The sequence below is a fragment of the Haemaphysalis longicornis genome, unplaced genomic scaffold (genome assembly GCF_048455015.1).
Source record: "Haemaphysalis longicornis isolate Haplotype H1 unplaced genomic scaffold, Haemaphysalis longicornis Haplotype H1 scaffold_13, whole genome shotgun sequence".
Taxonomy (NCBI): domain Eukaryota; kingdom Metazoa; phylum Arthropoda; class Arachnida; order Ixodida; family Ixodidae; genus Haemaphysalis; species Haemaphysalis longicornis.
In genome coordinates, this window is record NW_027526233.1 from 13,355,418 (window position 1) to 13,427,506 (window position 72,089).

At 45.3% G+C, this 72,089-nt stretch overlaps 2 pseudogenes; one reads left to right on the forward strand and one right to left on the reverse strand.

Annotated features, from left to right (window-relative positions):
* Window positions 1-26,783: 26,783 nt before the first annotated feature.
* On the reverse strand, window positions 26,784-35,194 carry LOC144164453 (uncharacterized; annotated as a pseudogene).
* On the forward strand, window positions 27,449-28,420 carry LOC144164169 (uncharacterized; annotated as a pseudogene).
* Window positions 35,195-72,089: the final 36,895 nt, after the last annotated feature.

The following is a 72,089-nucleotide window of genomic DNA, read 5'->3' on the forward strand; positions in this document are numbered from 1 at the left end:
ACTCACTCACTCACTCACTCACTCACTCACTCACTCACTCACTCACTCACTCACTCACTCACTCACTCACTCACTCACTCACTCACTCACTCACTCACTCACTCACTCACTCACTCAGTTTACACGCTCAAGGACACTCGCAAAGCTGTCTCTCCCGCACATACAAGCGCATCCAGAGCCAAACGAGCACAGCCACACGTACAATATTACTTCTACTTGCACGAACCCACAACCTCGGCACACACACACACACACACACACACACACACACACACACACACACACACACACACACACACACACACACACACACACACACACACACACACACACACACGCACGCACGCACGCACGCACGCACGCACGCACGCACGCACGCACGCACAATCAGACACGTGTATGAACGCGCGCATGCACGCTCAAACGCAAGCTAATTTCTAGCAGCAAGAGATGATCAGAAGGGCGTGCTGAACACATTTTTGACATATAAAATCCCTCTATGCCATAATACGAGCTTGCAACCCCAGGGAGCTCTTTGTCTCTGTTTGCATACGCTTATCGAGAAGAAAGATGTTGCGTGCAGGCACTCCGATGGACCAAAATACTGCTCTTCATGAAGAGCTGGCACTCCGTCATTTCCGCCGTGAGCCCTGGGAAGGGCGCGGAACAGTCAAGGACCTCGTGCAGCAGTTGTGGCAATGCGGGGGGTCGCGCCGTCGAGCTAAATCGATCGCCGCCAGGTCCCGACGGCCCTTGAGCCCGCAGCCTTGGTTCCACCACCCGCCCAAAAGCGTAAACACAGGCCCGGAAAGAGGTTGAACGCGTGTGCTGCGGTCTCCTTAGAAGCGCCTGCTGAAGGCGCGAAATGGGCCATGAGCTAAACGAGAGCAACACACAACGTCGAGAATAGGGGAAAAAAGAATGCAATGAATAGGCAGTGCTTCGTGGGCTCGAACAAAGCAGCCGGCATTGTACCTCGCCAATCGCGCTATATGTGAGGGGGTGGGAGCGGAAGTATACTCAAGTAGAACGGTGCGGTTTCTTGATAAGAGGCTTGTATATTACTGAAGGTCTTCAGACACAGGCACCAAAACCCACGCCCTTAAAGGGCCCGTGCAGACAAAATGCAAGTCAGGGTTCATTCGAGAGACTGCCCCGTTAGAATCATATTGACACCATTTTTAACTCACACTTCGCTCAAATAAGCTATATAATTAGAAAAAAAAAGGAATCGGCATGCGACCCACTACCTCATTTCCAACAACACTACCTATGGCGTCGTATCCCCATCTTTGCGACTGGCTGAGGCAGGCCCACGGAGGCCAAAGCAAACTCAAATTAGGCCGGGCTTATGAGCTTGACGAACGAGCTGTTTGCACTAAATGTAATGCCTATTCATTTTACAGCAGTACCAAAGGTGGGGTAAACAATGAAGATTACGAAAATGCACGTAAAAATAAAAGTACCGATGCGCACCGCTGTTGTAACTAGGCGAGCAATACTTGTTTTATCTGCACAGCAGTCCGCTGCTTTGGAGTTGGGTTGCACGACACTGTACGATTGGCGTTAACGACTTTGGCTTACGTAACCATGTTTGGAGCATATCCCATGTTTCACGAAACGATTAGTTTCTATCGCAACAAAAACAAGTGGGCTGCACATACAGTCAAAAAGAAAGCAACGGCGGACACCGGTCCGCGCCTGAGCATGGTACCGCCATCTCGGAGGACTGACTTAGGTAAGCAAGGCTGCAGAGCCTAATGACGCTCTGGAAGTTTGTTTCAGTACCAGCCTTTGTGACTTCATGGCAGACGTCGCGAAAATGCACGAATTTAACCTAAATTGAATACTTTCTCAGTGAATACGATTGTTTGCTGACGGAGAAGCGCAGGGGCCCTAAAACGAGATCTTTCGAATAAGACAAACGTATTTTGATTGCACAGTGGCCTTAAATTGTCCCGATTAAAACTACTATAAACATGCTTTTACTGAATCATGGAAGGAACGACCCTAATGGGGATGGGTGTTAAATTTATTTTTAAGCCTTTTTACCGGTGTTTTGAGTCGGTCACTGAATATGTATGGGCGAACTCAGCAAGAGCTTATATAACGAAGGCACCTTTAAAATGAGTTATTACGGGGGAGGTTTAACAAATATGCCATTAAATATTTTATCAGCCCATTTATTTCCTGTGGTTGACAAAGGAGACTCCCGGTATTTGAGGTTTCTGGTCAATACTACAGCCGGGAAGCCATATCTTGTTCTGGTGAAAGTATGCTCTTTTTCCCCAGAAAGGCTGCCTGTAGTATTGTTGCAGCAGTCTAGTTCAGCCGCAATGGTAACCCCTTCTGCAGAAGGCTGCACTTCAAACAGGGGGAATATGCGAAGCGCAAATTTGATTTGTAACTGCTTGAGCATATGGAAGTTGTCACACGATGCCAAATTGACATCGTGTACTAGTGACGTGTCCGCTGTAATTTTAGCTCCCTTCGCTAATAAATGTTTTGTGTACCCAGAGTACTTTTGTACCTCATATATCAAATATAAACATCAGTACCGACAGATTATTTAATGGTTTTGAAATGCTGTAACAATTATATGGAGCATCAAATTCAACGTTGCGTCCGTAGGCCAATAAATAATGAATTTAAAAGTGTCTGAACTTAAAAAACAGCGCAAATGACAAGGACTAGGAAAGAAGCACAGACAAGCGCTGTCTGTGCTAGTCCTATGAACCAACTGGCCCCAGTGGAGACGCTAATTCAGTTAAAAGTGTCAGCAAGCAACCAAAGCGCCATGGTGGTTAATACGTACCAATGCTTAGCGCAGTGTCCAGTGTTGGATTCCCGGTAGCGGCGATCGTTTGGCTCTGCACAGTACTAATCCCACATGACCAACAAGCGCTCGATAAGCAAAGCTGGGTGGCGCCATCGAAAATGTATGGCCAGCAAAACCAATCCCTAGCTTTGGAAAGTGGGTACAAAATGCGACGCCTGAGGGGAGTAATATAACTCCAACATTTTCGTCATGTATTCACCAATTAGTACTACAACTATTTAGATGCAAAATTTACGACCTGTACGAAACGAAAGTTCCCAGCCAGGTGACGCCAATACACACAATGATTATGTCTTATGTTGGTTCCTATGCAGGCTTAAATCAGGTGGCAATTACTGACAATTCGTAAATGAGTTATGAAGAAAATGTCGGCACCGAGACAAAATGAACGTCGCCAAGAAAAATTGGAATGGTGGTTAGTGATACTAATCATCACTTGTTTATGTTCCATGCACACCGGTGCGCGACCTCCACCCGAACAAACTTGCTATTGCCCCTGAATAAAGTCCTTCCCAGTCCTCTGGTGTGTATGAGTGACTTGGAGGTTCATTGAAAGGGTTCAACTTAAATTGAGGATGACTCAGCGAGCAATGTAACGGAAGATGATGCGTGTAACATTAAGAAAGAAGAAGAGAGCGGAGTGGGACAGGGAGCAAACGCGAGTTATGGACATCTTAGAAGAAATTAAGAAGAAGAAATGGACGTAGGGAGGGCATGTAAATCTAAGGCAAGACAACCGTTGGCCATTAAGGGTAACAGAGTGGATCCCTAGAGAAGGCAAGTGTGACCGGCGGCGGCATAAAGTTAAATGGGCAGATCAGATACTGCCTTTGTCCCGTTCGTGACCTGTCTGAATGTTTGCGCTTCAAATTCGTACAATGGATTACCAACTAATTTGGACTCACACGTTCTTGAGATCAATAAGTTTGCGGGGATAAATTGGTCGCAGTTAGCACAGGACCGGTATAATTGGAGATTCATGGGAGAGGCAGTTGCCCTGCAGTGAGCGTAGATATGCTGGTGATGACGATGATGTGTCCGAATTTATTTTTTGCGCCAGAAAGTGATATTTCATCGTCCCAAGAAGTAAATTGAACCATCTGAATTCTAGTCGCGCCCAAATATTGCAAACCCAGTTAACAGTTCTCCACATCAAATCGACAGCCCAAATGCCGCTTTCTTCCCGTAATTCGGTGTGCTTCAACATTCCAGACCATTCTTTTCGGCTTCTAATCTTGATTCCTATCACACTTACTTCCATGGTCGTTAGGCTGAATTGTGTTTCTGTTGGAGGTGTTTAGTAGAGCGGTTATTTCTGCGCCCATATGTAATCACTGAAGTACACATTCCCCGCGCACCTCTTTTCCGCGTTACTGCGGTAGTAAGCGGGCAATTACTCGACAGTGTCTTGCGAATGCATCCCAGACAGGTCCCAACCTACCCAGGATTTCTTGGCTTTAAGGGGCCACTGGCATCTTCGCCAAGTGATTTATATAGACAGCTATCCAAACAACTACTGCCTACGCGAAAGCAAGGCGGTACTTGTCTGATTAAACGTCTCTCGATTTTGCTACATTTCGCCACTGTAACTCCACGTTGGAGATTTTAGGTACTTTTCCAGTGCCACTTTTTGGCTGCGTAACGCGAAGGAAACTCAGTGGCAAAGTATAATGACTGTTATGGATGCAGTCGAATGACAGATATCTGAATTTTGCGTAACCTATACTGCCGCAAAAAAGAGGTCAGTTTAAACAATAGATACACATTCTGATGATTTTTATCAGCAGAGCTGTAAAGGCTGAGCCTTTTTCGTCAGTCCCTCCAAAAACCTCGAAGCCCCAAGAATATAAATGTGGTTAGGCTACCAGGAGTCGAACCCGGGACATCTACGCCGTGAAACGGGCCACCTAGCTACAGGGCCACCCAAAAGGCCCGATGGGTCAGGGGTTGGCAACGGGGTAGATGGGGGCGTTGAGGGCAATTCTTTATGCAGCCAACTGAAAGGAAAAGAAATTGCGCTTCCCATAGTCAGAATAGAACGTGGGTACCTCGCGTTATGAAACCGGCGTATATCCGATTGAGCTACCATCGCATTCCCGGCGCAGAACATTTCCTTTGGGTTCGTAGCGCGGGCGCTGGCTTTGGACTAGGTCGCGGAATCTAGAGCGTGGTAATGCGGTCCACTTTGTGAGAGATGTGTAAGCCTGCGGACGAAACGATCCGGGCCTGACACTCGCGGTGAACTTTCAGCGGCAAGTTCGGTAACACATGTGATGTGCAACGCCCTTGTCTTCGACGAAGGGAGAGGAGCCGGCAGCTTTGCTTTTACTCCAGCCTTGCGTCACTAGCGAAAGCTTCGCCAATTTTTAGAAGTCACAAGAAAAATTTGTTATATAACCGCAAATAAAAATTGCAATGAACCCAACCACACACACAACAAGCGATGTCGCGGTTTTCATTTTTGAGTAGTAATTATTGCGCTTCCTCCAATTCAATTATGAGTCACACGGGAATAATGGTAGCTGTTATCCTCTTCATTAACAGTATACTGTAGGAGGCCCACTAAGAGCACGAGGGTCGGAAGGTATGAGCGACACGGTCCTAACGCTGACCGAGGTACACGTGGAGGATGTCAGAGAGGACCGACTGGATCAGTTTGATCAATTGCAAGGGTTTGCGCGAAAACGTGGAAACAAATTGCCTGTTCAGTCTTTATTGGACGCCGGGGGGAGGGGGGTTGCGTGGTGGCGGTACCACCGGTACATCTGAGGTACCGTAGCGGACGGCCTCGCTGAATCAAAAAAACTAATGAACAACCCGGTCAGGATGCATGCCCGAAATCCGAGCAGCGAAGTCGGAGCAACGCTTGAGCACGTCCTGAACAGAAGTTTAAACAATGAATGAAAAACGAGATCCCGGGATAAAGCAGTAATAACAATTCTGGAAGAGAGAAACAAAAAGTTCTTGGACATTGTCATGGCAGGAGCAGCCACATGCACCGCGTTAAGAGATCGTCGTTCGGCACGGTCAGTAACCGCTTGACGTTTACGGATACGCGTACAGTCAAACCCGGTTATAACGAATACCCTGATGCAACGCGATTTGTTCGCTACACGGAGTAGTTCCACATACCCGAGCCTGCTTGTAACCAACTTCAGTATCAAATTTGTCATAAATAATGTGAACAGTTGACTAAACACGCGATAAAGAAAGGAAGACCACTCCACTCACCCTAAATACGAGTCTGCTAAAAAAATTGTTGCAGAGAAAGGTACACTGATTTGCAGTAGGCAGTGATTACCAACTGAATACTTCGTTTAGCACCATATATGAGAATCTCATTCTCAACACGCGACAGCATTTCGACACACTGCAGTCTACTTCTCTGCATTTGGGCGCAGTATCGCTGCAGCACATCGGTAGCAGAAATGGCTCTTTGCAACGTCGGTCGAGGGTGATCGCCTTTCAGCAGCTGCTCGTCTTTGGCACCGGCACCAACGCCATCCCGTTAGTAACAATTTCAGAATCCCGCGGGCTCGCTGTCACAGCAACGTGAGAGCGCGGCGGCCAGGAGGGTAGGCGCAGCCGGTAAAGAAGCGCTTTGTCGGATGTTTGGTCGCCTATCGCGCGCGCGCAGAGTTCGACGTATTCAATGTTTAGTTTTAGTTTGTTAAAAAAAAAACATTGGCTGGCGATTACGATACTCCGTAATGCGTTATTTGGGTGCAGTAGCAGAGAGTTCAGGTAGCACTCGTTAAATCTCCCGCTGGGTGTGTGCCGTTCATCATAATCATCATGAAATCACCCCTGTCATTAAAGGTATTGTCCCCGCTAAGGGCAGCCATGGCCCAGGTCTTCCTTGCGTCGTTCTCCCGCTATATTTTTGGTGCCGTTAAACCCGGGAGGGTGACCGCACGCGACGAAGGAGACCACCGACGTCCCCTCCGGCTTGAGGTTCATAGAACCCCGGGATTTTGTCTGTTTCCGCTGATCAGCCCAGCCCGTAGCCGCAGGTCGGCTAGGCTGGCCCAGACCGTCCAGTGACGATCGACAGTAAGTGTCGAATGGATAAGCTGCGCCGGCACCAACGCATCTTTCGCGGAGCTACTGCAAGACTGCTCAAGGCAGCGAATGAGCTTCTGGAAGTCCCGTCTCCATCTCCGCACGACTTGCAAGCGGCCATTGAAGTGCTTGAGAGTAAAGATGCCGGAGTGTACAGGATAGACCAGAAACTTATAGATCTTCTTGACCATGAGGAAGTCGAGCATCGCGCTATTTCGGAGAGCGCTGGCTCGCGCCGCAACGGCGAACCACCCTCCCTTCCCAATTTCGCAACACTCTCCTTAGTTGCTTTCTTTCATCGTTCGCTTTTTTTCTTTCACTCGTCGGTGTTGCCGTCGTTCGATCGGTTACGCCGAGAACGCGGCCTTGCCCAGGGACAGCCGCCTAAGGACTGCGAATTAAAGAAAATTTGGCCGACGAAAGACGATGGCCGTCCGGCACCCCTGTCAAGTAAATGCCTCCCTTCTCCTTCCCGCCCACTTCTCATGCTGTTCCTCTCCCGTGTCGCTCTTTCCAAGATAAAGACGGTAGAGGTTTGCTCAAGTATATTAAAATTTACCGCGTTCCACTGCTCCACGCCGAATGCCTCGATGCCAGCCCTGTCGTTCTCCGGAGAAGTGAGTGAATCGAGCACCCTACTCCACATTCGCTCAAAGCGGAACGTGAAACCTATCTATTGGCATCCTTCTTTACTGTTGCCGTTTGATTGTTTAAAATCCCGCTCAGCAAACCACGGGCGACCGCTTTTACATTTTTCTGGGCGTATGTTTTTATTTAACCAACCGTCCGTGCATTTTTAGTAAAGAAACACTGCGAATATCACTTACGCATCAATGCCTTGCATCAGATATGTGTAATGTTTGGTTTTGGCTCAGCAATGTTGAGAAATGTTTGAGAAGTTGGCTTAAACGTTTAGATCTGGCTGTGGATATATAAACCTGTTGCGCAGCATCTACAATAACTTTGGCTGGGCGGTTGAATCTAGGGGCGACAGACAGACCAAAGTTTCCCTTTCATGTAGCCCAAGAAAAGGTATCGTCTTTAAAATACATTTTACGTTCACACTGGCGGAAGAACTTTGAGTGTTTCCTATAAAGCATATTCCTCTCTTTCAGAAATTGTTATATTAGGGCTTGGATATATTCTTGGAAAGTGAGTCGATGATACACCACTTATTCAAATATATTAGCGCAATTGGTATGTTTCACGCGAGATATGTCCAAGTCAGACTACATTGGTGGGACGAGAGCTACAGCTGTCTAAGATGTAAAGGTTGTGAAGTGGTAGCACTATACACTAAAAATCTTGGTATGGAATTTCTTAATAATAACTTCCCAACAATTCATTCGCACCTGCAAGAATGGCAGTTAAAAGTGGATGCGGAACAACGCTTTCTGTGTCTACATTTACGCGCGTACAAAAAATCCCAGCCGGCTTTTCTTATCCCTGTGCTGTGTTGAATAAACTTTACTCCAAAAACGAAGTTACAAAACATGAACGATGTCCCACATAAAATCCAAAATGGCGCTTGGTGCTACATCTAGAAACGGGCATTATCCAGAAAAAATACTCGCAACAATATGGCACAAGATTTGAGAGAACACTTTATCCCTATCAGGATGTGGGTACAATATTACAAAGCGATGTTCGCAAGACGCGAGCTAACAAAACTGCCTACACACCTAAAAAATTCAGGAGGGACTCACGGAAGCATTGGCATTCAGTCAGCATAGATACTGTGGTTTTGATACAAGATATTAGCAAGTTGAGTTAATCTTTGTCACGAGTGCATAAACGATGCACAATAATACTGAAACACAGTCCACGGCATGTAAAAATACGCGCGCCGCTTGCCCCAGTGGTGCACGTCCAGAGAAAAAGCAGAGTTGGCGGCCCCTCTATTTTCGTCGGAGACCCGCCTGTTGCATCTCAGATGGTTTTCTTAACTTTCCGCTCAAAAGTGCTGCCTGCCTGGCACGCCCGGATCATTTCGTCCGCAGCCTTTAACACCTCTTCCCAAAGTGAACCGCCTTCTAGAACGTGAGGACCCCGGCTTCGCAAACTCGGCGTCTGTGTTCCCCATTTCAGGCGCGAGCGCATGTGAGCTGGCGAGGAGAACAGCATGCGACATATCACGCCACGGACGCTGGGCAGAGTGTTCTTGAAGGCCGAGCTTGCCGGCGCCTGACGCACTTTTGAAGCCGCACGCTCACGCGCACCGAGTTTTTTCTCTTGGTATTGCGAGCTTTTGCGAGATCCCCACGTGGTGGAAGGCCGGGCGACGTCGAGTGCTCCTCACGAGGCGCAGCACGCACCCGTGCGCTCGATATTTTGTTGTATTTTTCTGACAATGTCGACGACGGTATTTAAAGCTTAAAAAGCTCCGCTTTAAAAAAGAAAATAGAATCGAGTACAACTCGATTAAGGGAATGAGGTTTGTGAAGCATTATTCTCAAGGTCATTCCAGTCTACAATCGTACGTGTGAAAAACAGAGTACTTAAAACAGTTATTAATTCATCTATGTATGATAACTTACAGGGTGAACCCTATTTTTAACCAAGAACACATGGAGGGGGGAGGTCGGGGGGAGGGGGTGCCGTTGGTTTCAGGCGCCTTATCTCATGTGGATTGGAAGCTTGTTTTGGGGCTTTGGTAAAAAATACTAGGCCCTATGCGGTATGCCTGATTGCAAAGATACATTGTGTGGGGCTGCTCTGGTGGTAAATGTTGGGTTCTGCCTAGCCTTATGCATGCGCTCGGCGTCTTGAGGCGGAAACTGCTGGCTGCTGCCTCGGTTTCTTGCTTATAACCACACAAATTTGTCGACCAACTTCATACTAATAGCTTCGCCGTAAAAAAAGTTTCCGGAGAGATTTTGCAGTTGCAACATTCGTATGCTTCGTCCACGAGGGGATATTTTTTGGACGAGAGGATATTTTAAGTCGCAATACGGAGACATATATAGTCCCGTACTTCCGAAAGTAAAATGTTGTTTGCTTTGTAACTACACAACAGCGGTCCCTTTTTGGTATTATCATCATAAATACTATTTTAAAATTTTGCTGACATTCGATACTTCGGACAAACAGATGAGATTTGCTAACGTTTTGGTTAGTATTGTCGTAGCTTCAACATACTAATCTTTTTAAACTAATATGCTGAAGTGGAGCCTGAAGTGATTCGTAAACGTTGCGGGATTACTAGCCTAAATCGTAGTCTAAAGTTTCTAGGCCATGTTTCGAACACTCTCACTGCGTTTGCGCAAATTTAGTCATCAGAAAAATCAGTTCTAAAGTTCTGTTCTCCTTTTTGCATCCTACTTGACGGTTGCCTATGCCGTTTCTTATAACGTGAAAACGAGATGGCTCTGCTTGAGTGCGCTGCTGCACGCCTCGCCGACCCTCCGACAGAATCAGCCGGCCCAGCGTTTAGTCGGCCGGGCACCGGCGGGTCGTCGGAGTTCGTTCGCTCAGTTGCAAATAAGCCACGACACGTTTGTGCGTGGAAGAATGTGCGTTTAGTTTGTTAGTTTGTAGACTGTATCAAGCTAAGTCCTAGTCGTCCCACACAAGCCCACATGCGATGCTTCGCTGAGCGGTACGCTAAGAGAAAATTCAAAGCCAAATGAAAGCGTGAGAATAGTCAGCAAAGTTTATATAGGTACTTAGGAAACAAAATCAATCGAAACTTTTATTTACAGCGTAAACCCAAGATGCGGGAAGCACTTTTATCGCTTGGTGAACGTGCACAGCGGCCAGCAGCACGACCACACATTCGCGATCGCTTATCTGCTTAAAAAAATGCGATCGCTTGAAATGAGATATTGTGGGATTTTAGGGGAAGCTTACTGCCCTAGTTTTATTCAAGAAATAGTTACCGAAACTGCTTCAAACTGTAAAACTAAATCAAAATGTAAAAAGGCTGTACAATATACCGTATATTTCCGCCCTTAACCCCGCTGGTCCATGGCCCTGTGGACTGGAACATGACGTCCTTTGTTTTTCAATTCGGAAATTCGCATCCCGATAGCGTATGCTTTCTTTTAAAGCTAAATTATTTGTTTTGGGCAATTTTTTACGTAGTTCACCGTTTTTGTGCTGTAATGTTCATTGCTCCTCGAGCGAGTTCCCCAAACGCGTGCAGGCTGGACCTGACGCGCTGGGAGTTCTACTACACCAACTTCTCTCGGGAAAGTACCCAATAAGCCGACCCTTCGCCTGGACAAACACGTATCCTACGATAGAGGCACGAGCCAGGTAAGCTGGAAAGGGGAACGGGGGGAAGCGCATCGCAGTTGAGCCTCTCCGGTGACGCGGAGGGCGTTCATCAACTGCGTACACCTCGGCTAGTGATCGTTACGATTCCAAACCGAGCTGGGAGGCTTATCTGACGCATTTTACAGCCGGCAACAAGGCGCCGATTGCCGCAATATCAAGAATGCCCAGCCAACAATAATGTCGGATGCAAAGCATGTTGTTTCACGGAACCATAAGCGAAACTTGTTTGAATTATAACCTTGGACATCGTCCAATCAAGTAGCACCTCGTATGGACGTCACTGCTTTCGTTGGTACGGGCACTACAGACCGCGCCGGGTCGTTTTTATTGTTTGAGGCTTTATAAATAAATATTGCTTTATTGAGAAGATGAACGAGAAAAAATATGTTCATTTGAGACAGTCAACGCAATGCTGAAAAAAAACACGCTTAAAAAATTTACTTCCTGTCCCTTGAAGTAGAACTTAGAACTTTCTTATAATGTCAAGTGCAAACAGCTAACAGAAACGCTGACCTAGAACTTATCCCAAAGGGACAGCGACATCAACCGTGACGTTACCTGAAAGCTTTATTTAGTATAACAAATTGGTTGCGGTTCGACAAGGAGGCTTCGTTATTGTTTTTTTTTCTGTTTTATGATAACACCGTCTAATTGGTCCAGAACCTAACAGAAGCAAGATGCATTTTGTACTTTCACTTTCTTCCCAGTTGCTTTTTTTCCTCGTCTACAGTTTTTTCATTCGTGGTTTTTAATTGTCTTATCTCCTTACACTTTATTGATTATCGTCTGTGTCTGTTTCGCTTTCCTTTGTTTTAAGGCGAAGCGGGTCTGGTCTCAGTGATGTTGGGGGTCGTTTCCTGAAGCGCACTGCAGCAAAGTCAACTTTACGCAAGGAGAGAGCACATAATGATGATGATGAAAACAAAAAAATGCTTCATGTGGTCGGCATGAAACATAGCTCCCTCGTGTTATGAAGCCGCCGTTTATGTGACGGCGCCTTGCTGACGCTGTCGAAGCAGTTTGGATTTCAAAGGGAATTTGAACGCTTCACTTTGAGCTGCAGCGTTCGGAGCGGGGGCGCTCAGCTTTTTCGGGAGGTACTCGCCAGCTGTTGTCTAAGCTTGCATTTTGACTCGAAGGCTGTTTGCACGATGATCTCTCACGCTGCAAATTTGGCACTCAGGTGGCTTGCACTTCGGTCGTTAACGCTTTGACACCCGCCGCGGTGGCTCAGTGGCTAAGGCGTTGCGCTGCTGAGCACGAGGTCGCGAGTTCGATTCCCGGCCGCGGCGGCCGCTTTTCTGATGGAGGCGAAAAGCAAAAACGCCCGTGTGTACGAGATTTCGGCGCACGTTAAAGATCCCCAGGTGGTCAAAATTAATCCGGAGCCCTTCACTACGGCGCGCCTCATCGCCTGCGTTGCGTCGACGCGTTAAACCCTACAATCAATCAATCAAATCAATTAACGCTTTGACTTCGATTCCCGTGGTTTGACTTTGTCACTTCGCAATTGGATTGTTGCCCGAAAGAAAACTTTGCGTTTGAACCATCATCACCGTAGTTTGACGGAGGGAATTTGATATTTGCTTCCCTTTGTTTGTTGCTTTTTATTTGCAGCGCTCTGGGTTTTGGGAAGTAGTGTAGGATTCACTTAAGCTCCGATTAGAAGCTGTGTACACTCACCATTATATTTAGCGACGCGAAGTTGAACAATTAACAGTGTTTGGACGTTGTACACTTAACCTTTATATTATACTTACATTCGCAGGTTTGATATGGCAGTGCACAATACTGCCCACTATTTTCGTGGTTAGCAAGTGCCCGTAACAGACACCTGGGTAGTTGTAGACATAGTTTGGTTTTTTATTCAGCTGTATATTTTTGTTGCAGGAGTGAGGCACTTTGACAAGAAGGAATTGTGGCATCTATGCCCGAGACATTGCTCATATGACTGGGAGCAGGGTGGGTGTAATTATGCCTGATTTCACCCAGCTTTTATAGAAAGACCCTGGAGTTACGGGGGGATATTAGGCGCGTTTAACAGCTTCTGGTACAGCGTACCACTCGCACACAACATTGTACCGAAATGTATGTCACTCATTCACACACACGAACGCGCCGAGCCAGACAACCGAACACAAACGCACGCACATGCACATACGCACACGTGCCTACACACATGCACACGCGCATACGCGCACAGCGTATTTCCAGAGCGTATTTCTAGACTTATTAGAATAAGTATTATCTGTATATGAACGTGTTGCTAAGGAACTTCACTTAGTTATTCAGCAGACAACTGAATGAATGGACAGGCACCGAGTTAACGTGATTGTTGAGACCCCTTTCAGTGCCCATATATACCTGTAGGTTGTTCATGAATTTTCTGTGTCTTGAGTTTGTAGTGTGAGGTTTCGTGTCTATTGCGAATTAAACTGTTTACATTGTGTTTGCTGTGAAATCAACATTTTCTAAAAGACATAGATATTTGCGTTTGAGTGGCCCAACAAGTTCTGTGATCATCAAACTTTTGTGAAGTGGATTATAGTTCATCAACGCACGCCTAGACGCCTCGTCGTGGGCTCAGTGGGTGCTGGCACGCTGTGGAGCACTTGGACGTGCACTGTCCGCAGAGGCCAAAATAGACGGTGCGCGGTGGCAGGTGAACGACCTTAACCAGTGGCTTGCCAGGAAGAGCGGCGACACACGTGGCCCTACCCCGGAGAGTAGCGCTCTCGGCGAAGCAACATTGCCCGACGGTCGTTAACTCCGAGCACAAGGGGAGGCTTTCGAGAGTTAGCGGGGTCTGCGTATCAAGTTATGCGGAAGTGGTTTACAAAGATGAAAGAGCGGTCTTACTTCATAGCTTCGAGGGTAATTTATGGGCCTTGAGAGACAGATAAGCACTGATCGGGCAAAAGAAGCATGGTCGTGAGAAAGCTGTATGTACCAAAAGTAACACGGTAGGGCCTTAACTTTCATGCATTGCTAGTTTAAGCGACATGACCCTCACCTCTTCTAGGTGCGAGCTAAAGAGAGTTTATGTAAGTGCAGGCGAATGCCGTACACATGCCATCATATTTGTGTGTTTTCCCTGCGGTGGGTGCTTAGGCTCTGAAATATGCGGACCGCTTTGTTTTCCGTGATGTTGGAGATGGTTTGCGATACCTGCGGATGCCTGTTCAAAACAGGTGTGTCTAAACTAGTACCTCAAACTACGCGGGGAGATAAACACTCCCAATGATATAGCTAAAGTAAAGGAATTAGAGCCCGTTGGCGGAGCCTGTTGTATTACTATGGTCTCCAGCACTTTCTTTTTGTTGCCTTTTCTTACTCCGCTTGCAGACACCCTCAAGGCAACGTTCCCTCTATAGGCGATGTTTGTATATTAAAAGGTTGCTTTGTTCGATCATTCTCCGTGTGAACTGCCCGTGTGCCATGCGTTGGACGGCGAGCGTCGTGTACTGTATTTTTTTTCACATGGAGCAGAACTCAAATGCATCTTTTGATTCAGCATTTGCTGTTACGTTGCCTGTACTCGACAAGGTTTTAACACTTTGTTTTTATTTTCGGATTATAGCCGTAAATTTCAATATAACGCGCATTACAATTAAGATAAACCTTGTTACACTTACGTTTTGCCTCAAATATGCTTATGGTTTCGTTTTGCTGAACAATATGGACAAGCCCTTCATCTGCCCTTCTTGCCCCCTTATTGCTGGGAGAGAACGCTGTACAGCTATGACCCCGAGGACTCCCTTTAGAGGGCCAGGAGAGCCCACAAAACCAGACGGCCTCAAGGAGGGCTGGAATGAGGACTATTCTCCAATACTAACTGCTCCATAGAAAATTTTATTCCTCCTACTCCTTGACCGTAGTGCCTCATTCTCTGGTGGTATTTGCTCAGTAAAACGTGCGGTGAATACCGAGGTAGCTCTGATGTTATTAGGCGATTAGTGAAACCATCTATGACCCAAAAGTCCTGTTTGAAATTTCCTCTGCAAGAAAAATGAACAAAACAATCAGGAGGCGACCTGTGCACGCTCATAGCTCGCAGGAGGTTTTTGAAAATTGCGCGCAAGCGCCGTCTTTTTGTAGGGGGAGGTGTTCTTCCCCCTGCAAAACACTGAGGGGGCTCGGACCTTGGAGGCCCTGCGCAGGTGGCGTCCTTGGCCTGCCTCATGCAAGAAATTATTCTGTTGGTTAAAGGGTACGTTTTAGCTAAACATACATGTGACCCATATGAACGACCATGATGAGCACACCGCCATGCTACCGACCGCGCATAACGGTCGAAGCATCGAGCCCCTCTTCAGCGGCGAGGCTAGCACAGGCAGTACGAAGGACCAAAGAAGCGTCATGGGCTTTGTACCCTTCCGCGGGCCCGACCTGCGACCATGGGAAAACGGGACTGGTAGGACCATGTGGGTTTTCGGAGTGCAGGTCCCCGATTTGGCGATCACTGAGAAAACGATGACCTCTTCCTGCATGTACCATGTCGGGATGTTGAAGCTGGACTTCTATATTAAGGAGTAGCTTCCATCATACGATATATTGTGAGTGTGGGTCACAGTGAGCATTTCTTCGGTGGTACACACGCGCGTTACTACATGTATCCGTCAAAGCATTCCTAGCACCACGATCATTGCCGCCATCCTGATTATCTAACCTTAAATATCATAAAATAAAACATTTTACGAAATGGCACAACAGTGACCCCCCCCCCAGACAACGCGATAATAATAGAGGTAGGCGGGGGTGAGAGTTTACATTTCGCAGGCAAATATTGCAAGGTGAGATTTGCGTGAAAAATACGCTAATGATAGTTGCATTATAAGAGACAATCATATTTATTATTTTACGGTTGCGCTTACGATGTCGGGAAATGTTCTCTTGCTTCTGGTCCGTATGGTCATAATAGAAGGTCCAAAGTCTGGTACTCCACGTCTTTCGGTATAAAACGGTGTATAACGTTTTTAAAAGACCGCGTCTCATCGACGGCGCTGCCTCGGCGCGTTAAACCCTAGAATCAACCAATTCAAAGATTGAAAATCTCTTGCCACACGGTGCGCGCTAAAATGCGTGAGATCCCAACTACGAAGACGGAGGAGAGGTGAAATTCGTAACGGACAACTGCAAATTTTCAAATTTAGAGAGAGGTCGGAGTGAAATAGCGGAAGCAAGCAAGCCAGCGTGAACGAAAAATGAGTGTCGTGGTGTGTCCTTTTAGTGCGCGTTTTCACCCACGGAAATGAAGCGTTCTGGCGAGAGACATTGGAAAACGAGGGTACCGGTATGTTCTTTGAGTGCGCGTTCGGTTCTAGCGCGAGGCGTTGAAAAACGAATGTCCCGATGTTTTAGTAGCGTAACCACATGAGAATACCACGACGTGAGACGACGAGGGCATGAGACGCAGACAGCTCGAGCCCTTAGGATGCTTCGCCGATAATTTAAGCCGTAATTGGTCAAAGGAAATCTCGTATAACTCAATCCCAAGTCGAAGTATACAGCTCTTCTTCCAGTGGGTGTATCACTTTACGCTCAGTATTTCAGGAGTATATTTATGGTATGTAGGAGTATAATTTTACTGCCACTAAACTGGGAGTTTTGAAGGCGAGCATTCGGTGATTATTATTTTCGCCCACAAGGAGTTTTGAGAACGTGCGTTCGGAGTATGGTTCAGCTGCATTTGAGAGTTTTTCTGTTTTTTTAGGTGTTTTCTATAAGCGCTGTAGGGGAGTTTATCACTGTATTTGGGAATTGTTGTAGGCCTCAAATGAAATTTGTTCCCCTCTCGCGACCACGTTTGCACCGCCGTAATGTTCAAGGGTGGAAAGCAAGCGGCGCAGGTAACTGCGCAGAGTGTTGGGGATGCCACGTGGGCTGTTTATCCAGGACTCTCTCATATATACTGCTGTATGCCACACTGCACACGAAGTTGATTGATTTATTGTGGGGTTTAACGCGCCGACGCAACGCAGGCGATGAGGCGCGCCGTAGTGGAGGGCTCCGGATTAATTTTGACCACCTGGGGATATTCACAGTGCGCCGAAATCTCGCACACACGGGCATTTTTGCTTTTCGCCTCCATCAGGAAGGCGACCCCCGAGGCCGGGAATCGAACCCGCGACGTCGTGCTCAGCAGCGCAACGCCTTAGCCACTGAGCCACCGTGGCGGGTCTGCACACGAATTTGGAGCGAGAACACTCAAAGGAGAATGAAAAGAAAAACTTTAGAAATCAAAGTATTATAATAATGCTTATAGTGTCATCGCAGGCGGCGCAACGACCTTGGGTGTTGTCACTTTCTTTTAATTGCGTGTCACCTTCGCGGCGAACCGCATCTGTTTTACTTTTGTTTATGTAACAACTAGCGGTAGTACCCGGCGATGCCAGGGTGGGCTTTTATATAATTGAAACTAATGGGTTTAACACGTGTTTATTTATTTGTTAGTTGTGATATCTGGCTAGCTCATCGTGAAGTGGTACACACTCAGGAACTCCTGCCTGTTGTCTATACATGGGCTCCGAGTGCAGGCGAATCGTGGTAATGAGAAACGTGTAAAACTCGTGTTTTATGGCAATTCTCGCTAAACTAGCTACGCCAAGATAGTGCGCTCAAGCGAGTGAGTGAAAAGTGTTTATTGAGGCGGTGAAGTGGATCTAGTTCTTTATTCCGGAAAGCCATGTGATGAGTGGGCAGCCTTCGCTGGGGAGGAAAAAGTTTCTGGACATCCAAATCGCTGCTATTCACCAGGTTCCCCCGCAGCTCAAGGGTGGGAAAGGTGGATGGAAGAGGGGGGAGGTTGGGGTTTTGCTTGCGCAATAATATAGGAGGAGCGCCGGGTTGCAAATAGAACTTGCATTCGGCAGGAGATTACGCGGGGAACATACGAAGGGGGACGACTGGGTAAGATAGGTATTCTTACCCATGAGAAGTGCTACCTGAGCAGGTATGAACGATGCTCATCGGTCACAGTTTTATGATAAGTGACATGGGCTCCAACGGGAGGCGCGGGGTTGCAGTAAGTCCCATCAGATGCGAGCGCTATGCCTTCGCGCTTTTTGCCACCACGTCTTCTCTTTTAGTTTTATGATAAATGACAGGGCTCCTGGGAAGCTCGTGGTTGCTGAAAGTGCCTACAGATGGCGAGCGCTACGCGAACGCGGGAAAATTCAACTGAATTGCACGTCCAGAGGGGTGGAAATTAGAAAACCTTGCTTGCCTTTTTATCCGCAATGTTAGGACAAAAAACTCAAATGGAATTTTGCACAATTCGATTGGCACTATTTGCAAGCAAAAACAAATTGTATATATCAACTGTCTTCGTGGTTACTGAGGAATGGGTAAGAACACACCGTTCTCCCCAAATTCAGCTTGCCTCAGTTAGGTTGGTGCCATAGGAAAATGTTGTAGAACAGTGTTTAGATACTTGAGTAAGTCACCTATCTCAACAAAAACCACTTGAATACCCCAAATGGCCTGCGATAAAAAAATAAATATCTGAAAATGTTTTACTACTTTTCACTCTCTCGGTGCGGCAAGCTTTAAAATTTTCAGCAATATTGAGCTCCAACGCCCTAATCACAATGTGCTCATCAAATATGAATCCATTTGAACCAGCAGTTTGGCTAGACGTTCACATCACCTATTGGGCCTTTTCGGCTCGTCAGGCGCGTCATTTGTAAAAAAATGATTTGGAACTTTTGCCGGTGTCGCCGGACGAAATCCTTAATATTCGTTGTCTGCATTCGTATCAGTCACCTATTTTTGAAAAAATAAATTGGGTAAATGAAACAGTTAACGATTTATTGTGGAGCATCTTCAGGAACAGCCATTTTGTTCCGGATAGCGGAATCACCTCGATGGTGTTGGGTAGCGCGAAATCCGAAATCTACTTTTTAGATGTTCTTAAAGCCTAGACATACCAGAAACAAGCGCTTCGATATGTGAACACGTGACCGAGCTAATCACGAATTTACGATAACACAATTTCGCTCTTTTCCTCAGTTACGAATGCAATTTCCGAAAATCCCGCCTTAGTGAGCCTCTAGGCTATTACGCAAATGTACTCGCGAAATGTGAACTCTGTAGACCTGGCAGTTTTGGCTGGCCGTTCGTTTTATACAGGCAGTTTATACAGTTTATCGTTTTATACAGGCAGTTCGTTTTATACGTATAGATGACACGGGCTCCTACGGAGGCGCGTGGTTGCAGAAAGTGCCATAGATGGCGAGCACTATGCCAACGCGGGGAAATTCAACTGAATTTCACGTCCAAAGGGATGTGAATTTAAAAACCTTGCTCGCCTTTTTATCGGCATATTAGGGCAAAATCCTCAAATTGGTTTTTGGGCGACTGCATTGGGATCATTCGCGGGCAAAAAAGAATTCGATATATCAACAGGCTGTGGGATAACGGAGGAATATGTAAATACACACTGTTTTCCCTAAAAACTGATTGCCTCGATTAGGTCGGTGTCATGAAAAATTGTTGTAGAACAGTGTTTAGCTACCTGAGTAGGTTACCTATATCAACAAAGACCAGTTCAATATCTCACATGGAGAGCGTTGAAAAAATTATCTGAAAAATGTTCCCCCGTTTTTCAATCTCTCGGTGGGGCAATCTTTAAAATCTTTCGTAATATTGAGATGCAACACCGTAATCACAATGTGCTCATTATTCTTGGAGCCTTTGAACCAGCGTGGAGATCACCTTTTAGGCCTTTTCTTCTCGTCAGGCGTGTAACATTGTTACGTGGTGGCAGAAGGAATGAGGCGAACCATGGAGGATGACGACGCGATCTATTTAGAGCACGAGATGACCTATTTACATTATTTACAAGGCAGCTGTTGCAGAGCGTTCGCTCATGCTGCACGCCCCGCACACAGCTCTTCGTCGCCTTTCTTCATCGGGCCCACAGCGGCGCATACCCTACTGCGCCCTTCTTCGTCACCTTGTGGCAATATGTAAAGAACAATTTGGCCCTTTTGCCGGCGTCGCAGGTCGATATCCTTAAAATTGGTTTTGTGCATTGGTGTTTATTTATTTATTTATTATACCTCAAGGGCCCGAGTCAAGGGGTGTTCACATGAGGGGGTATTCAGTTCACAAACAGATGATTTGTTCGATGGCTTCTTTGAAACAGGCGATGCTGGAGTGGTGCGCGATGTCAGCAGGAAGATCGTTCCATTCTATTGATGTTTTCACAAAAAATGAAGAGCGATGGGCAGTGGTATGCGCACGGGGTAGATAAACCGCTTTCGAATGGCTGATACGGCAAGAAAGACAATGAGCTGGAACGATAACGGTTTAGGTGCAATGCGCGATAAAATTTATGAAACAAACACAGTCTTGAAATTTTGCGGCGTGAAGCTAAGTTAACCATGTTATCTTGAGATTTTAGTTCGGGGACGCTGCTCTGATAGGAGTAGTCTGAATAAATGAATCTGGCTGCGCGATTTTGCACGGATTCAAGTGTTTTATTAAGGGTGATGTGAAAGGGATCCCCGATGGCACATGCGTATTCTAGCTTCGGGCGAACTAGTGTTAGATAGGTTAAAACTCTAACAGAAGGTGGGGCTAGACGTAAGTTTCTGCGGAGATAGCCAAGAACGCAGTTTGCGTCATTAGTGATGTTCATTAGGTGGGATGACTAGGTCATATCTGAAGTAAGAGTAATACCGAGGTGTTTAGATGAATTCGCTGCTGTTATTTCAGGATCAAACAGGAAGTATTTATTGGAGGAATAAGATTGTCGCCGATGGAAAGAAACGACACATGTTTTCTTTATGTTAAGGTACATCAGCCATTTTTGGAACCATGATTGAATCAAAGAAAGTTCAGACTGTAGGATGACAGTGTTGCTTGCATTGTGAACAGGACGATAAATGACACAGTCTTCTGCAAATAGACGAATGTTAGAAGCTAAGTTATTGGGGAGTTCGTTAATATAGACTAGGAATTACATTCCTTGAATTACATTTATTACATTTAATTACATTCCTTGAATCTAACAATTTCTTTTATAAACTTCAGCATGGTTTTAGGAAAAACTACTCTTGCGAAACACAACCCTTTCAGTTTACTAACGACCTATTTTCGGCCATTGATCGAGGTTCCAATATTGACTGCGTTTTTCTAGATTTAAAAAAAGCTTTTGACACAGTCTTTCATCGCTTACTGCTCTTGAAACTAAGAAAAATTAACATTCATCCCCAAATTCTTAAATGGATTGAGTGTTTTCTAACCAACCGTAACCAATTTGTTAGAGCTAATGAGTGCGACTCACCCACTTCCGTGGTAACTTCTGGTGTACCACAAGGTTCTGTGTTGGGCCCACTACTTTTTCTTACATATATTAACGACCTTCCTAATCATATTTGTTCCTCAATTCGGCTTTTTGCAGACGATTGTGTTATCTACCGCGAAATATCTAGTACTAACGATTGCTTGCAACTTCAAACTGATCTGGACGAAGTTTCAGCATGGTGTTTTGACTGGTCCATGCAGCTTAACATTTCTAAGTGCAAACTAATGCAAGTTTCTCTAAGTCGCCACCCCCCTTCTCTTTATCTGTATGTAATTAGCAATACTCCGCTCACAAAAGTTAACACCTACAAATACCTTGGCGTTCACATCAGTAGCAACCTTTCTTGGCAAGCGCACGTAGATTATGTAACTAACAATGCTAATCGTATGCTTGGCTACTTACGTCGTAACTTTCCCTTACCTCCTGTTTCCTTGAAATTACTGCTTTATAAAACACTAGTTAGGACTAAACTCGAATACACTTCCGCTATCTGGGATCCACACTTATTATCGCTAACCGTGCCTCTCGTTTCATTGTTTCCAACTACTCTTGGGCAGCTAGCGTTTCATCAATGAAAGCAAACCTTAACCTTCCCCTTTTAACAACTCGCAGGAAAATTGCACGTTTAAGCTTGTTTCACAAAATATTCTACACTAACCCAGATATTAAAACTGACATTGTTTCACCTCCATCTTACATTTCCCCACTCTTTGACCACAGATTAAAAGTTGCAGTCCCCAATTGCCGGAAGAATTTGCGTTTAAATTCGTTCTTACCGAAGACAGCATCGGACTGGAACAGCCTCCCCGCCTCCATTTCCAGCAACCCTGATCCTGTTTCCTATAAGACGGCCATAACTTGCATTGTATAAACCTTCCCACTCCTCTCTGTAACGCCCTTCGGGCTTTGAGAGTATTGAAATAAATAAATAAAAATAAATCAATAGTAGAGTACCAAGGACCGTGCCTTGAGGTACGCCGGAGGTTACAGCGGATAAGGAAGAGCGATGGTTGTTAACACAAACGCACTGCTTACGGTTAGTCAAGAAGTCACATATCCAATTAAAAACAAGACAATTAAGGTTAAGACATGAAAGCTTCAAAAACTATCTATTATGGGGAATTTTGTCGAAGGCTTTTTCAAAATCAATGAAAATAGCGTCTACAGGTATGTTAATATCCAGGCTAGAACTCAGGTCGTTAACAAACAGGGCGAGTTGCGTGTCATATGAAAATCCTTTTTGAAAATCGTGTTGGTTAGGGTGAAAGAAATGTACTGAACGTAAAAAAATTACTATGTGGGAATAAATTATGTGTTCCATTATCTTAGAGCATACACTTGTGATCGAAATGGGGTGATAATTCCTCGGTGAAGATGAAAGACCTTTTTTCGGCACAGGAACGATCTTACCAAGCTTCCAGTCCTCCGGCACCAGTCCGCATGAAATGGACTGCTGAAATATGCACGAAAGAATAATGCTTGTTATAGGCTTAGTGGTTTTCAGTATTTCAGAGTTAATGCCGTCCATTCCCACGGATGGCGTTATTTTCAATTCGTTAATTTGTTTTGCGATTCCGTATGAATCGAATGTAATGCCTGGCATGACAGGATAATCAAGGGATGGGAAGTCTGGAAGCGGGCTGGAAGATTCTGGGGTAAATACGGAAGAGAAGGCAGAATTTAATACTTGAGGGGTAGCATGATCTGGATAAGGATCACCGTGTTCATCAAGCAATGATAATGGTTTTGTGGGGTTGGGGGTAATGGCTCTCCAAAATTGTTTAGGATTATTGCGTAGCATATTAGGTAATGTAGAAGAGAAAAAGAACACTTACCCTTCCCAGCAAGCGATTCCAATTCCTTTGCTGTTCCGCGGTACGTGTTCCAAGTGCTCGTGCGGTTAGACAGTTTAGCCGAACGATATAATCGCTTTTCCGTATTGTTAAGACGCTTAAGAGATGTATTAAACCAAGGTAAAGACGCCCGTTCCATAATTGTAATTGTGGGTACAAACCTATTGATTAAATCATGGATTTTGCGCTTGAACAAAGACCAGGTAATTTAAAGAGGGCGTTGGAAGAAGTCGTTTAAATACCAGTCACAAAAATTGGATAGTTCGTTGTTAAAGGTGGCATAGTTACCGCCATAGTATAGGCGGCATAGGAATTGTGATAGTTACCTTTATCGTAGAGTATGAGGGTTTTCTCGAAATGTCTTGAACTTGGTAGTTGATTAGAAAACGAAGCGTGAAGTACAGTGTGATCACTTATCTCGGGGAGAGGAACTACCGATACAAGATTGCCGGGGTGTGACGTGATAATGGGATCCATAATATTTGAAAAGTACTCAGTAACTCGCGTTGGCAAGAAAACAAGTTGAGATAAACCAAATGTTAGGCACGTGTTAACAAAGCCGCTTTCCATAATGTGTTTAGATATCCTGAGCGCTAGGTTAGACCAGATTATTCCTGGGAAGTTAAAGTCACCCATTAAAATAACCAGTATGTTAGGATGAGAGGCATTCAAGAAGTTAAGAGCACTGTGGAAATTAGCGATAAATGAAGCATCTGCTTCAGGGGGGCGGTAACAGACTCCAATGATAACCGGAGGATATGAGTTTCAGCAGCAGACAAACAATAATTCAAGACTGGAAGGGGTGACCACTGGGGAGCAATTTAATCGACTGTGAGCAGCTATAAGAATGCACCACCACGCTTACCATCAGGATCTCGCCGAAAAATTGTAAAGCCAGGAAAGCACGGTGTTAATTCGGAATCGCAAAATAAAGGGTTTGGCCGCGTTTCAGTTAACAGAACAAAGTTGCATTCTGTCGTGCAGATAAGATTAAAAAGCGAGTCGCGTTTCGGCAACTCGCGTTTCGGTAACATATGTTAGCAAAATCAAGAGGATAAATGAATCAGTGAATGAGGTATTGGAGAAGCTTTAGGAACACCCATTTTATTCCGAAATTGCGAAATCACCTCGATGGTGTTGGTTAGGGCCAAATCCTAAAAATACTTTTTTATTCTTAAAGCCTATACATACCAGCAAAAAGTTCTTCGATATGTGAATGTGTGACCCAGATAATCACGTATTTATGAAAACACAATTTCGCCCTTTTCCTCGGTTACGAATGCAATTACCGAAAATCCCGCCTTAGTGAGCCCCTACGCTATTACGAAAATGTACTCGCGAAATTTTAAGTCTGTAGACCTGACAGTTTTGGCTGGGCGTTGATGAGTCAGTCGGCCAGTCAGTCAGTCGGGCACTTGTTTTTATAGGTATAAATTCATCTGAGCTCTTGTGACGGATGGGGACGATCCACATTCGTTTATACTAAGATACGCCGTGCCGCTGGTGCCCGAGCGCCGCTCATTTGAACCGCCGAAACGTGCATCCGCGTTTTCCGCAGAGCCTTGAACGCTGATTAGCTACAGCCTTTTTAGGGGCCCCCAATAGCGCCGTAGTAGTGTTCAGTAGTTCGTGCGTCATAGAAACTGCGTCAATCAAAAATTTTCGCCAGAGTGCGGCAGAATGGCGACGACGATCAGTAAATTAACAAGGAAAGAAATTAGACATTTGTTGCATGTTTTTGCAACACCTGCTTTACGCACAGGTGTCATATCGGGTATAGGTAGTCGTCATGATGAACAATTGTGATTGCGCGATTGCAATGGTGACCCTCGGAAGCCTATTTAGTGCTTGTTTAACATCACATCGAAAGGAGGGTCCATTTTGGCTTCGACAGAGGGCAACACTTTTCGAAGCTTATTAGACTCATAGCCCGTATTTGACATTATTTTGTGGTAGTGTCTAGGAACCGCACTGGCCGTGGTTTGTAGATTTTTTTTTTAATTGAAAAGCAACGCACGGAAGGTTTGTTTCCTCCACAGAGACAAGTGGTTGTATAGCAATCGAATATATACAAAATGCTTCTGATCAGGCTAATAACAAGAAAAATAAAAACTCTAAAGAAAAAAACAACTACATTGAGAACACAAGGTATCTTGGTAAGTACTTTATGTACTACAACTTTCTTCAGCAAAAAATTGAACCTATTTGCAAACAATGTTGTAAGCCACACATTGATATCTACACTGTTCGCCTGCACTTGTTTCCTGAAAGATGACTTTGCGGCCTACTGGCATGTTGCCCACAAAGCCACGGAAGTACAGGAATTGCACAGATGACTGAGATCCTTAAATCTACAGCAATAAACACAGGCGCATGTCGTACAGCCTAGCGGAATAAAGGGAAACAGCATTGTAATGACGCGGCACTTGTCACAATGTGCTGCACTTTCCGTTGTGTCTGAGAGAGACAAATATTTAATGTGAATTGGAGACATCAGCTCTACCAGCGGCAGTGCTTGATTTTTAAACGCTATGTAAAGCTGGCCTTGTATCGGTGCCACCTCCGATTGCTAGTTGGTGAACAACAGAGAGGTCAAGGTCAATACGAAGCGTTGTTTTAAACGGAATGCGATCCTTGTTGCGACCAACTGGTTCTCCAATCTCTCCCCTTCCCCTTGTGTAGCGTTGTGGCCTTTAAATTTTAAAGCGAGCTTTAAATTTTGATTGAATGATTCATATAAATATTAATTGAAATAAATATTCTTGATTTCATGTACCGTGTTCAAGCACCACTGATTGCCCGAAGGAGGTGTACTAGAAAAAGCGAATGAAACTCCAAGGCACTAAGAAAAAGGGGTGTGCAGCAACAATGAATTTGAAGTGTATTGAATGGTACGCAGTTTTCCAGGTACGTAATATCCAACCACAAGTAAGAAATATTTGCGCATTAATATCGGTGGGCCTTTATCATGGTATTTAGGTCTGCGCAAACCGACACAAAGCAAGCAGTTTTCAAAAATAATACTTTGTCTTTGCAGTGGCTTGTGCAAATTTTGTAGCTGATGTCCACTATCATTGCTTCTACTTCTGTTGATACTAGAGAGTTTTAGTATGGGGATCCGGCAACGATACCTCCTCTCCCCTCTGACGGTCTGGAAAACACGTTGTGCATCAATATGGTATCGGTTTCTGTGCCAAAAAACGGTCTGGTAAAACTCGCTTATATCGGCTTTTCCCGCTGCCCTTATTACACGGTGCAGACAAATTTGCCATAGCATAAGGTGGGGCGCATTAGAATTGGTTGACGTATGCTCAATAAAAGGTTTGTTTGGGCCTGTTATCTGATTAAAATTATGGTTTAAAACAGCGCGACATGATGAGGACAGAGCGAAGTCGAGACAGAACACAGCGCTGGACTAACAACTGAAACTTTATTTCCACTATATCCAGTGTACGTGACAAATAGCATAAAAAATTACGTCCATCTTCCCGCGAGGGAACCCTGATGTGATGCGACGCATCGGGGGGGAGCTTGGACTGACGCTGGTATTAGATTGCGTCAGTCCACTCGCTGAAGGGACTGCTGTTGCTTCCATCACGTCTTCATCGGAAGAATCAAGTCAAGAACAAGAGAGAGAAAGAGAACAACCTTTAATGAAAACTGGCGATGTCAGCCCAGCTAAGATGCCTGGCTTGCTACGCCAGATGAATGCGATGACGATGATGATTATAATGATGAAGAGGAATACATATGATTTTAACTAATTACAAAGTCAAGCACGCAGTCGTCAAGCAAAGTGACGCGAAGTCGAACGAGAGCGAGCGCTGACTGAATCGCCGCAGCGCGCAACCCGCTTTATATTCACAGCGCCTGAAGGAGAGGAGACAGCGGAGGAGAGTCGCGCATGCGCGCACTTGCGCGACGGGAGCGGAGCGAAGCGAGCGAAGCGCGCGCACGCAGCTGTTGTTTATGATAATGAGACGGAGTGAGTGTTGCGCACAGCTGTCGGAGAGAAGAGCGGAGGAGAGTCGCGCATGCGCAGGTGGCGTGCGGACACCGCCGACGCCGACGCCGACGCAGGAGGGACATGCCCCAGAGCAAGAGATGCGTCGCATCTAATACACCGAGCGCTAAAGATAAAAAGAGTACAACATATACAGTCTTGGAAATAAAGCCGAGACGGTATGTGCTGTACTGTTTTTATATTTCACAGCTCAGATAACAGCTGTCGTTCATGGCTACCTTCCCGACAAAGAAGCGAAATTTCATGAGGCAGCAAGGAGGCAGTCATCAGTGTACCGACAGTATGCAGTGAAAATGTTCCTGCTTACCTGCACAACCGGTCTCACGGCTTTGTTAAGCATATGCTGAGACGGCTCGTACATGCAGAGGAATACACCCCTCACAGGCATGAAAGAGCTGCCCGTTGACGGAATGTTCCCTGTTCACTCTGAAAGAAGTCATGATGATGCTTACACAGTGGACCTAACCAAGCCATCGTGGACCTGCCCTGACTTTAGGAAGCAGAAGTACCCACGTAAACACTTTTGTGTTGTTTTTAAGTTCAACGACAGTTGGGGCTTTTCCTCGGTTCCGCAGAGTTACCTCAATCAGCCGCAAAATACATTTACAAACTATCAAGAATCAGAAATAAGTTCTAGGATTCCCAATGTCAATGAGCCCAGCGCTTCTGAGGTGTCTTTACAGGCTCTCAGTAGAGTAGTATCACAGCCAGACATTCTGTTTGTCAATGAGTCCAGCTTTTGTCAGGTGCCTTTACAGCCTGTGGTTGATATGGCTCCTGTGACAGTAGCCCCTTCAGCGTCGGAGCTGTGGGAAAGTATAATGGAGGAATGGGAAAATTGCAGATCCCTGCTTTACTGCTGCCATGGAGTTCAAACACTCTTGGAGGTTAGGGGCTTATCGCAAGTCACCTTCCGCAAGTTGGCGGAACCTGTGCCACAGATTTCTGGCTTTCGCATTCGGGGCTCACCGACAAAAGGATGCTCGTCTCTGAAGCATCTTCCAAAGAGAAGGCGCCTACAATGTGGTGTCACTCCACCATTGATTGGTTGACTTTGTACACGAGCTTTGGCTCGCACTGCTAGAAATTCATCAGGGGGAAACCTAATTAATTAAGGGATGGCTACTCAGTCATTCTTTTTTTTATTTGCGAGCTTTGCAAAACACAATTAATTTTTAACATGCATAGCCTAAACAGGGTGTTGGGACATCCGTGTAAATATTTTTTTAGAATGTTCCGACCTTTTAGCAATATTATGCTATGTTTTATACTAGATTTCATTGCAGTCATGTAACTGCGACATTGGAAACGGCTGTGTGTGTGTAGAAAAACTGCCTTAATGTTTCGTGTCGGTGACGCTTTCAATCCATAGATTGTAAGAAGGCAGTGGCTATTTTGCCGGCAGCCGGCAGATTAGCCCGGGAGAAAAGTTGCCGGCAGTTCCTTCCCATTGTCTGGTCCAGACCACGTGATTATTCTGCCGGAACATTTTCGCGGCTGTTATTTTGCCGGCAGCCGGCAGATTAGCTCGAGAGAGAAGTTGCCTGCAATTTCCCGGCGACGCTGCCCCTGGGCGCCAATGCTACTGCAGCCGAAAGTGTCAACGTGAGCGTTGGGAACAAGTTTTAGAGCTTTGCCGAGCTTGAGAAGATAGATCGATACTGTTCAGGGAATTATGTTAAGGTATGGAAAAAGGATGCGCAGACGGTCGAAGCGACTAAAAAAGAGCCAGCCAGATTTGCGAGATTGCGGCGGGCATCTTCAACTTTGACACAGCACTAAAAAAACGGAGGAAGTGCCCCGTAAGTTATATTCCCGCATTCAAACTCAAGGGATGTCATCCAATCGCATTCCCTGAACTGCCTCTGGATTTGATAGGTTGAAAGCCCTGTGCCAAATCTACATTCTATCAAAATTATTTACTCTAACAGACAGTGAACGCTCCTTGCTGTTTCCTTTGCAGAATTTGATTGATTGATTTGTTGTAGGGTTGGGGCGTGCCGTAGTGGAGGGCTCCGGAGTAATTTTGAACACCTGGGTGTCTAACGTGCGTCGAAATATCGTACACAGGGCCGTTTTTGCTTTTCGCTTCCATCAGAACAGCGGCCGCCGCTGCCGGGAATCGAACCCGTATCCTTGTGCTCAGCAACACGCCTTAGCCACTGGGCCACAGCGGTGGGTCTTTGCAGAATTTCAAGCCAAGCAGCAGAATTGAAAAAATAATAAGCCAAAAAATGGAGTGCACGGCTAGAATTCACGATTGCTATTTCAATGCTACGAAATTTCAAACACCAACTTCAGTAAAAAACAAGTGTGCCTGAAGTGTGCAAAATGACGTCTGCCAGCAACTTTTCTCTCGAGGGAATCTGCCGGCTGAAGGCAAAACAGCCCCCAGAAATTGTGCCGGGAGAATAATCACGTGGTCTGTCCCAGCCAATAAGAAAAAACTGCCGGCAACTTTTCTTCTGGGCTAATATTGGGGCAGCCGGAAAAATAGCCACTACCTTGTAAAAAATGTTTTTAGGCTTGTGCTTTCAATGTATGTGTATAAATCTTTTTGTAAGGTTGTATCCCTTTTGTACTTCTATGAAAATGCTTGCTTTTATACTTTCCTGATACTATTTTAATATAGCGGCTGTTGTATATGAAATTATGTTAATACATTTTGTCTGGTGGTACAGTGGGGTCCACTGTTAAAGGGAAACGGCGAGCGCGTGGATGCTGCGCTGCGCAAAGCGCCGGTGCCAAGAAGTGGGGAGAATTAGAAACAGCCGCACATGCGCACTGGCCGCACGAGGCGGGAGAACCCGCTCTGTCGTCTGCTAAGGCTCTCCGCTGCGGCGCTTAGCTTGCAACAGCTCAGGGATTTCGCACTCAAAGGATGTGAGCGGCCGGGCAAAGCGCCCTAGCAGACGACATAGCGGGTTCTCCCGCCTCGTGCGGCCAGTGCGCATGTGCCGTCTGTCTCCGATTCTCGCCACTTCTCGGCGCCGGCGCTTCGCGGAGCGCAGTGTCCATGCGCTTGCCTTTTCCCTTTAACAGTGGACCCCACTGCACTTTCAATCCATAGATTGTAAAAATGTTTTAAAGACGATAGTCTTTCTTGGGCTACTTAAACCCAAAAATTTTGGTCTGTCTGTATGTCTGTCTGTCTTTTTTTTCTTTATTTCCAGACAAACACTGCTGTTACAAACATAATACACAACAACAAAACAAACCCATTACACTAAGACATAAAATCACTGTTCCACTCTAGGGTACAGTGCTGACTACTAAAATATTTTCATTTTTGTTAGCTCCTCCATTTGTGACAACCAGTCTGGAACACATTTGCGTGCCTTTTGAACTTCAAGAAAAGAGAACATGGCCTCTCGGAAATACTCATTTACTCTGTCTGTCTGTGACTCGATTCAGCCACCCGGCCAAAGCAAAACAACGGCTGCGCAATAGTCTTATATAGTCACAGCTAAATCTACCCGTCTATATCCGGTGTAATGTTCATACTTGTCAACATTGTTGAAGAAGAACAAGACATTACGCAAATATGAGACAACAAATCAATACAGAAGTGATATTTGCAGTGTTCCTTTATAAAAAAATCAAACATGCTTGACTTTTGCGAAATTAAATACTTCATCAACTGCAGAAAAAGAATTCACTTCGCCGTCGCCTGCTGTCGCCCGCGCCACTATAGCTTCTGGCGCCATTTTAGGAAAGCAACCGGCAACAGCTACGTGAGGTTCCACTATATAGGTTCCACGTTCTGCTTGCAGCGCACATGGAGTAGGAAAACGCGGTTCTATAAACGTTGAAGTAGGGCGCCTCGATTAACGCGCGTCTTCACCGTACGGCAGCGTTGGCATCGAGACACCAGGTTTGGAGCAGTGGAACGCGGGCTATTTAAAATGATTTAAGCAAACATTTCGCGTCTTTACCCTGGGAGGAGCGCGATGCAAGAGGAACAACATGAGAGGTGAGCGGGAAAGCGAAGGGAAGCATTTACTTCGCAAAAGCCGATAAAGGCTATCGTCTTTTGACGGCATTTGCAACGAAAGGAGCAGATATGCGGCCAATTTTTTAATCTTGTGCTTTCAATGTATGTGTATAAAAGTGTTTGTAAGATTGCATCCCTTCTGTATTTCTAGGAAAGTGCTTGGGTTTATACTTTCTTTGGCATTTTAATATCGGGGGTGTTGTACATGAAAACATGTCAATATATTTTTGTCTGGTGGTTACTTCAAGGTATCTTAAGTAGCGTTCTTGTAATATAAATCGACTGTCAATAAACCTCATTTGAGAGAACGCCTAATGTGCACCCAAAGTTTACTCTGGATATGTGAAGCATGGTTACCTACAGAGTAAAGCAATTTCTTCAAGACTACTGCAACAGCTCTGACTGGTATTAGAGGCTGGGCAATCTTGCAATTATAAGACCTACCCTTTCAGTGAAACACCTTAGGTATACTGACTTTGGGGAGCTGTTTATTATTCACACTAAAAACGTTTTTAAAATGAAATCCTACGGAATAGAGATATAAAAAGGGGGCTGCATAAGAAACATGAATGCACAAGAAAATATTACCAGAAGCCAATTGCCTAAACTTATTATTTATCAGTTAGTATTTGTAAATTAAATTCCCTAAAATGCACCTTTAGTATCGTGAAATTAGAAACAGTCAGTGTTGAGCTGCCAGTTTTTGCCCGTCATCTATCCAAATAATGCGAAACGATGTATGGTGCATCAATCTTTAGTGTGGTGCATAGTACATACCCATTCCACGCAAAGGGGGGAAAGTCTCATGAACCCTCCTTGTATCTTGGAGGTTTATTCGCTTTTTCTCGTACACCTCCTTCGGTAGTCAGTGGTGCTTGAATGCTGTAAATGAAGTCAAGAAAACTTGTTTTTGGTGAACACTGCTGGAGATCTGCATGAGATTGAAACGCTTGCAAGTGCATCACCATGTCACATACCTGGTCTTTTTTCTCCTGAGTCTTCTTGTAGTACTCCGTTCCAAATATGCAGACTTTGACCGTTTCCTTGACAACTGGAAACGGCACATTGTCCACAGAGTTTCCGCACCCGGAGTGGATCGTAGAGAAGACGATATTGGCTGAAAATGAAAACTAAAGTGGATTTAATGACGGCGCCTAGTTTTATGCATGGTAGAGGGTAATGTCAAATATAGATTTAGTTTTTGTGTAATGTCAACAAAGAAACTTTAAGATGCGCTGCCTCTGGCAAGACATTCTGGCTCTTCTCAACCAGAATAAGACTAATAAATATACATTATATTGTTATGGATGATGATAAGGATAATAATACTTACCCAGACCTTTTTGTGTAGTTTTTAGAAGTAGCAACTTACAAGCGGCACCAACAAACCAACATTGTACAGTTTGGTAGGGCCTTCAGATTTTTATAATACGACAAAAAGCTTAACGCTGATGCTTCAGCGTCTTATATACAGAGTTCAACATGAGATCTATGCCTTCCTGTAGTCGTATATTTCACACTTCGAGGACGATTACGAATGGCACACACGGCCGTGTCACAACATGGCGTACAGCCCCACCGAAGCTCTTGCCGCATGCTGCGCAAATGGCTTTTTGGGTGTTCAAAATTACACAAATATTGATTCTAAAATGCCCAGATGCATACCAAATAAACGCCGAAGTGCAGGTTTGCCATGGATTCAAAGAAATTAGGCATCTTAAGAGCACATGTGCAGAACTTTTTATTTTTTAAGTCACGATCGGTTATCTTGCTTGCGCGGTTATAGTCATGACTTAAACCGAACAAAACAGTTCAGTCCCACTTACACTTATCAGAATTTCTGCAGATCGGGTCACGGTCCTGTAACGAGAACAATACTCAACTCAAACCGATACAAATCGGTGCCAGGGGAGCTCTGAACCTGTAACCAGAGCAATGATAACCCGATCTTCAAAAACGCCAAAATAAATAGCAATAACCGTAACTGAAAACAGGTCGCTCGGCCGGTTTGCGTCCGTTGTTGAAATTACTACTGCGTTTTTTAATGCTAAATCTACGCGCAAAGGGAAACATTAAGAAGCAATCGATGCATCCTTACAGTTAGACGACTTGTTCAGTTCTCTTAATGTTCGCACAACATACGCCTCGTTGACGGCAGCGAAGGACCTCTTCTGTTAATAGACTAGCTCATCGTTGTATTTCGTGCTTCCAGCCACAAGCGACAACGCACTCCGCGAACACACCTAGACAAAAAAAAAAAACAAGAAAATGGTACCTACGTCATCGAGGCGAGGCCGCGCCCTGCAGGGATTGGTTATGAAAACAGGCGCACCCTGAATTTTCACATGAATGCATAGCTGTGGCATAGCCATCGCTAACCTACTCGTAACGAGCCAAAGTAGCTTGGTCTCAACTATCCCGGATGTGCGGGGACTGGCGTGGTTCGGGCGTTTTCAGTGTTCTATGTAAATTTGCAGCTTTATTTTGTTGCTGACGATCTATGTGCCTTGTGCGAGTCTTTTCAACAAGCAGCGAAGATCATATATTGCAGTGCAGCAGGCGATACATCGAATTCATTCAAGGGGAAGCCATTATATGCGCTCTTGTACTGCCGGGAACATCATTTGTGTGTCCGTGTTTTGTCTGTGCACTGTGATCGCACGGTAAACGAGCTTGCGAAGTGATGTGTTACCATTCCTTGGCAAAAAGTTTTAGCAACGCTTTGGAATGCGTCATAAACTCACCCCGCTAGGAGCGCCGCTGGGAGCAACGGTGTTGGATATGCACAAGGTAAGTTCATCCTTTGCGAGCGCTCCTCTACATTTCATTATGGCTCACGCCATCAAGTCATACCTGAATGGCTATATTCACGGCTTGGTTATGTGTCGCTATATAAAAAGGGAAAGAATGTTTTTATGCATGCCGTTTCGAGAGCGACCTAAAAGCTATGATTTCACTTCAGCCTTTCAAAAATACTGTATTTAAGTGCAACATTTTGAAGGGAGAGGCTATTTTACCGGTACTTGACTTTTTGGCACCAATCAGTATTTTTCTGTCGTCCGCTCAGCTGTGTTGTTTTCGCGTGCCCTTTATTTGCATGTATCTTAAGCTAAAGATCTAACAAAACCTGTGAAAGCTAGTGACGAATAAATAAAACTCGAGACGCAGTGCCGCCACAGAACGGAACAGGAGACCTGCATTACGTAGTACCAAGTTTCCGAAAAAAGAGAGCACCATGATCAAGTTAAATAAAATGTTTTACGAACGGAGTTAACGAACAATGAAAAAATAAAGGAGTCGAATCGATTGAGTGCCTGTTGAATCAATAACAGATGCACAAACACTGCGCCATGCAAGCATACCTGACAGCGCTACGCGGAGAGGCAGAACTACCAGTCATATAGAGAAAAATGTGTTCAACCACTTAAGAGACATGGCGGCAAAATATCCTTACAAGCTAAAGTGCTTGCTGCCAGCAATATACCCGCTCCAGAATTTGAACGATTGCTTGAAGAAAGAGCAGTGGCTCAGATGCCGGACGTCGCCTAAAGCGTACTTCACTCCAGCTAAGAAAATGATGCCCAAGAATATCACAAATCATTGATTACTTTTGAAAATAGAGACGAATATATATCTGCAGAAGCTAGGGTTTAAACCCAAAGTAAGTTTACATAAGTCTGATGCGTTACCTGGACACCCTGAAGGCAACAGACACTTTGGTTTTAAAACCGATGCCGAAAAAAAAATGCGCTGCAAAAGTGTAGTAGTTAGAAACAGACTGCACACTTGTCATATAGTCTTTTACCATGAAAGGCAAGTTCTCTGCAGGCATCTTTCCGTGAATTTCTTATTTGCCAATTTTTGTCTCAGGTGCTAGGCAGCTTGTGCTAGATCGGACTTTGAAACTGATAATACCAGTTTTTACTTAAGCACTTGCTCGACATGCTAGCATAAATTGAAGTCTGCAATTGCTTCTAACCACAACCCTGCTGACTGCCTCTGTTGGCGCAATTTTGAATAAGTTGGGCTGAATGTGGTGTAAGTAACAGCGAAATCACTGCATAACATTTTGGCTGAACGTGCCATCAGACGTGCCACTGACTGATGCCAGACCGTCATTGAGAGAGGGCTTACCCAACTGTTGTAGATGTTCCGCCTCTAGGAATGACCCAAATGAATGGTCAGCACGGTATCACTACATTGTTTTAGTGCTACTACTGTATAGAAATCTCGCGAAAAAAAACGAAAAAAAAGCTTTCAAATTATTTCTCATTTACAGGAACTCTGCCGCTTTTTCCCCCTCACCAAACAAAACTGCTTCGTGTTCTTCTTGTCTGTAAACCTTGTTATACTGGGAAACTCTTTTGATACTGTTACGATTAAGGCAAAAATGTGGATATACCAATTTCTCAAATGATCCCTTCAGGCTGCTGCATAGTGCTACTTGTTTGTTAAAGCGTACTGTAAGGTAGATACTGTACTTCGGCGTTACAAGAGTCAAGTACTGTAAAATTCAAGTTCCAACTTATTTTTTCTGTCACGTACTTTCTGGACATTTCATCTATTTTTTTCTACTAGTCGGAAGCACAAAGCATTATGTGCTCATCCATTTATAAGGCCATTTGCAATGCTTGCCTGTTGTAGTAACGTTATTTTCAGTACCATGTGGCACTAGTTTTTTTTTACCAAAGCTACAGTTTTGTAAACCAGTTCATGAAGGTTCACCGTTCGCTAATTTTGTTTTATGAAATTTCTAGCATTGAAATTAAAAAAAAACCCAAAATCCCCAGGTTTACAGGTACGCTTTTGGTCAGGCTTAGAGTTTCTTCTCTCAGGTAGTGGCTGAAATATTCTTGGTAGACCTATGTGGATTTCTCCGGGCCTGAAAGATGTGGAAGACACGATAACGGACCCATGCGGATGATTTTGTGGCTCCCTGCCGGCCTTAAACATAGTCGTGGTTGTCGATTTCAGGCGCTTTAATGCGGAGGACATAGAAGTAAGGGCATTCTACTGTCTACCCATTGTAGAAATAATTGATGTGACTAGCTTGTTTTAAGACACTAAAACCTGAGAAAAGCTTATACATTTGTTGAACTGCTGTCTCCTCGCCTTGATTTCTACAAATAAAAAATATCTAACTTCTAAAATAGCAAGCTACTAAGAGCAGCATCTTTAATGAAGAAGGGATGTAATCACCATTTCGTACTATACTGGTGCAAAGAGATAACTCTGTTTCTTCTTGTATTTTGCAGGCTACACATTCAAGTAGCCAAGTGGACACTGCAAAGCCTCAGCCCTCCCGTGATGCTTTCGTGAGCAATAACGCAAGCTTTGCCATGTAACACCTCACTGATTCACCTGCTCAATGCACACCTTAATTGCAGTTTCTAGAATGTTTTTGCATTATTGAAGCAGGCTCATTAATATATATTTAGCTCAGTCACCGCAACTAAACTAGGCAATTGTTGAAATTACTTGATAAAAACTAAAATGAAATCAAACAGGCTGTGTTGAATATGCTCAATAAGTTTTTATTTTACATTTCTCAACAGGAACTCAACAGGAATATCAACAGAGTCAACAAAGACTCGACCAGAACTCAACAGACTTTTGTCAATATACTTTCAATTGATATGTCTCAACAGGAACTCAACAGAAAAAGCGTATTGAGAGTCACAGAAAGTCAATTGAAAATCAACAGACATGTTGCTTATAGTCACTAGACTTTTAATTAAACGACAGCATTAAGTTTCAATTGAAACGCGGTGGCCAATTTTCAACGAGAACTGAATATGTAATTTCCATTCAAATTCAACTGACTGTCAACACAACGTACTGAGTTAAGTCAACGGACTTTCAATTCAATCTCATTAACCATTTTTTAAGGGCTCACCTATCTAGCCTTGTTTATGTACACTTTTTCTACCTCCTTGTTTCCACCCTGCCTTCGCTGGACGGCAACAGCACCAAATTTTCAGCGCAGAAAATAATGCTTAGTCGTCTTTCGTAAAGTAAGTAGTTTGGGTTATCCTTTGTATCTCAAGATTTCATATATTAACAATTTGTTGAGGTAAAAAATTCTACTTGAGAACCCTTGAAAGTCAATGTTTACCTGCCACCCGAAATAACCCCATTTGAGGTGGCGGGTAGCCAAATAACTGTTTAAATCATCTCAAAAACCGTTTGAAGTTGGTTTAATCAGCCACGAAGTTTTAATTTGACAGAGTTTCCTTTCTGCGCCCTGGTGATGTTGCGAATAACTTTCTCACTTGCATCTGCATGCAACCGTCTTCTGCTTTAGCATACGTTCAACCAGAAAGGTACTACATCAAACTCGGTTATAGCGGACTGCAATATGCGCCATGATTAATTCGATATATCTAATAGTTCGAAATAGCCGAACCCACCTGTAACGAGTTTTTTGTTACGAGTTCGCAATACGTGGTACACCCCCCCCCCCCCATCTTCACCCACCCTCGTCCTGCCATCCCCGCATGTAGAAAGGAACATAATATAGTATGTGTCAGGAGTCAAGGTGCGAAGACGGCGGGGACGACGACGAAGAAGGGATAAGAAGCGAGAAATTTCTGGAAGCTGGTGGAGAAAGAGGAGAGGAAAAAGGAGAAGGAAGACGACGAGCGGGTGGACGAGGAGATCGTGGTTCGAGGCGACCGAAGGAGGCGGGACCCGAGGTCTGGGAACCCGCAAGGCACCAGCGGCACTGCCCCGTTGGCCTCCTCAAGCATTTGACGCGGGTGCTCCTGGGCAACGGCGGCTCCGCTCCGCTGGCTTCAGCACCGGCTTGCACGGGCACGCACGCACCAGTGGCTTCGCCCCACTGGCCCCGTCACCATCTTCACGGCGCTGCGCTCAGGGAGCCACCTTAGCGACGACTGATGCCCCGCTACCCCAACGATCCAGTGCAACGCAACGACAGAATGTGCGGTAGGGAAATGGCGTTTAGGAAACTATAGGGACCAATAGATATGCGAGAGGACACTATTCTAGTTCACGAACTGAAAGCCATTTGGGTTCTTTTTTGCATGTACTGTATTTCTAGCACTTTTATTGTATATTTCTCTTACATTCTTCTTCCTTAAAGTCTTATCTTAACTTGATCCCTTTGGGTCCGGAGTCCATTCTTTTACCGACGTGACGCGTGACAAAAACATTGGCGAGCCTGCCAGGATCCCTTTCCCCACTGTCACCTGTTTACCGCGGTGGAAGAGATGGATCTCGAAAAGTTAATGACATTGGCGAGTAGCTTGGGGTTGACTAAGGAAGAGATGTTGGACCTGTACGAGAGGGAAAATCAGACACGCCGAGAGGAAAGAGCAGCAGTGAGGGACGCGAATCGAGAAGAGGAAGAGAGAGCGAAGCGCATGGCGGATGTAGAAAAAGAAAAGCTAGCCCAAGAGAAAGAGTTGGTCGAGTTAAAGCTACGTTTAGCAAATGCCAGTGCATCAAACCAAAGTGGTGAACAATCCCCAGTATCTCCAGTACCACAGATGTCCAAGAGTCCGGAAATTTGCCCAAGAAAACTCATGGCTCCTTTCGATGACAAAAGAGATGACCTCGATGCTTATCTCCATCGCTTCGAACGAGTAGCACTAGGGCAAGGTTGGGAGAAGAGTCAGTGGGCGACAGCATTGAGTCTCTGTCTGGTCGGCGAAGCACTTAGTGTCTTCGGAAGAATGCCGGCATCAGAGTCTATGGACTACGACACTGTAAAGACAGCACTGCTGCAAAGATTTAGACTGACAGCCGATGGTTTCCGCGAGAAATTTCGCAGCGCAAAGCCAGAGGATGCGGAGACAGGAAAGCAGTTTGCTTCGCGTCTCCTGAGTTATTTTGACCGGTGGTTAGAGATGTCCAACACAGAAAAGACGTATGAAAAACTTCGTGAGCGAATGGTGACAGAACAGTTTCTTGCGTGTTGCAATTCCAAGTTGGCAGTATTTTTGAAGGAGCGCAGCCTAAAGACCCTTGAAGAGATGACTACTGCCGCAGATCAGTACTGTGAAGCTCAGAGGCTTAAGAACTTGGGCAAAGTGAAGGAAGAGGGCATGGCGACGAGCATAGAATCACCGGAAAGTATGACACAAAGGTTCGCTCCGAGGGCTCCATCGCGTTGTTTTCTTTGCGATCGCGTAGGGCATCGTGCCGTTGATTGCCGAACTGTTGCTAACTCGAGGCAAGCACCTTCGACTTGCCAGGTGTGTAAGAGAAGAGGGCATGCAACAGAAGAATGCCGTTTTCAAAAGCAGGAGACGTCAGCTTGTGCAATAAAAGCGAACGAGTTCGGCCCAGCCCGGCCAAAGACAATCACAAGCACCAAAGAAAAAGAGACAACACTTAGAGAAGGAGAGGATCGGGCGACACAAGGATGGCAAATGCCTGTTGTAGATGGCGAGCTGCGGGGAGAGCGAATCTCAGTTCTCCGGGACACCGGAACGAACACGGTATTGGTGAGGAGAAGTCTTGTCAGGGAAAACGAGTTTACTGGGAAGGAGGCACAAGTGGTTCTTGTAGATGGAACGGTAAGGTGCTGGCCGGAAGCAATCATTCAAATTTCGACCCCTTACTACACGGGAGAGTTAATAGCGAAATGTGTAGATGAACCACCGTTTGACGTGATTCTAGGTAACGTGAGAGGCATTAGGGAAGTGAATGACCCTGACACGAAATGGACGAGCAAGTTAGCGGATATGAATGGAGAACGAAGACGCCCAGATGAAGAACGGAAAAAGGATAAAGAAACAACAAAAGCAATCATTTCAACTCCGGTAATGTCTATGACAGCGCGCGCAATGGCCGCAATTGAGAAAAAAGAATCGCTACATGAACTCGCTGATTCAAGTGCTCCAGCGTTGGACAGGCCACCCGAGACAATCACCCGACAACAAAAGAAGGATCCATCTTGGAGAAATTGGTGTCAACAAGCTTATTGCGAAGATCGCCGGCGACATTTCCAAAGTACCAGACGACGAGGTTGGAGCGCAGACAACAGTAAGAGCTGCAGGGCATACGGCAACCCCTCTCAACGAGGCAGAAACTTTTGTCAAGATGAAGTCGCACAAGGAGGTCATCGATACCGGGGCAAGGATGAAACCTGCAGTGGACCACGAAAATCTTATAACCAAGTAGAACAACGAAGGGGATCGCGAGTAATGGTTCTACAGAGCGCAGCAAACGGTCGGCTCAAAATTCATGGCGCAACTCAAGGACGTTACCAAGCTTGCTGGGGAAGTGGAGATGCAGGTCAACGGGCTGAAGAACTGCGAGGACAGAAAGAGTTTCGAGGAACAGGGTGTTTCAACCCAAAACAGTACCTTGTCGAAAGACATTATGCCGGACAAGCTTATGGACGGAAATACAATGGCTTTTCGAGACAGGGCGGTCTAGATCGTAGAGATAGAGTTTGCCAAGGATGTAAGAATAGAAGGAATCCCTAGCTGAGCAGAATACTGTGAATTGGTAGATTAGTGATGTAGTAGTGTATTTTGCTGAATGTCCAAAATGAGAAAGATATGTTAAGTTAGCAAGTGAGCAGTGCACTAGATAAACGACAATATAATGCTACAGCAGATTTTATGAGTGGAGTGCCATGATTAACCAATCAGTAGTCTGTGTATTAGGCATTGCTAGCATAATACGTTACAGAAAGAATGTTTTTGTGTACTTACACTAACGCGCACGGAAAGTGACACTTTCGTGAACTTTTCAGTGATTATACCTTTGTGTCACAGCTGTGGCCCTTAGGACTGAACTGAACTGTGCTGTGAGAAAGTGACTCACTGTGATTCGTGATGTGAGTGCGTGTACCATCGACCTCAAACGTGGAAGCAGTTTTTCATGGAAAAACTCTTGAAGACGGGGGCAAATGTCAGGAGTCAAGGTGCGAAGACGGCGGGGACGACGACGAAGAAGGGATAAGAAGCGAGAAATTTCTGGAAGCTGGTGGAGAAAGAGGAGAGGAAAAAGGAGAAGGAAGACGACGAGCGGGTGGACGAGGAGATCGTGGTTCGAGGCGACCGAAGGAGGCGGGACCCGAGGTCTGGGAACCCGCAAGGCACCAGCGGCACTGCCCCGTTGGCCTCCTCAAGCATTTGACGCGGGTGCTCCTGGGCAACGGCGGCTCCGCTCCGCTGGCTTCAGCACCGGCTTGCACGGGCACGCACGCACCAGTGGCTTCGCCCCACTGGCCCCGTCACCATCTTCACGGCGCTGCGCTCAGGGAGCCACCTTAGCGACGACTGATGCCCCGCTACCCCAACGATCCAGTGCAACGCAACGACAGAATGTGCGGTAGGGAAATGGCGTTTAGGAAACTATAGGGACCAATAGATATGCGAGAGGACACTATTCTAGTTCACGAACTGAAAGCCATTTGGGTTCTTTTTTGCATGTACTGTATTTCTAGCACTTTTATTGTATATTTCTCTTACATTCTTCTTCCTTAAAGTCTTATCTTAACTTGATCCCTTTGGGTCCGGAGTCCATTCTTTTACCGACGTGACGCGTGACAGTATGCCATTACCATACACAAAACTATCTATTCATTGCAAGAAATGAAGCCACTTTCCGCTGTAACTACCTACTTTCCAAAAAAGCGGTGATTCTTGTTTTCAATGCCGTTTTGGCGGCGTCAAATAGCACAGCATTCTCTACATAAGACATCATTTGCACCAGTTGCAGTCCGCGTCCTTGAATATGGAAGCAATGTTGGTGGAGTACACTGACTGCCGAAAGCGCTTCATTAAGCATCGGAAGGCTTTCACTCGCGACAGCTTCTGCCTCTTCGGTGCTCCGAGCAGCGCCAGCAGCCATGACATCGACGACGGTGTCGGCGTCCGAGGGGCTCACAGTGAAGGCAAACGTCGTCGTCGACACTAAGGCAATCCTCGAAGGGCCCTCCTGTCAGCACAACATCGCGAACGTTTGCGAGCTCTTCTCACAGGTCATGGATGCTTCCATCTTGGTCCGGACGCAATGACTGGGAAGGTTTAATCATGAGACAGGGTTGTCGGAAACAGTTACGGAAAGTGCCGGGAGTCACATCGCTCCATGGGAGACTCAACATCTCAATCGCCGCTCCGAGACCATGCATTTTTTTGGCAATTCTAGGCGTGCCGAGTTCGATATATCAGATGTGAACTTCGCTATAAGGAATATGTTTAGCGTGTATTTTCGTAAGTGATCGTTTTTGTTGGATATAAAGAATAAATTGCTCTATCCGGGTTCGTTATATTCGGCTTTGACACGTAGGTGGAACACAGGTAGTAGTACTACTAGAGCATTCTAACGGCGCTTCGCGGACACAGCGCGCATGCGCGTTGCCGGGGAAAGAAGATCTCGTCGCGTGCGTCGCGTCATGAGGCGGCAGCGCGGCGTACGCTACCTGCGAGCTGGGCCCGCCCCTCAAGAAGCAGTCGACGTTGCCAGTGGCCGCCGTGAACAGCAAAAATAAATACCGCGGCGCTGAAAAAAAATCCAGGGATTGCTTTTACGCACAAAAAATGGTTGATTCAGGGAAGCAAGAACGAATCGCCGTCTTTTTCTACGGCGTGCACCGCCATTGTGCAGCAGTGAAGATCGCTAGCAGGAGCCGTCACTGCGAGCTGTGTAATATTTTCAATGCTCGACCAGCCTGACGATACGTGACCACCACGCACATTGTCTGCAGCGGGTGACGCAATCTACAAAGCTTTCATCTATGTGTACGTAAATTAGGACAAATATCGGCTGATTACGAACCTCGCTTAAAACGACGGAGCAAGAATATATATGAGAGAAAACGCCCATTGCGGCTGGCGCGATCGAGCGACCAGATAATGTCACAATGATAACTACGGCGACCTACAGAGCTCCCCAGCTGCGGCGGCGAACAATTCGATAGCCGCACCTGGTTGAATGTATTAAAACGAATACTGTTGTTTGCAGCATTCGCCACAAGGTGTGAATGCGCTCGAGCTGCTACGCGACGCGAGGACGGAACGCGCGTTTATCTCGGACGTAGTGCGCGCGCGCGAGTGCGCCCGTCATAAATTGGCCGGTGCACTTAACCCGCTTCGAGCGCATCGCACGCCACAGAAGGCCGTGCGTTTACAGGTTTTACATTTTTTTTGCGTTCACAGGTTTGTATTTTGGGCTTGGTGCTCGCGCAAGATTGCTTACGCAAAAAAATGCCCCTTTTATTCGCTTGTACCGGCCTGTTTAAATTTGACAGAAAATTAATCGCGAAGGCGGGCTCTTCAGCCAACGGAAGCGCAGAAGAGCGCACACACTCGCTTCCGCCACGGAATGTTTCGGCGGCCGGCGAAATGCCGACGCGATGCCGCGGCCCGGTTGGACTGGGCGAGCGCGAACAGAACACGCGCCGGCCGTGGCGATGACCATGCACTTCCTTCGCTTGCCGCCAAATGCCGGGAACTTGACGTTCGCCAACTGCTTGTGAAGTTATCAGGCTGCCCCAGGAAGCTCAGTTTCCCCTCCTATTTTATTAAATGCAGAGCATTATTTAACTCATGATGTCACCCGGCGTTGGCGTGCCTCGGCGTCCGCAACAGCCGTTCCAGGTGCGCCCTCTCCCCCACTCCTCCTCGCCTGCTCTCCGCTGCTCCTGGCGTGTTCTCTGCGTGCTCGGATCGCGTTCAGCAACAGGTGGGGCGCGCATGCGTCGTAGTTTGGCGCGGGAGCAACAACAGTTGTGGCGTGATCGTGACGTAGTCGTGACGTGGTCGTGGCGCGGTCGTGACGTGATGGGGCGGTTCTCGGCGTTCGCTCTCGCTGTCAATTTCTTTCGAACCAGATAAAATCGGGTATGTGCGCCCCCCGAAAATGCTCTGCATTTGACCGTGCCCCTCGCGAGGGGGATGTTTTTGGCCATGGGTCTTGGAGTGGAGGTATACTGGCCAAGTGCTTACACCCGTCCGTCACCGCGGCCACCATGGCTCTTTTCTTGCTCCGTGCTTGAAACTAAGAGACTGACTCTTGGCCTGGCGATGCTCCTGTCCTTTAATTCTTATCTATCTTCGTGCCCTTTGTGCAATGTTGTCAATAACAGTAGCTCCTCGTTTGCTACTCAATATATGTATGGCTCGCGGCATAACTAGGTTTACTTCAGGTGGAGGAGGACCTTTGTTAAACTAGAGGAGCTAGCGAACCTGCGATAAGAAGTTGTGCAGTGAAGCCCCCCAGCCTGAGAGCATTAGGGGGAAGCTAGCTTCTCGGTTTCAAATAATTTTTATTTCTCGGCCTGGCACAGCTTACACCGGAGAAAAAGGACGACGATGTGTAAGTGTCCCGTTCTTCGTTTCCTGCAAAACACACACGCAACGTCCTCGTCTTGGCTTGAGTGAAAGTATGATAAATTGTGGAATGAAACCCACCTGAACACTTTCCGCTCTGATCCGTGAAATTTGCTGAGAGGGGCAGCATGGAAGCTAAGAATAAATGTTACGTTTGTTGTATAGCTTCAAGTCGAAGTATTTTTACACTATTTATATGCCCCCGGGGTCAGCAGCAGTGCTCTATAATAACACCACAGACCCATTGCCGCAAGCGATATCCCGCAAGTGATCTGGTGGAAACATCCGGCCAATATGCAGCGCGGGTGTAGGAAGAAATGGTCCCGGAACAAATGGCTCCGGGAAAAAATGGCCCCGCAACTTATGGTTCCGGAACAAATAGTTCGGAACAAATGGTCCGAACTTCCAAGAAGGAAAAATGCTCCCGGAACTTATGATCCCGGAACATTTGGCCCGGAAGAAATGCTCCGCGGTACCTTTTCGGGCAAAATGATTCCACAAAACCTTACGTTGGCTCTTTGTTTAAATTTGTTGCATGTTGCGGGAGCGTTGTATCGTCTTGTCTAACAAAAACTGTCAAAGAACGATCGGTTCATTTTAGCTTGCATTTTTGTGCAAATGCGAATCCATGGCGTAACACAGTTGGCCTGTCTTTGGTATTTTTTATTTGTGTTTCCGTCGTTATTTTCCGGATCTTGATTCCATTTTTCGTTTTTTGAAGATGTTTGAAGACGCATTTTTATTTCTTTAGTTGTTTGTAATATTTCTTATTTCTTTCGTATTGTATTTATCAAAATTCCGCACTACAACTAATTATCCTATTCATGCTATTATGACTATTAAACCGTTACATACGCAATTATATATTTTTGTGCTTATGCAGTGCGTGGCAAGGTTCCAGTTATAGGGGTACTCGGTAAATAATATTTAAATAACAATAATGAAATTTTATTCCTCATAAACGGGTGAAACAGCAGAATTGTGCTCATTATCCGTTTGAATATGCACATGGCAACGCAGGCGTGGGCCATGATTCTCGAGTAGTTTACCTTGTACTGTTTTCATCATTGAAAAATATTTCTGCGACGTTTCTACTCGACCAACCTTGCCTTCTTCAATTTATTTACGATGCTTTCAACTTTTTATTTAACGTTTCATCCCGACATTCAAAGGGGGAAACCGAAACGTAAAGAGGAAAAAAAGAAGTCACGTGAGAAGTAGGCGGCTTTATGACCTACAGAACACTTAAAGGCATGCCTCAGAAAGAAGGTTCATCAGTTTCTTATGAGCAAGCACTTTGATTCTAGGGGCGCTAACCACGGGTGCGTGCGCATTTGAGTTCTTTCTACCGCCCACGGAAGTTTTCCCGGTCACCGCCCCTAATTGCCGGCACGGCCACACTCCACGCTCCCTTCGTGCTTAGGAACACACTTTTTAAGTCCGGCCATGTTCCAAGACGGCACACCTGTCGCGAAACGCCACGAGTGAGAGAGGTTGCTGGCAGGCAGAGTTCCAAGACATGGGCACGCCTGATCGCGATTCGCTTGCGGAGCATCGGCTCGGCTGCTGGTCCAACGTGGCTGTCAGGACATTCAGCACCACGACAAATTTCTTCTAAAGAGGGCCACGAGGGCGAGCTCAAGCAAAAGGAATATTCTACCAAAGCGAGCCAGCTACAACCCCCCTCCCCTCCCTCCGTCCTGATTGGTCTTTGCTTTTTAAGGGGCGTCGCAAAAAGGCTTGTCTGGCGGTGGCGGTGCATCAACTTGCATTATTCTTTGGCTTTTCATTGAACCATGACTGTCTTTTGTTTTCGCAATTTCTGGGAAAGTAAAGCCGCCAGGAAGGCGCTGGATAACATGTTTATTGTTTATGTATTCGTGCGAATAAACTGCATATATTTTTCTTTAAATGCAGTTCCGTACAATAAGTTTGTTGTTGATAGTGGGTGACCAGTTTCGATAAGCTCACCTGCTACCCTTAGCAATTGCTACGCTCCCGACACACGCCAGTAAAATTAACAAAGCAGGTTAGCTAGCAGTCTCCTAAACCTTGCAGCAAGATTGCAATTTTTTGGAGAAAAACAAAAGTGGCTAAGGCATTGCGCTGCTGAGCACAAGGTCGCGGGTTCGATTCCCGGCGCCGCGGCTGCTTTTCTGATGAAGGCGAAAAGCAAACACGCCTGTGTGTACGAGATTGCGGCGCACGTTAAAGATCCCCAGGTGTCAAAATTAATCCGGAGCCCTCCAGTAGGGCGCGCCTCTTCGCCTACGTTGCGTCGGCGCGTTAAACCCTACAATCAATCAATCAATCAATCAATCAATCAATCAATCAATCAATCAATCAATCAATCAATCAATCAATCAATCAATCAATCAATCAATCAATCAATCAATCAATCAATCAATCAATCAATCAATCAATCAATCAGAAAAACAAGATTATGTGCGATGCAAGCTGCAAAATCATCGTGGTCTGAAATCTTGAATAGTGCTGCTTCGCTGGATCCCAACTGCAAATATCGAAGAATTTCAGGTGGAGAGCACCGTAACGCAGCATAGCTAACGCAATAAACCATTGATCCAATAAAGTTTTTTTTGAAATATAGTGACGAATCGGCAAGCGTGATGCACTAGTACCGCTTATGTTATCTGATATTCAGTGGTACCGGTACACTCACAATTTCGATACCTCAGATAACCTAAATAACAGTGTCACTCTAAATAGGGTCAACACACAGGCTCAAGTGGGACTCGCTTTTCAAGTGTTAACAAACAAAAGATCCCAGGCAAAATTTTAATTTTCAAGTTTCAAGTTTATTTCTAACATTACAGTGTTTGGGGGTCCACCAGGCGAAAAAGCGGTCAGTGACCACTTGATGGAAGCACGAAGAACATCCACGTGTGACGACAAATTTGTATACAGCATTTACCTCAAGTAAATTTAGCTTATGAAATATATTATATATAGACAGATGCAAAACACCTTGTGCACAAATACAAACAGACATTATACTTATAAATACACTGACCCCCTTCCTCCTTCTCTCCTACAGGCGCTTATGCATAGGTGCAGTACTGGTGGGACCATTTCTTCTTACTTTGAAGTTGGGACCATTTGTTCCGGGACCATTTGCTACGGGAACATTATTTCCGGCGCCATTTGTTCCGGGACCATTTGTTCCCGCGACCGGTGCAGCGGGCGTCTCCTACAGCGGGAAGAATACAACGAATGTCGTGGCGCAATTTCAAATCTCGGGTGAGGATACGCCAGTCTACGCTAGCCCGGTGTTCCCGGTCATCGTTGGATACGTGAGTTGCAGAAACTATTGGGACAAGTCCTGGTGCACGTGAGCCAGCGAACACCGCTTTAGTGATGCTTGTTTTGCTTCCACATGGACATTCGAGAAACTGAGCTGTAGTTTCTTCAACCCCGTTGGTTGAAGTTACGCCTATGCGGTTGCAACTGGTCTCGCAGCTCGCAGTGACGGCTGGTGCCAGCGATCTTCATGGCTGATGAATGAAGATGCGCGTCGTAGGAAAAGGCCGCGATTTCTTCTTGTTTTCTTGCGTCAACTGTTTTGTTTGCTCGAGAAAGAAATCTCTGAACTTTTTTTCCAGCGCCGTAGCATTTATTTTTGCCGGACGAACGGCATTAGTCGGTAACATCGTAATTTTTAAAATTGTTCGATGGTTCTTGAGAGTCGCAGAATAATCGGCATTTTCAAGTCCTTTTCAAGTCACACATCGCTGCATTTCTCATCCGATTAGCGCTACACTGAAAACGTCCCGACCTTGGCCCTTTATATCTTTAACAATTTTCCAAGGACTATGCGTGTACAGTTAGATGCGTGACTGGGTTATGTTTATGAGGGCCCTCACGAACCGCTTTTTGATGATATTTCACAAACCGCGCGAATACCAGAAAACAAACAGGGACGACCACTGCCTCTTTGTTATTTACTGGACGCAAAAATAAAATTGTTAGATGCTGCAACGTATCGCGCACCTCTTACTGCGAATTTTACAAATGCGACTCCATTATTAATCTCATGCATTTTATCGCGTTGTTTTTAAATTCCGCAAAAAGACCCGTCGAATTCTTTCTTTGTAATATCTATGGTTGACTACTCGGAAATTTTAAGCAAAAAAAATTAGTAGAGTTAATCTGCTGCAAAACATAGCGGATAAAAACTCGGCAACATTCAAATAGACCCCCGTGGTTGCTAAAACATTGAAATACAGTATTGCCTCTTGAAATGTATTCTGGGGCTTTCGAACGGATTGTGTACCGCGTGGTACGTTGTATTTTTACCGGGCGCACTTGTGATTATGTAGACAACTGTCAAATGAGAGTTTCCGTGTAGCACAGGTATATTATTCTGCTTTCCTAATAAATGTTCTTCTTTCGTTTGTTCCGGTGTAAACCTTTTCCCAAGGTGGTTCACCAGTTTGGCCTTGCAAACAGAAACCTTTGCAGGATACAGGAGAACCCGCCGCGGTGGCTCAGTGGCTAAGGCGTTGTGCTGCTAAGCACGAGCTCGGGGGTTCGATTCCCGGCCGCGGCGGCCGCGTTTCTGATGGAGAAGAAAAGCAGAAACGCCCGTGTGTACGAGATTTCGGCGCACGTTAAAGATCCCCAGGTGGTAAAAATTATTCCGGAGCCCTCCACTACGGCGCACCTCATCGCCTGCGTTGCGTCGGCGTGTTAAACCCTACAAATAATCAATCAATACAGGAGAACGTGGAGTATAGCCGAGGAGGAGGATAAAAAGTGGGCGAGGAGGAAAACTTCATTCAACAGTAGAGATGGTTCGTGGATGGGTCGGAAGGAGAGTTTTATGACATCTTGAGTATGTTCACCAGAGAGCTGTTGACATCACCAGTCCAGCGTGAAGATAGCTTTGTAGCTTTGTCATGCATACCGCACGTATTTCATGACTGGTGTGGGCTCCTGCTGTGGGAACACTGTGAAGCGGGCTAAAACGACGTTACAGAAAGCCCGCAGCTTTTCCCTTAGAACTGTATATGCGGGGATTCTAAAAATTTGTCCACAAATGGGCGTACTCCCTTGCACAGCCGGAGGGCTAGCGAGTGCGGCTAGCTAAACCCGCCTTCTTGTAGGGCACATGAACTGACACTCGCCGCTAGCAAATGTTCGCTTCCAACCGCAGTGTGCATTTAGTGCACGTAAATAACAAACTGTGACAGAAAAATGTGTTTCCCAACATAATATTTTTGTTTTAACCCGCCGCGGTGGTTCATTGGCTAACGCGTTGTGCAGCTGAGCCCAAGGACGCGGGTTCGATTCCTGGCCGCGGCGGCCGCTTTTCTGATGGAAGCGAAAAGCGAATACGCCTGTGTGTTCGACATTTCGGCGAACGTTAAAGATCCCCACTTGGCCAGGATTAATCCGGAGCCCTCCACTACGGCGCGCCTCATCGCCTGTGGAGTGCCAGCGCGTTAAACCTCCCAATCAATCAATCAATCAATCAATCAATCAATCAATCAATCAATCAATCAATCAATCAATCAATCAATCAATCAATCAATCAATCAATCAATCAATCAATCAATCAATCAATCAATCAATCAATCAATCAATCAATCAATCAATCAATTTGTTCCTAGTCGGCATCTTCGATCACAGTAATATGCTCAAATATGAAACTGCAGACCGCACGATTGGGTGGGAGTGGACGAAAAGCGAAGGAGTAGCGAGTGCTTCGACAAAGAACAGACGTATTATTAACGTTTACCTACGCATCAAACCCCCTGGCGAACACGTGGTCAATCACACAACAAGGTTTCCGGAAAGCACTGCACGCCTAGCTTAAATTCAATGTTTTTATGGGCTCGGAGCAACCTCGCCCCTTGCACGACTACTGCGGTGGGGTTAGTACGCAAGTCTCCGCAGTTAAATACCGGAAGCAGCTGATGGCCAACTCCAATGGATCGCGGTTGAAAGCCTCCTTAACAGCTCCTTTATCTCAAAATTTTCAAATGAACTTCTATACATAGAAGAAAATACTTTATCTTTTTTTTCGGGTTTGTCATGTGTGGTTGTCAACTTCGTAACTGTGTATATGAGCAAATAAACATCAGGGAAATTTGGTACTTGCCCGACCTCAATAAGAAACTGGCATACGCCAGCGACGGCCAATGTTACGATGGCGATTGTTTCGTAGTCCATATCGGTGCGAGACTCCGTCCCAGCCCTGGTTTTTGTGTTTCATGTCTTCAGTTTGCGTGAAAAAGTCAACCTCGAACCACACAAGCGTCTCGTCGTCACGTCAAGCAAACACAGTCCCTTGTGTTCCACACTGCTATGTCATAAAGCTCGAACAATCTGGTAACGCTTTTTTTAAATGCAATTGTTGACACAAAATTTCGAAATTCAAGCCATAATCGATCAACGTTACAGCTTCAGCTCGTAGGCAGCTCAATCTACCTTGGCCAGTTTAAAATATGCCGGGTTTTTCAATTTTGCTTGAACATAGCTTCGAATACGTTAGGGAAATAAATGCCAGGAGTCATACAGTTTCATAATCAGGCATAAACCGAATGAAAATTTTCAACCAAATTCGCATTGCAACAGGCTGAATAGCCATTGTCCCAGTCGCTGTATGGCCCCTGAACGACAGCTGAAGCGGCGGCGTTATCATACCCTTCTTAAACCACGATTACTAATTTCTGACAGCATTTCATAAGATGAAAACTTTAGAGATTGCAGAGAAATCTTTCCGGCCGCTTGTAGTAGTATTAGTTTTCATATACGTGCGATAGGACGCAAGTAAAGTCGCTTTCGTGGGCGATGACCGCCTCTACTCCGAAGGCGCCTCGAAGCGGGAGCCGGGGCAGCCATCACCGATGATTGGCGCCCCCGACTAAAGATACCGCAGCAAGTGACAACTCCGCTCTCATGCATCCGCCCGTTGTCCGCGCGCCATTCGCCAGACCAGACCTACTTCATCAAGCGGCCGTTGTACGTGACTCCTTTGTGGTCGTAAAATAAATACACGCAAGGCACGCAAAAATAACGCCCATCCATTATTCTGAAGTACGATGCACTTACACACAGTAGTTTGGATCCGCGAAACAGATTTCTCTTTAGCGTTTTATTTTCGGGACTGACAACAATAGAAATACTGTAAGTTTGTACTATCCGCGAGAGGCCAGGTCAGAACTTACAAAAGTAAGTTATGCGAACGCAACTGCCGCATTCCCTGCTTTCAAGTATGCTCCAGGTTGAAAAGCAGAAACCAAAGACGAAGAGCGCCACTTTGCGAAGGCTAGACGAACCCTATAAACTGTTTCTTATATGTCCACGAGGCGGCGCTCTCCAGCGGAATACTCGCCGAGGCTGGGGCTCACGGTAAAGCTAGCGCGTGGAAAGGGGTGGCATGCAGTTTTTCTAACAAAGCAACGCAACTAATTACATAGAAAACAACGCAAAGTCATGTTGCAGGTTAACCTAAATTTGCTTTGCTGACAGGACTGGTTCCGAAACCGCTAGAAAATCACTTGAAAATGCAAACGCCGAGGCTAAAATTGACGGCTATAAATGTTTGTGGCGGGTTTTCAATAAATTCAGTTGAGAGTCAGCGCATGTCCTGTGGTTATTCTACTGTCTGTCCCGTCTATCGCCCTGTGATTAAGTATAAAATTGAAGATTTAGAGATGCAAGTAGAAACATGTGGCTGCATGTTAGTGTTTAGGGTATTTTTATTGCATCTATTTTATTTAATACCTACTGCAGAACGCGGTTAGGTCTAAGCAGAGGGCACAAAAAGATAGAATACGATAATGCGATAATGTCTATCAGAGGTCGTAGGGTGCTTCAGTGCAGAAGAGAGTTTATGATTTCCTTACATGATTTTCTGATTTCCTTACATGAAGGTAGTACATATTCTCCGTCAGAGTTGATAGATGCTTTGTGTCTTCAACACAAGTGTACGGAAGGCTGAGACGTAAAAAAATTTGTTTTGGCAAGAATAGGCTACAAAGAGTCAGACGACGGAGTCGTGTATACAGGTTTCATGACTACACGTGTTGTGTTACGGAAAAGCCCTAGCAACTGGTATCTTTACATGTGTTTCTTTCCCTTTGACAGCACGGCGCGTGGTTTTGCAGATGTTGTACAGCCTGGGATCACCAAGAAAGTTGCCGGCTCGGGCTTGTGTTGAGTGTTCCGCGAAGCACACCCCCTTTATGTTTACCAGATGTCAAGTTTGCGAGGACCCAGTAACACAAGCAACGCATTACATCCTCAAAAATACTGCGTAACCAAATGCGCAAGTCGGTCTTTCAAGTCAGACGCTAAGGATGACTCCGTAGGAGAAAAACGGGGACTGGTGTTCTGTACGCGGTGACATTCTTCAGCCTTCGAAGGAGCGTGTAAGGTGGCATTGGTATTTTCGAAAGCAGGTTGGAAGAGGCCGACATTTTGGAGGAGCGGAGAAATGACTCTAGTGGAAGAGGGTCACGATTTTTTGGTTGTGAATTAATTGAGACTGCATAAAGGTGGCATGTTTGAAAGGGAGTGCATCCACGCACTACAACTCGCGCTGCAGAGCTGTCAATTATGCTAACACGCAGCGCAGAAGGATGTCAGGTTCTAATCCCCACAAAATAGTGGGGTATCGTCACATATTCCGGCCAACCGCCGAACCATTCAAAGAGAAAGGCGGCATCACAATGTTATGAGGGCGTCAAATAAAGAGCCCCACCGCTCAGCCTTGTACGAACTGTTTATACACCATCTTTGCCAAGTGAGCTGTATGCTGTTTGCCACATGGTTTAATTCCCGAAATACTGGTGTCAGTGTGGTGTTCACAGCGTCTGCGAACACTTCCACTTTTCTTGAATTCGCTCTTTAAAATGTGTTTTTTATTCTTTAATTTGTTGCATAACGAACAAAGACTACTCAATGACCATGGCTACCGTCGTCTCTATATTTTCTCATTACGACTTTGGGCCACCCCTAGCACTCCTACACTTCAAAAACAATTTCGAAGTCTTAATGGTGAGCCTGATACGGACCTTTTGTTCATGGTGCTCTCCTAGGCAACCTCTTAGACCAATATATACGATTCGATTGAACTATTTGATTGAAAAATCTCATAGATAAAATGAATAACTAGCAGGGCTGAGCAGGGTTGCCAGGTCTGGCCAGCTGTCCCCAAACTGGGAACTTTTCGTGAATCTCGGGGACCAAAATTTCAGTGTGGCGACTTGGCTATGTTCTGGCTCCTTTCAGCATCGGTAATTTTATATATTTACAGGTCCTTCCGATGCCCCACGTGCCAGCAAAGGAGCGTTATACGACCTTTCACTGCATTTCAGCTGTTGAGACAAGCTGAACAAACAGAAAATAACAGAACATAGTTTCAGGCAGGTAACTGTTATCTGGAAAAGTTTAGAATAGGTCTCAACAATTCCCTGGCTAAAACACACCACCGTGCCGGGCTACTTAACAGGGCAAATTAAATTTTCCTTTGCTGGTTTTAATATTATGCAGCTGATGTTGTATAAATAGCGTCAAAACCTTCAAGCAGCGCCATCACTTTAAAGTGTAATGCCTCAGTACTTTGCGGCCGGTTAAGATGTCATGCAGTATAGTGGAAAGTATCTATCACGTTGTATATTACACAGGAAAATGTAAAGAGGCAGTGAAAGTGGTAAATATGTTCTACAGCAAACGCCCATTCCAAGTCATTCTTATTCCCTTAATTCTCCAACTAAACCTGCATATTTGAACTTTTTTTATAGGCAGTGGTCAAACGCTGTCGATTTCCCGCACCACAGCAAACGAATAATAATTTAATACGGTTTTCTAGGTGTCGGAGTTTCTGCATTTGTTTTGGGAAGGTAATCAAAACGTACCTACTAGCATCTCCTTTGTCAACATGGTGCCTTTTCTGCCTCATTCTAGAACATTATCTTTAAGGCACGGAGCCGGAATATATTCTTACTTCGTAATTTTAGGTTGCGACTTTTTTCGCTACTCTTGGCATTTTACTGGCGCCTTTTCCTCCTGCTGAGATGGTAACCCTGGTACTGAGCATACCGGCAGTAATTCTATGATGCTTCCGCCAAAGTCTGCAGGAGCTTTTACACGATAAAAAACATCGCCCAAAATGTACTCCCTTATACAATCTAATGTACCGACTGACCCATATTCGGTTGGGTAGCGCGAGAGTCCTACTCCACAAACTATAAATGGCACTATTGTATACTTCCCATCTCGAAGCATTTTTGCTGTAGGAATGAGAAAGTCTTTATTTTGCAAAATTATGGTTAAATGTACCTAAATAAATGAATAACATATGTGTTGTGGTGATGAAGAGTTATCGCGCCGGGTGTTAATCATCTGGGCCAACGTTGACTATTAAAGGCTATTTCTGCAGTGTTGTGCTGACCACTCCTGCGTGTCAGGAACATGGCTTCGATAAAAAGGGGTATTTACCAACCTTCACATTTTAAACAAGGTATAGAGAGAACGTCGACAAGTTTTATATATTTAAAAGTTTTAAAATTGTCACCTTCAAAAGAACACGGCAATAACATGACATGCTCTTTACCTCATTAAGCGCCGGGCCTCTACGATGTGACTACGATTCGACGTATGTCCCGCTTTCGCCACATAGCGTACGGAAAGAGATGTCGCGTCGGCGAAGAATCACGAGCGGTAGCTCGAGCGCAGGTGTAAAAGGCTCTGTATATCACTATCTAAGGTACGTACTTTGACAACAAATGTCGAATTGGCGGCAAAGAATTCAAATATTACGTGGTTTCTTTTGTTTTTAGTAATTTATTGGGTGCCGGTAAAGTTGCAAACTTTACAGAATTGACGCGTGTCAATGCATGGCGGTCTAGGAATGCAGTGTGGTTACTGGAAATCGGCATAACTGTACAAACTTTGTAAAAAAATCACGGCTAAATCTCATCGGTACTCGCCATAAAAACCACTGTACCACCGACACATCGCGGCCATTGGTTTCCCCGCTATTTTTACTTTTCATTGCGGAACCCCACAAGTGCAGCCCTCCTGCGATTGAGATTCGCACGACCTTGAGAATAACGTTATAAAACCATTTAGCTTTCCACTGACGACCTTTCGATGACCAGCTTCATGGTGGCGCTGCCCAGAGCCCACCAACACGATCAACAAAGGACGCTTGACAACAGCGCCTCACTACTCCTAACAGTTCTCTGCCGTGCCCGTGGCACTGAGCAACAATTTGGGGACCGGTGTGGCGCTAGCTAAACACTCCAAGAAAAAATTGGGTCAGAAAAGAGTCCCGGCAAGCACGACTCCCTTTTACGTTTGGTCGCTCTTGTAGAGTCCCGCAGGAGATTCGCGGCTTCTGCGACTTTTTTCCACTTCCGTTCGTGGCACAACATCGTGGTGAGAAGTACTGGTACGACGAATGCAGGCGTCGTGGAATTTGTTTTACCTGATGGCTGGCTACGTCGGTGGGGCGTTCGTTGTGTTGTGGCCGTTTAGGCGGTGCTTCGTAACTACGTGGTGTCGCTGGTCGGTGCCCCGCAAATTTTAGTGTTCTTGCCATGGTCTACATGGGAACAGCGTAGGCGATGATGGAAGCAATGCGGACAGAGCTGCAGCAGCACAGCAAGTGCATCTGATAGAGGAAAGTGTGTATTCGCCGTGGCGAGTAATTTTCCCTCGTGAAGAAATTCCCTGAGCAATCTCCGGAAAGAACGCTCAGGTGTGTAGGATATGCTGGCTCAAATACTATGCGGGCAGTTGCGTCAGTAACGTGTAACTGCGTTTGTGCCAGTGTAGCGGGTTTTTGATGGCCTGAGTACGCGAACGGGGCAGCATCCGTTCGCGCGAGACGCCGTCGAGGGCTAACCGGCGTTAAAACGGCGACATTGAACGTGCTGGCCGCTGCACTACCATGGCGCAGTGAAAGTGTGCTTTAGTTTTTCTAGCGCTGCTAATTGTCCCCGTTAAAGAAAGGCTGTATTAGCTTTCATGATTTTGTCTCAGGCTGACACAGGGACGGAATGTCAACATTGAAAGAAGCGGGTAGATGTTAGACAGCGGCTAATTTCGGCGCCCAAGAAGCAGCCTTTTCGTACAAACGAGGGACGCGTATATGTTGTAGAATATAATTTTGCGCGTAACAATGCTTTTGATAGTGTCCGTGCAACTACCAGTATTGCGTAGACAGATTACTTGTCGCCTGTGCACGCACTACGCTGTTTCCAAGGCGGGCGGAGGGGGGGTGGGTAGAGTGAGAGTGAGGGGAGTATGCAGACAGTTTCATCAGGCCCTGATATAGCAGAAGGCGACCACGTCTGACGGACGAAGTGTTTTTACAAGCATGTATGCTTTGCGAGACTTTTGCCTCGCGTGTCGTTGTGCTTGTGGAAAGTAAGTAAACTTGAAACTCAAAATCGTTCCATAGGGCCCTTTACTCGCACGCAAGTGCAGTAATGTGATCCCCATTCAGGCTTGAAGATGGGTGATAACCAGCGGGTCTTCATTGCAGTCGATGGACACGGCAGCATCCCCACAGCTACTATGAAGGCGGTAGTGTTACCACTTGTCGTGGATTCTTTATGCTCTACGTGTGTCACCGACCCGGTAGCCCTCCCTCTCGCTGTAGTGTATGTAAAGGTAAATGATTATGGAATAAGTTTCCTTCGATAACGGTTGGAAATGTATCAACTGTTTCAACGCAGTGGCCATGCACCAAAGAAACCGCCCTGTACGTCGAGGAAGCTGGTGTAGTTCTGTGGCTAATCGTTACCACGAGGCACAGAAAAATGTGGTTTTTATTTTTCAGCTTTTTCGCATTCTTTAGATTGCTTATAGTACGCCTAATAAAAGTCCCGCAGTTTACGTTTGCACAGTATACTTGAAAACTACAGTATCATGCTGAAGATCTCAATAACTCCCGGTATTTTCTATTCGTTTCTCTGAACCCTTTTCTGCGTTACCGATTTCAACGCACTCCTACAGTGCAAAAGAATATATGTGTGCCAGATTTTAATTGAGAAGCTTGTACTGTATTTTCAGTTGCCTGAACTGTCGTCTCTAGCACGGGAAGATTGTGCAGTCTATCCCCAAAGGTTCTCAGCAAAGTTTTTTTATCAATGTACAAAGGTAACAAATACTTGTTATTTAATATCAGTATTTAGCAGACGAGCATACCGCCTCTCTTCAGCAAGTGCAGTGCTCTACTTTTTGGTGTTACTTTCATAAATACAGGTAACGCAGTGCATCGAATGTGAATTTAATCCGTCGTTCTCATTTTTATGGCACATAGGTAAGTTCACCCGACTTGAAAGGAAAAGCAAAGCGCAGACTATTGACGTCGTACCTGAGTTGCCGAGCCTCCATAAAACACTTAAACTTTGCAACTTGGGTATTTACTGTCTCCATTGATCGTATATTGTGAAACAGGGTGGCGGGTAAACACAAAGGTGTGACAAGCGAGTTCTAGAACTGTAGGCCATGTTCTAGTGCTGTTAGATGGAATGTATTCATTTAGCACAAATGCCGGTTAAATGTCTTTTTTACAATCCTACGGCATCCTAAGTAATTTCATGAAGTCGGCGAGGATTTACACTCGGTAAAATGTAGCATTGCGAGCATATTTCCCAAGCATGACAAGGTCTTGCAGAAAGGTTGATACTCTGAAACGGGAAAATTAATTTTTAATTCACAACGTGTCTGCTAAAAGCACCTAATGTTCCCTCATCGTTCTCTCAAAATGAGCGTGAGAGTTGCCCCAAAAGAACCTAGAGGTATTTACGTTGCAAGTACGGCAGAAGACTGCCACCTTTCGACGGCGTTCGCACGAATGTTAGAAGATACGCATACAATTTCTTCCTGTGCCTTTCGGTGTACTTAACAGCAATTTTCTGCCTTCACGCGTTCTACAAACACGATAAAGGGGCAAGTAGTCTGCAGTAAAATGTCGTGTTTGGTAGGAGCATTCTTTGTAAACAGGAAAATGTTACAAAACTTATGCCTCAATGCTGATACGTGATATGTTTAGTTTCATTTTTTAGATAAATACAGCCCTGCAATTCGGAGCACAGATTTAAAACAAAGATCCGCCCCGTATGGCCGTATGTCCAATGGCTGATAAATGAAGCGAGACTCTGTCCCCGCGACACTATTCGAGCTATGTGTTAGGCTTCTTTTTTGTCGCTTATCCTGGCTTGTTCCTTGCATTTTGTTTTAAAACCGCGATTAGTGTTCCACGTGTGCCCATTGTGAGGTATCCCATTTAATGGCGTGACATGCACGACTGCGAATGTTGTTTTGAATTCTTGTAATGTTTGTGCTAGAAATGACTTGGGAACTACTTGTAATCGTCGTCTGAGAAGTGTGTGAGCTCGTTTGATAACGTACCTTCTGAAAAACATCTTTTTCTTGCTCATGGGCGCAGTTTTCGTACAAATCGTAGCTATGAATGCAACGCCAGATCGTGGAGCTGTAGAGAACTTTCAAAGCATCCACTTGTGGTTGTAACTGCAGCGTAGAACATGACAAAACAAGAGATCCTGAAATATCAACAACGGCAATATTTTAAAATGGAGAGTACTTTTCTTGGGTTGTATTTTTGGTTTTAAGATTTGGTCTCAAACACAGAAATATTGATTTTTAAAATTAAAATAACAGCACGTTATTTCTGTAAAGTAGGGCATAAAGTTAGTATAGAACTTGTCCGTAAAGGAGATGTTTTCTGCAGACTTTTTTATTTCAATCTGAAATGCTCATATTTGCTCAATTTAGAAAAATATTCAGAAGCCTAATATAGGGGAACATTTTCTTTGAAAAGATGTTGACGGCATCGTGTGAGCAATGAACTTTCTGACAGTCAATAACTCTTACAAAATGAGAAAGCAGCAGTAGGGTGGCTAGAATGCTAGCCACCCTAGCAACAGTGTTCAACTGTGATTGTATATGTCGGTATTGTGTCTGCCGCCATGTTTACAGCTGCTGCTGATATAGGCGGGGCAATTCGTAGGCGTATACCGAAACACGATTTTTTTGTTTGCCCAATAAAAAAATGGATGTGCTTTCAATAGGCTTTAATTACGTGAGTCTTCCAACGGCTAGCTTCCGATTGGCCTGTTTTGTGCTATCATTTTGAAAGTCATCCATTTGCCTTTCTGTTCTTTCCTCTATCGGTTAGTCTACACTTGGGCATTTTATCCTCATAATCACACTATTTGCCGCAGCTGACTTTGCAGTCAACAAACTCCTAGTAGAAGCGATACGGGGTTCAAATATCTCGGGTAGTACAGGTTACATGTCTCGCACATACGTCGAATAATTTAACGCTCGAAACAACTTTACAACGTTCACCAAGGGTTGGCTAAATTGTATAGCTTTGGTGTTCATATGTTTTGCGTCTATTTCAGCATCTTGCTGACCTTGAGTGAAATCTCACAAAGCGCAAATGTTACATAAAGCATTTTTCATATAACTTGGTTACTCTGTTTACACGCGCTTCCCTGACAATTGTACAGCCGTTACAGCACTGCAATTTATCTTTTGATCTGCCGCCCGTGCTGCGTTTGCGTATTTCAGCCACTTTTCGTTCCATACATGAAGACTCTTCGAAACAACGCGTCGAGGAACGCTGCCGCAATAACGAAAAAAATGGCCCCAAATCTACGGGGGCAACTTTAGTGGACAAGGAATGCAAACATGTCGATTATATAAATCACGCAGGACTACGCGCGCGAAACGAATTGCTATTTCGAAACGATATGCAGCTAAGGTAATTCCTTTCGGGGAACCAGGAAGCGCTGAATGCTCTTTACTTGCAGTCGGCCTTTGGTGCGTCCGTTGCTTAGGGACTTTGTAGTGTTGCTGGTACGGCTTAGGAGCGGCTGGTTGATGTTATTTGCACAAAATATGTAACATATTTAGGCGCGACCAAAGTTCCCGTAGGCAGTGTGGCAGCAGTGTGCGCGGCTACGAGCATCGCACTCAATCAGTCGTTTCTTCGTACGCAGGTCACAGATACCAGCCCACCGTTTGCTTAGATCTGCTGCAACGACGCACGCCTGCCGTGGTCAAGTGCTGCGCATGACCGATTGACGGCTTCGCCGGCACAACTGGTCAACTGCGCCTGTCTTCACCCGGACAAGAGGGCTATAAAGTCAAGGGCCGCGGCGCATCGTCGTTCAGTGTGGCAGCAGTGTGAGCGGCTACGAGCATCGCACTCAATCAGTCGTTTCTTCGTACGCAGGTGTGTACACGGATTGCTTTGCTTCTGAAATTGTGCGAGTTTTTGCCGCCCTCACTGCTGCCCTTACGTTGACTGTGCAACTTTTGAAATGGTGACTAACGCCGAGCTATGCAAGGAAGTCGGTGATCTCCGAACCGAAATTGCCGGAATGCGCGAGAGCCTCAAAATGTTCAATGATATATTTGAAAAAGTTAAGGCGGAAAATGAAGGTCTGATAAAGGAAAACAAGCTTCTGAAAGCCGAAAACAAAGTACTGGCTAAGCGCATGGGCGATCTTGAACAGTACTCGCGCCTCAACAATGTAGAGATACGAGGAGTGCCCTTTTCTGAAGGCGAAAATTGCCTTCAAGTTGTCCAAGAGATTGGCAACAAGGTTTTAATGCCCTGTAACGGCTACGGACATTGATGTTGTGCATCGTGTTCCTGCGAAGAACGGTACGCAGCACATCATAGCGCGGTTTGTTTCGAGGACCAAAAAAATAGAGTTCGCCAGTAAAGCTAGGAAGGCCTGACTAACAACTACTGACATCGGAATTCAATCTAAGACAGATAAACCTATCTTCGTCAATGATCATCTCACGCCAGAAAAAAAAGCGTCTCTTCGCACAGGCGCTATCACTGAAGAAAGAACACAGTTGGAAGCACCTTTGGACAGACAATGGTGCTATCAAGGCTAGGAAAACTGATGACAGCCGCGTATGTCGCATCTCTGGCGTGGAAGACCTCAGATTCATATCTTAGGCTTGTGCATGCACTCTTGATGACCATTTGTTCTTTTCCCTATGGCCTCGTGTGTATTCACATGCCAGGAGGCCAAAGTACTACTCCGTGAGCAACCACCCGCATTATCACTCATACACTTCAATATGCGAAGCCTTCGCAAACACTATGATGACTTGCTAGCATTCCTTTCTATAGTTGACCACACATTTTCAATCGTATGTCTCTCTGAAACATGGTTGTCTATCGGTGACGGTAATTTGTATGCGCTACCAGGATACGCTTCGGAATACTGTAACCGGGACAACCATCGTGCAGGAGGGTCTGCTATACTAATTACGTCGTCACTTTCATAAAGGCGTCGCAATGACATCTCATTTAATAACATCAATTGCGAATCTGTCTGGCTGGAATTCGAGCCCGCCGTCCTTCCAATGAATAATCGCAGTACAATAATCGCGTCCATCTATCGGTCACCCTCTTCTTCATATTCAGATTTCTGCATCCAGTTGACAACCATTCTAGATAGATTAACAAATGAACACAAAAATATTATAATCTGTGGAGATATAAATATAAACATTATTGACACAAATAGTACAACCTGTGCTGAATATGTGAATTGTTACCTTGGCTATGGAATGACTTCTCTCATCAATTATCCTACCAGATGCGATGCAAGTGGCTCATCATCGTTAATCGATCATATCCTGTGTAATATCGACTGCATTTTGAATTCTGGTGTTATTGACTACTTATTCACTGATCATTACCCAGTTTTCTTGTGCCTAGGAGCACATACTCCCGTTCAAACGAGTGCCCATACGAAGTCCGTATTTAATTCCACAAAATTTGTAGAACTGATACGTGGTACTGACTAGGGTTCTGTAGCGGTAGAGCAATGCGCAGAAAAAGCGTTTCGTGATTTTTCCGTGAAAATAAGCGCGTGCATCACTGAATGTACATCTGTAACCCATATCACGAAGTGGTATCGCTCCCCTAGGAATCCATGGATTACTCCGGGATTGCTACGTTCCATATCTAAGAAGGAAAATCTCAGAAAAAAATAAAAGCCCAATCTTCTAATATTTCCCTGAAAAATCGGTTCAAGAAGTATTCTAACGTGCTATCAATGTTGTTGAAGTGGGCCAAACGTGAATACTATGAAAAAGAAATTCAAAAGAATGGCAATGATACCCGGAAGAACTGTCAATTAATCAACAGATTTTTAAACAACTGTACCCCGCCACATTTATCAGAAATATTAGTTCATGGCTGTTCTATTTCCGATCCCAGTGACATTGCAGAAGCTTTCAGTGAACACTTTGCCAACTGTGATAGCTCCCAGATTAATCCTTCTTTACCCGTTCTGTCACGTTGTCCTCATTCTTTTTATTTACGTCCTACTTCGACGGCAGAAGTTTACAATGTTATTTCATCTCTTAAAACGACCGGACCCGGCCTAGACTATATTCACCCATCTAAGATAAAACTGGTGTGTCTTGAATTATCGCCTATTTTAGCCGAAATCATTAACAAGTTGTTTAAAGCTGGCAAATTTCCAGATTGTTTTAAAGTTGGTAAAATAACTCCAGTTTTCGAAAAAGGAGACCGGTTATGTATCAATAACTACCGTCCGATCTGTATTCTTCCGTTCTTTAGTAAAGTAATTGAAAACCTTTTTTACACCCGATTAATGTCTTACCTCCTGAAATTTAACCTACTCTCTTCACACCAATTTAGTTTCAAATCCTCTTCAAATCCTTCTTCAGAACCTCTTCAAATCCTTCAAAATCAGGCTCTCCGAATCATTACATTTGCTCCTTATCAGTCTCATTCCATGCCTCTTTACATTAACCTAGGCGTGCTTCCGGTAAACGACTTATTTATTTTAAATCTGGCTTCATTTATGTATCGCCTTGTCCACAATCACATATCCATTGATGGATTGCCCCGGGAGCATCTCATTAACACAAACAACACCCGATTCTCTGCCCGAAACAATTTCTTGACGCCAAAAGTGCGTACGAACTACGGCAAACAGACCGCAAAATTTGCTGGTACCTGGAACAATATACCTGAAGAAATTAAGTCAAGTTATGCATTACATTCTTTTCGTAAATTATTTAAATTATATCTTCTTAGAGAACTACATATCTAGTAAACTATAAGTGTTTTTGATTTGTATAATTGATTTTCCAGAATATTTGTGTGCTAATTATCAATGAAGCGTTATTGCATGGTTCCTGTTCGATATATTGTTTTTTGCTTGTCTTAATTATATTTTAGGATGTTCTAAAATTGTTCTATTAAAATTACGTTATGTAACGAGGTCCCCCCGACCGTTCTCAACTTCGGGACCTCCTTTGTCATTGTACGCGCTTATGTTATGCAAAAAAAGTGAAATAAACTTGAACTTGAAACTTGAACTTGGAATGAAGTTGGCTAGTTCAATACATATTTTATATTTTCAGAAAATGCCAACTGATCAAGAGTGACGTTTGCTTTTTATACCGAAGTGTTCACCATTGAAAAGAAGTGATTCACATAAAACGAAAAAATAAACGAAATCCCAACCAGCTATTAAAAGTAAATACAATTTTGTCCAATTGTCTTACCGATCAATGTCATTTCACTTGATACTGTACAGCATTAGCAATAAAGTTTGCTTGAGAGCAAAGCGTATTTCGTAAGCAGCGAGTAGGCGACGTTTGGCAAAGAAGGCGGAATAGGTGAATGCTGTGGCTAGCTTGGCGGCCGGTGGCCCGTTCTCTCATTCCTCAGGCAGTATCCATGCTGAAAACAAAGTTCCTCCTCGTTTCCTTGTACTACAGTCGTCGTATCCCGCTTAGTTGGTGACAATTCTATGTCATTTTTGTGGGTTGACGGACTCAAAAACAAATTTGATGTCCTAAACACAGGGCATAGACTTAAATACAATCATATAGTGTAAAGGGATACACAACTTGCTTGAAAAATATTTGCAACCATTTATAATGCAAAGTCGTGTAAAAAGTATCCCCTTTAACAGGCACGCTTCCCAGTTAACTGGGTTAACTTCCACAGTATCGTGGAAGTCAAGAGCAGCCGGAGTCAGTCTTTGGGAATATGAGAGACAGAAGCGCAGCAAAGTTTGTTCAGGTGGTAATCGTTGCCATGGGGTAAGAGGAATCCCCGCAACGTCGCTTGAGAGAAAAATGCTGGAGAAAAAAAGGAGGAAGAGTGATCGAGGCAGGTGCGGCGTGAAGAAACCGGGTTCAGGAACAGACAGGCCAGGGGTGACGCCACCCCAAGGCACCGACGTCACCCCACAAGCCTGGGCGTTATCGCGCCGACGACGCATAGGCTCCAGTCTCCCGACGCACCGCCAACCCACGTCTTGGCGACTCCAGCGGCGACGGGCGCGTGTATTCGGGAAGCGCCTTCGAACCCTCGTGCTCCACTACGACGGCCCCCACAAGAACGACGTTCCTGGATCGAGTCGCACAACACCGAGACGACAAAAGCAGTGCCTCTTCGACCTCTCCACGGCCACTGTGGGATTTAACTTCAACGTCTGTCTTTGGGTAGGCCTCTTCATGGACTCTGTGTGGGTGCCTTGTAGGTTATAGTAGGAGACTTCAATTCGCCGGAGGACGTAATTATACTCTTTTCGATAGCTCTTCTTTTCCTTGGATGTGGTTGTGTTTGCTATGCTTTGTTTATTTAGGAATGTGCTTTGATTGTGATATCCATTGAGAAGGTTGCCTTGCTTTCCCGTTTTCTTATTCTTTCCCAGTGATGACGCGTGGCAATCATCTCGTTGACTTCAAAACGCTGGCACGACCCTACACCGATTATTTTGGTTCGGAAGTATGCGTAATTGTGTTGACTGACGAGAAAAAAGTGGCCAAAATAATGCTGCTTCTGTTATTTCGGGAGTGTGCGTTAAACCAGTGCTTTCGTTACTTATATTCCACGAACGTGAAAGGAAAACTTTCTATCTTTTCTCTGTTGTTTGGTTATCTCCGCTCTTGTCGCTAGAAAGAGACTCGCCGGCATGCTCTCCATACATCCAGCTCTTAAAGCGGGCTTCTTGCTGTGAGTGTGGGGAGCAGGCAATTTTTAGCGCCCTTAGGCCATTGCTCCAGCTTGCGATAAGACATCACTTGGGAATTTTCCCGTCCAGCGTAGAAAAAGTAAATGTGCTGCGTCCCTCAAACTGTCACAAACCACAATGTTTACCTTACAGCATAGCTGTTACCATTTTGTTGGCCGGAAAATGTCTTCTCGTTATAACAAGAGAACTCTGGAAAGGCCCCGCAGTTCCCGCCCTAAACGCCAAGCACATCGGCCAGGCGAAGTGGGCCCAAGCACTTGCCGCAAGGAAGCCCAGCGCAATGTCCATTTGCAATCCCGCATATAACAAAAAGCGAAAAATTTGTTAATAAGTGCATTTGAACAGTGGGAGCCCAGCCCCCCTTGATTGGTTTATGATGTAGCAAAAGGTTGCAGCTGCTCCCAAAAGACGTGTTGACGTCGTTCCGGCCAAGAGCAGGCCTCAGGTTTGGTCACTAGAGAGGTCAGGCGAAAGCTACACCTCGCAGATAACGAGCAGAATTTTACGCCCTCCCCCATAAGACTGTTTTGTGGATTACAACACGTTCGCTCGGCAACAGCAATGAACTGCGAGCACTTTTTTGAAGTAGCCTGTTTAATGATACGGATCACTCCCAATTCAACTGTCAGAGATCCCCAAGCAGTAAGCTTTGGTACTCTCCACCAGGTGACCTACCCTTTACGTTTGATATCTCATTACGGGTCTATTTTTGGTGAGTATCTTGAACTTAGCTGGACGGATCACCGTGTGAGGTACTTTGGCCATAGAACCACAGAGTACGACTAGTTAGAGAAAGAAAGCACCAGTTGTTATTCTCTCGTGACACACATTCCTAATGCCTGCTTTGACTGAAGCAAGTTCACAAAATTGTAAACGAAGTTTGCTCAATACTCTATTTACTCCAAGTTTCCTACTCTACTCAATTTGCACGCCGACGTAGACTTTCTGAATTACATGAAGGATCTATGCCTCATCAGCACCAACAGCCCTTTAGGTGTAGTGAAGGACGAATGCCCCTCCCATAGACATCCAATGGCTCCTGTCCCGCAGCACTCGAGTGCGTTGTTTGCCCCCGAAATTTCTTATTTCGTCCTTCAATTGCGTTTTTGGCCTTCTTCTTCCCAGACAAACCTCGCGGTGTCCACCCTGTCATCTGGCAGTCCACCGAATGTTTCGGCTATCTAAGTGGCCAGCCTACGCTTCTTGCTTTTTCTTATTTGAACTACATTATATTCTGCTCCAGTTTCTTCTGTGATCAAGGAAGCTCGTTTCCAATTTCTAAGTGTTACTCTGATAAAAATTCGTTACATGGCTCGCACAGCCGATCAAAAATTATTTTCAACTCTTTAGTATAGTGCTAAGTTTTCCCTCTATATGTCATTACCAGAAGGGCACATTGGTTGTATATTATTGTCTTCATGTATAGAGGTAGCTGGTTTTCGTCATCTAGGAGTGTTGGCCAAATGCACCTCAGTCCATTCAGATTCTACCCCCGAATTTCTTTGTCGTGTTTGGAATCAGCGCAGATAACCTGGCGAGATCTATATATTCTACTACTTTTTCCAGTGTTTCTTTACCTGTGCTCAGCATTCTGCTTCCGGCATTCTTATTCACCATTACTTTAGATTTATATATATTTATTTCTTGTCCCACGACCTGACTTTCTATTATTAGTTCCTCGATATTTTTTGGGAGCGTTCTCCAAACTCGCTCTTCAAGACTAGATCTTCTGCAAACTTCCATTGACTCAATTAGTATTGCATCTAGAAGTAAGATATTGCTTTCCCAGTAAAACATCCTGAGTATCCCCTCCAGACAAGCAGTGAACAGTTTTGGGTAGATGGTATCACCGTGCTTACTCCTTTATATACCTGAAATTCTCGCTTGGGTTGTGACAGATTATTCTGGCGGCACATACTGTATTATGTCGTCTAGGAGTCTTATGTAAGTCTTCTCTTTTCCCACGGGCGTTTATTACCTCTAGCACATGCGTGGTGCTCACGGAATCAAACGCTGTTTCGTAGCTTATAAACGCAATCAAATGAAATTTATTGACCTCTGCAGATATTTTATGCAAAGTTAGAGTTGAAGTAAACCTTAGTATCAAAAAAGAAAGAATGAGCCAAGTGAAAAGTTAGAAACGTGACATTGAGTCAGTCATACCCAGGACGCGTGACTTTGAAAACCCTTCGCAAAAAATTCGCCCTTTTTACCGTGGAGTGTGAGGATAGTGTAAGGATGGCAACATAACTGCAATCATAAAACTATGAGCAGCCCTGGGTGTAAGAAGAACTTGTAAGAAGAACTAGCAAATGTATTCTAAGAACGAAAGGAATATTTGTTAAACATTAGAGCGTAAAACTGTCGAGTATGGCACATCCGATTGTGTTAGCTAAGCTGTGGAAATTATTAAACGGGAACAAGATGAATCACATACTGGTGTACAATATTTCAGCAATCAAAAAAACACTAGAAATAGGAGGAAGCCTCAGAGCAACTAAGAACTAGCTAGCCACAGGCACACACAAAATGGTCGCAAACAAAAACAGACCGGATAACATTACACTTGGGGAACGGGTATACACAACACGAAGCCTGCTACATTACACCACAGGGAAAAACTAAGAGTACAGTCATAGCAGATGAAGTACCACTAATACCCAAAGGAGCAGTTGAAAAGGGTTCTCAAACACATGAAAAGAGGAGAAGTGGCAAAAGAAGACGCCATTAAAATGGATTGTTTAAACACAGAATGGTATATTGTACTGGGAAAGTTTGCTGCACTATATTCTGAATATTTAAGGTCTCTAACGGGGCCCATAGATGGACCAAACATTAACATAATTCTTATTCGCAAGGAGGACACCAGGTACATAATAACTACACACCGATCAGCCTACTCTCTTGTACACAAGCTGTATACCAAAGTAATATATAACCGAAAAAGTACTAGCTTATATTCTTATCATCGTAGAGAACAGGCTGGGACTGGGAAAGGATAGTCGAGAATATCACAGCTACGTCATCAATCAAAACGATAATTTATGGTCGGTCAAGGCTATACCTGAGTGAGCGAATGAACAATGGCTACAAGAGGCCACTAAGAACGATCACTGAGACAAAACGCGTTTGGTTCATTAGAATAAAAACAAGACCGAGTTGATCGCGAACATAAACAAAATGGCTCTGGTCGGTGCTAGTTGGTACATCTTCGGTGGGAATCGTGTTACTCCCTCTTCCTTTTGTGTTCGTTTTATTCAAGCTGATTCCCACCGAACATAAACAAAGGTTGAGCGCTCAGGGAGAAAACACAAAGCACTTGCGAAGTTCTATCACCTTTCAAGTCAATTAGGTAGCCCTCACAGTATATTGTTTGTGCTTTTGGAGGCCGCCGACCAAAACAAACCTTAAGATACACGGCTGGGCAATTGTAGTGGGGTTTTTGATTCTGTTCGATCGCATAAGGTGGTTGTTAAAGCACCGTTGACTAACACATTTAAAAAAAAATTCCTTTCTCATCTAACGTCACTATAACGAACTCCGCCCTACTGTGGCGCAAAAGTGCAACATTTTGCAATAGGTCTTGAGTTGTTGATGCGGAGCTTCAAAGGAGTGTGAAAACTGGCGTAGGCTAAACGTAGGTGGAAATGAAAAGAAAGAGAAAAGGGTTGGCAGTCAAGAAAACCTCGGAAAGCAAAGGGGAGAATGGTTGGCAGTCTTGGTGCCATAGGTGCCATAGGCGAACTGCACTCAAAATTTCCACCGCGCGAAATCACTGTTCCTGCATAGTATGACTAAAGAGACTACGATGTACGAAGTATGACGCCTAAAATGTGCGTAATTACGCCGCAAGCGACCAGCAAAAATCGACGATTTGGAAAACGAAACTGGGCAAAACGCGGCCATTACGGGCAGGCGGAAGTGACGTATCAGGCGTCGGCGCGAGCGGCCAGATGGCCTGGCCTGACGGCGCGAGCTGTGCGCACCGGGCGACGCGGCCGGCTCGGCCTGCCAGGAGGAGAGTGTGAGCGCGCGTGCGTGGGAGTGTGGGAGGCGCGCGGAAAAGCGAGCGCTTGTCCCGCAAGCACGACACTATTCGTGCGCTCCGACAGCAGCACACCGCGTAGGCATGATGTCGCGACGACACTCGAAATTTTACCTCCACTTTCTCCTAACAGCCCGGTTTGTATTTCGCGCGTTCGTTTTTCGCACTGCCTTGTAGTTCCCGTCGCATCTGACAGATAGCGCCACCAGTCCACGGCGCGCGCGCCGCTCGTGGGACCTTGTTCTCGGCGGTTGCACTCGGTCTCTGCAAGAGGTAGCGTCAACATCCCCCTCGCGAGGGGTACGATCAAATGCAGAGCATTTCCGGGGGCGCACGGCGTTAAGTAGTTTGCGTTACGTTAATGTTGTTGCACTTGTGGCAACTGCTGACGAGAGAGCGCTCGTCAGCAGTAATTTGAATCAGTCAACGATATAAGGCGCGTCCGTAGCCTCCCATTCTGTGTCGGCTTTGTGGCGCAGTGGGTAGAACACCATGTACATTGCGTTCCGCCCGCAGGGTCGAGGGGTCGAAACCTGGCGCCGGATAGTATTTTCTTTTATATAGTGTAGGGGGAGGGGTTCGGACAACCATGGCGCGGGCTACGACGGGGCAACGCGGGTGACATCGTGAGTTACTGAAATGCTCTGCGTTTAAAATTGGCACTTGTGTTTTAAAATTTTGTCATTATGACCATGTTTTAAGGAGTCAGCATTTATTTTATTTTTAGCATATTTCAACACTGGCGCCAAAGCACCACAACAACTTCAGCCACCATGAACATCGCGGTTCCATTCGTGGTGTGTAAAGTGAAAGCTGTTCTGCTGCCCAACACGGGGTTGGAACGTAAACAGCTCCAACGGCAAAGAATTAGGTAAACGGAAGTGCTGGGGCTTCCTCCCTGCCACGAGACGCCTTTCCAGAGGGATGCAAACGTGGAACGTTTCTTCTTGCAACTCGTCTTTCTATACGCACTGACCACGGCGCACCAAAACACTGCAAACTGCGACAAGACCAATAAAATTAACAAAATGCTCACAGCAGTTCTTTTTAACCCGGCTATGAAGCGACAAAAGCTGCATGTACATAAATTCAAGCATGTGCTTAGCATGCGCTGTTTTAATCTAAAGCTCGTCTGTTTGAACTATCGACAGCGGCCTATATTGTAGCTACAGAAAGACGTGTTGTAGCTGAAGATCAGGACGAACGTAATATTACATCTATTACGAAATATTATAAATGAAAGTTCCGCAATAATTTTAAAAGACAACCGGAGAGGCTGCTAAATTCAGACGCAAAAGACGGAATATAGTTTGTTAAAAGGATATGCCTATAGGTTATATCACCTAAGGCAGTTTCTCCTAGTAGGGAACGCAGTAAGAAATTACGACAAAATGCGGCTAAACCCACAATAAACTTCCTCTAGGGGGTTCTGAACGATTTAAGAAAACCGAACGACACTGTATTTACATCTATTCGTTAAACGTCTTATCTGCTAAGCTGGAAAAAAACAATGAAACACCCAGTTTCTTCCCCCCAAGACCAGCGTGGGTATGCCATTCGACTGTGTCTTTATGGTGCTGTAAGAATTCCAAGAAGAGCAGACGTTGTATGTTAATCTTAATAAAACCACGGCTGATACTCATGCGTGAGGCATTCCGGGGTAAAATTTTCCTACGGCGTCCGAATTCGTCCGAATTCGGACGCCGTAGTCCGAATTCGGAGTAGTCCGAATCCTTCCAATGTCCTTTCAGGAGACCAATAATGGAATATATACAAGTTTTGCTGTGCACCAAACAAGCTTGGTTTCGAAATTATAAAAAAAATTCAAATTGTTTACAAGTCCACGGTGAAGTACTTAAGCTGTGTAAATGACATTTGGTGCAGTGGTGCAGTTGTGTTCTCAATTTACGTATGTATTTTTCCGAGGATATGAACTTTATATTAAGGCTACCAGCTTTCGGAGATACATGGCTTCCCCGCAATGCGCGTTTGGTTAATAGCAAGTCAGCGATATTCGTCTGTTGGAGCCGAAACAGGGCTTTAATGGGCACCTTGACTAGCCACGGCCCGCTATCCACCTCCGCACGCTCTCCCACTGGGAAGGCGTTACTATAGATACCACAAGGCGGCATTTGGGTCTCTGCTGCACCCTCCATTTCATATTTTTGCTATTTTCGGGGGCGTGGCCTCTTACGTCGGCTGATTCGAAACATGCCCCGATTGAACAGGGATTCTACTTGCGAAGCTGGCAAAAGACAATATCCACGGGTTTCTCACCGCCCTTAAGGCCTGAATATGGTCAAG